The sequence below is a fragment of the Arvicanthis niloticus genome, chromosome 13 (genome assembly GCF_011762505.2).
Source record: "Arvicanthis niloticus isolate mArvNil1 chromosome 13, mArvNil1.pat.X, whole genome shotgun sequence".
NCBI classification, from domain to species: Eukaryota; Metazoa; Chordata; class Mammalia; order Rodentia; family Muridae; genus Arvicanthis; species Arvicanthis niloticus.
The window spans coordinates 15,892,025-15,963,414 of record NC_047670.1 but is presented as its reverse complement, the minus strand read 5'-3'; the positions used below and the strand labels follow the sequence as shown (position 1 = coordinate 15,963,414).

At 45.2% G+C, this 71,390-nt stretch overlaps 1 protein-coding gene and 1 long non-coding RNA gene across 4 annotated transcripts in view; both read left to right on the top strand.

Annotated features, from left to right (window-relative positions):
- Positions 1-34,224: 34,224 nt before the first annotated feature.
- Positions 34,225-56,747, top strand: Ywhaz (tyrosine 3-monooxygenase/tryptophan 5-monooxygenase activation protein zeta). Its single transcript, XM_034516070.2, has 6 exons — positions 34,225-34,360; positions 36,673-36,977; positions 51,087-51,210; positions 52,027-52,190; positions 52,272-52,367; positions 54,771-56,747. Exons 2-6 carry the CDS (start codon positions 36,684-36,686, stop codon positions 54,828-54,830), a joined length of 738 nt encoding a protein of 245 aa, XP_034371961.1. The 5' UTR covers positions 34,225-34,360; positions 36,673-36,683; the 3' UTR covers positions 54,831-56,747.
- An 11,519-nt stretch (positions 56,748-68,266) lies between these two features.
- LOC143434200 (uncharacterized) overlaps positions 68,267-71,390 on the top strand; it is a 3,880-nt gene continuing 756 nt past the window's right edge. Inside the window, exons 1-4 of one of the 3 annotated variants that reach the window (XR_013103541.1) lie at positions 68,267-68,404; positions 70,027-70,166; positions 70,263-70,289; positions 70,896-71,390. The exon at positions 70,896-71,390 is cut by the window's right edge and continues 756 nt beyond it. This is a non-coding gene — a long non-coding RNA (uncharacterized LOC143434200). Of the gene's footprint in view, positions 69,150-70,026; positions 70,167-70,262 lie in introns of all 3 variants that reach the window. The other 2 variants (XR_013103539.1, XR_013103540.1) reach the window with 2 other exon arrangements.

The following is a 71,390-nucleotide window of genomic DNA, read 5'->3' as shown; positions in this document are numbered from 1 at the left end:
TTCCTTCTCCCTTCCCCAGGTGTGGAACTCAAGGGTGGTGTGACTTGAAAAATCTCTGGGAGGGACATGACCCAGTTGGGACAAGTTCTCAGAAAGGCTGTCCTTCTGATTCCAATTTATCCTCATTGACTTTAAGGTGTAGGAGCCCTCACGAGAGAACGTTCTCTTTGGGCTTCATTAGTAAAAGGAGTTGTGCTGTTCCAGAGCCAGGAGGTTCTCCGTCTGAGAACTATGAACTGTGTAACTTCCTGGCTTGGCCTCCCACGCTGAGCCATCTTACTGCTATCTTCAGGGATTTCCAGCACACACATTCTACACGAGACTCACTCTGCCTGGCTCCTTTTTTTTTTTTTTTTTTAGTTTGTTTTTAATGTTCTTCGTGCTTGTTCTGTTTTGTCCTTTTGCCATCTCTACGTCTTGTTCAGGAAAGTAATGCAATATAACTAAAGTCAAAACAACTCTAAAAACACGTACTTAAAGCTCTTCACTTTCTCCTCTTTTCTCTCTTTTGATCAGTTTTCCCTTAACCACATATAGATTCCAAGGTCATCCTTCTGATTATGCTAATGCCTTCAGCTACAAATATTTGCAATAATTAAATTATAAACTGGAGGGTAGAAATAACAGGGCTGCAGTAAGAACAGGAGCCTGCACTGAGAGTTTCGTTTTCGGCTCTGAGTGTACTTGGTGTCTGACCTTGGCCAGGGCCCTTCTCTCCGGATCTCAGCTTCCTTGTTTATAAAATGAAGGGGTTGGACCAGGTCACCTCTAAAATCCCTCCAGCTCTGAAATTCATTGACTCTTTGACCCACTGTGGACGCTTAATAAATAACAAGCACGCTTCCAGAGAGCCTCGGGAATGAATTGACTTAGACACTTCAGTCAACAAATATTTACTTTGTGTTCACCCGGAAAGTGGTTGCAGTGTGGGACAAGTCAGATCTGAAAGGAAACTTAGCGCTCACTCACCTGGCCCTGCTGCAGCTACAGCCAAGTTTCCCGGAAACCAATAATAGCTAAAAGCACTCAAGGACAGAAGGAATGGCAGGCACAGTACAGGAAGTGCCACAAGAGTGGAGAGGGTCTCACTCCTTTACCTAAGTAAATCCTATAGGTAAGGGAGTCAGGGTTTGTTTGATTTTTTTGTTTGTTTGTTTTTGTTTGTTTGTTTGTTTTTGCAAGTTAGTGAGTCAATGTTTGATTTTCGAACTCTACAAATCAAAGGTGATCTATTTAAGAACATGGATGAGGCCCATCATGAAGGTTCAAGCTTTTAATCCCAGCCCTTGGGAAGCAGCAGACAGAGTTCTGTGAGCTATATATAGGCCAGCCTGCTCTACTACGCAGTGAGTACCAGGCTAGCCAGGTCTACATAGTGAGACCTTGACTTTAAATTATAATCTGGAGAAGGTACTGATGTTTAGTCAGTGATAGTCTTCTTAGCATGTTCACAGGTTCAGGGTTGGTCTCATGAGTTCTTGCTAAAATGAGGATATTCTGTGTTATTTCATCACAAACAGTACTGTTGGGTTTATTATATTTTTTTAAGCTAATCCTTGGTTTGTGGAGCTCAACCATAGAGCCTTTGCCCAGTAGAAAAAGGGCCCTGGGTCAGTTCCCAGAATGGTAAAAATATATGTATTATATTTTATGGTAGAGGGGTTGTGTAGCATGTCAAAGACACTGGATTTGATCCTTAGCACCACATAGATTTAGCACAGTGGCACACATCTGTAATTCTAGCACTTGGGATGTGCAGATAGGAGGGTTAGAAGTTCAAGGTCATCCTCAGCTGCATAGCGAGTTTGAGGGCAGCCTGGAATAAGAAGAGGAAGAACAGGAAGCGGAAGAGGTTAACTTCTATCTTGTCAATTACTATGAACATTTTCCTATTGATTTCCGTTCTGAATTGCTTGTACTTTTTCATACAAATAGAGTTCCAAGCTACTAATAACATCTTTCAGAGTTTGCCAGTTTATAAGGCGTGGAGGCAAGACAAGGATAAACTAGCAACAGTGGTAAACCGTGTATGTGCTCCTCAGATGTCTCAAAGGAGGCACAAGAAGAACCCATGCTTGCTTCCCTAAGAAGACTGAGAAAGGAGAGAGGAGCAGAGACAGGGAGGGGGTTTTGCCATACACATGACCCTCCCATGGCTCTCATGCGTCTGAACCTTTGAGAAAGACTCCAAATCTTACTGCTTCAGTTGTCTCATTGGGCCTTGGAATATTAAGCATTCTCATGGGACATGCATCTTTACTGTTTCGAAAGCCTAAACGTTTGGTTTTCCTTGCCATGCAGACAGACAGAGGCTGACATCCGAGTGTTCTTCGAATGCTGGAAGTGACTGTAGGCCTCACTGGGAAAAGTCTTTCTCTATTCGCAAATTTTAACTGCATTTCCTTTAACGGCAGCCAAGCATGCCTTGCAGTCTGGCCATTCCAGCACACTCAGGGGCGCCATCACTTATGCACATGCTTACAGACTCAGGAGAGCTACCTACTTCTTAGTGTGCTGACTTGCTCCCTACGTAAATGGACATGAACTTAAGTCATCAAAAATAATATTATAGGGCAAGGATGTAGCTCAGTAGTAGGTCTCCTGAGTAGAAGGCACAGTGTTCTGGGTGCCCTCCCCACCCCCAGCATACTGAATTAGTAGTGAATAACTAAATAGCTTTCAGCAAGGTCATAGAGTGGGCGATGGCTGGCAAACTGCACCAATTCTTTTAGCCCAAGTCTTGGGGGAAAAAAAAAAAACAGTCAAAATCTCTTTCAAACTTTGAGGTCATGACTCTCCAATTTCTTTTATTGAAAACAATCCAAAATAAGAGATCCATTTCAAGGAATAGTCTTTAAAGGCATAATTATAACAAGAAAAAGTCTTCATGTATACACATACAAAAATACAGTATAATACAAGGTTAAATTATTGCAGAAATCATTTGAAGACTAATTCTCAACCTGTAACTTCTGGTGTGGCTTGTTCTGGAAAGTGAAAGCCATATGAAAATGTTTTTTCTTGAGTCCCATAAGATGTCACTATGACTCTGTCAATGTCAGCTCCAGATAAAGGCCAAGCAGGTAAGCAGATGTGAATCCTAAAGTGAATACCTGACTCCCTTTCTTCCATGGCTTGCAGCAGGAAACTGTCTTCAAGGCCTTCAGGACCAGCAGCCGAGGAGAATGACTCTGCCACTTAAAACCAGGGCACTAAGTAGAACGAGGCTGGTAAACTGACAATCCCTGCTACTTTGGAAGCTAAGGCAGGGGGATTACTAGAGCCCAAGTGTTCAAGCCTGAGGAACAGACTACGATCTCATAAAAATGGTCACTCATCTGTGGTTTCTTAGAAGACCTCTCTTTATTAGTTTTCACCATGATAACAAATCCTCAAGAGAAACAAGTTAAGAGAAAAGGTTTATTTGGCTCATGGTCTCGGAAGTTTCTGCCCAACATTCCTTAGATCCACGGGGCAAGAATATCATGACTGCAGGAGAGTGTGTGTGAAGGAAGCTGTTTACCTCCTAATGTCAGTGGGAAGGCAGAGAGACAGAGGAGGACTGTGACACTCTTTCTCTCCCCTGCCCAGGCCTTCAGCCTATTGGATAGTGCCAGTCACATACAGGTTCTGAAAACATTTTCTCAGCTAGCCCCAGAAATAGGCTTCATTAGCCCAGTCCAACTGACATCACAGCTTTTCTTTCTAGAACATTCTATGGAGAGAATCAACCATTCTCTATCATCATACTAGAGTTTTAATGGCATTGTTTGATACTGGCAAGTCTTTTCATTTGGGGATGTTTGCTGTGATGTGGTGGGCTTTTTGTAATCCTTGTTTCCCTCTGGGATGTCTTGGCACCCTGGAGCTCACCTGTGTTAATGGAGAGCACACACCTGGATGGTAGAGGAAGAGGGTTTGAAACCATCTCTGTGCTAGTAATTGTAACTATCTCTCCTTAAGACAATCACAGACAACTCTCAATGTCTTTTCTCTTTCCCCTCCTTACACACATTGGTAACTGATATCTGCAATCTCTTAATACCTCCTACTCTCTATGAAGCAGGCAACCTCACAGGGTGGTGGTAGCATACAAACCATGAACCCCAAGGGCTGAAGGTACAGCTCAGTGGTAGAACACTTGCCTCTCATACACGAGGCCCTACGTTCAGTTCCCAGTATCACAAACAAAACAGGGACCACTTGTCCGTTCAGGAGCTTCAGAGATCACTACTGGAAAAGGCTCCCTTCCCTAAGCGCATGCTCTAATTGTAGGAGAGACGACCTAAGAACAGGTCTACACACAAGGAGAGTGGAGGAATACTTTGCTGAACTTAGTAGTTACAATGTTACTTTGTATGCCAGACGTAGCACCAAATACCTTTAACCCCAGCACTGGGGAGGCAGAGGCTGGAGGATCCCTGTGAGTTTGAGACCAGCCTGTATCTACAAAGTTCTAGGACAGCCAGGGCTACCTAGAGAAACCCTGTTTCAAACACACACAGGCACACACACACACACACACACACACACACACACACACACACATATTAAATAAACACTTCTCACCAGGGTTCATTTTTGGATTATTAACTATAAGCATCTCAAAAAAGACAGAGTGTTCTGATGGCTACCTTCTTCCCATCCTCTGAAGCAGCAAAGAACTGTGGGAGAGTTTTGCTATCATAGCATCAAGTATCTGGTTTCTGAAGGCCAATGATAAATGACTAGAAAATAAACTCAGCAAGCAACAGAATTACTGGGTTAGGGTCACATGGAGGAACCTAGAGATGGGGGCAGCATGTCTGTATTAATGTTATTATTAATCTTATATTAATTAGTATTTACCTTATAATTGCATTACAGTGTTTTTATTTTATTTTTGCTGAAGCCAAAGGTGACAGAATATTTTTTTAAATTGGGGAGCTATATCATCAGTAGTAGAAAAATGGAGAAGGCCATCTGAAACATACACACACACATTCCATCCACAGTCCTCACCCTCCAAGTGCCCTGGAGTCACGCTGAGTGAGGACTCCCTGGAAACAGGCAGGCGCAGAGAGAAGAGTACAAACAGAAAGCTGAAATCCAGTTAAGTTCCCACAGGACTAAGTTACTTTATGACACTATGTCTTGGTCTACTCCTGGAGTGTTTGTGAGAATTAAAGAAAGAAAATCCTGCTTCAGCTGGAGTAAGTCACAGCTGACAGTAATAGGTCTGATCTCTGACTCTCTAGACATTGATGGCCCTAAAATGTACAAGGCACACCTTCAGACATAAGTTCAGGTCTTCATGAGAGAAGGTAAGCCACAGGAAGGAAGCCCACTTGGCATTCAGAGCGGACTGCTTGGAGGTCTTGTCATTGCTTGCTCGCAGTCACCTTTCCTCAGTCTGGATGTCACTTGCCACCCAGTTGCATCAAAGTCATTTGCTGTCTATTTGCCTCTTCTAAGAGTCAAAGAAGAAGTGGGCTTCGTGCCACCATCCAGAGACAGACAAGGATCCATAGCCCTTAAGGAAGACACTGAACAAATTCCAGTTTTCACTCAGTGATCTTCAGAAGGAGTTCTCATTCTTGGCTTTTAACTCTGTGCTTTTGAGGGATATTTGTGTGTGTGTGAATGAATACAGTTAGAAACTACTAAAGTCTGCCTTGCTTCTGTCTGGCCTCTCCTGTTAACTTCAATTTGAGGGGACCTGTTTGGAAAGCACTACCATGAGCCCAAGGGTCTTTCTAGACTCTTCTGTGGCTTAGATTTTTAAAAGCCTACTTTAATAAGGGTTCTCAGATGCTTCGACCCCCTTTCTAGCCCACCATCCAAAGGTAGGGGAGAAAGATGGTACCTAGGACAAGGGGATGGGGACCTGTTTAGAAGTAGTTCTTTGAAGCAATTCCAATCTTCATTGTCAATGGACTAGCCATCCAGTTCAGTAATAATATCAATCACGAATCAGCAGTGGCAGGCATGATCCAGCAGAAACAGCCAGGCCTCTGCTGAATTGGCATGAGTCAGCGGGGCAGGGGTGTGTGTGAGGGGCTATGGTACAGCCCAGAGGTAGAGCGCTAGCCTTGCATGTGTGAGACCCTAGGCTTGTCTCTCCTGTGCTCTTGCAGGACAGCATCCTCTGATGGGAAAGTCTGTGAAGACGAATGAGGGCAGACGTCCTCCCTGACTCTCAGAGCTCTTACCACTAGGATTCTCCTACTTGACTTCAGTACTGTGCCCTCCCTGTTGTGGGACATCCCTATACCCATAATCTCATTCCATAGTCCTCTCTGGCCTCTAGTCCTCCAACTCTATGGTCCTTCCTCAGCTCTTGAGGTCTTGTTTTCCTGTCCTCACTCCGGTTTGCAGGCTGTTCCCTTTCTGTCCTGTGTTCCTTCCTTGCTCCCTCCGGTTGCTTCCTCCTGTCCCCTTTTTTGACATGGATGTTATTTCTGCCCTCCTAATTTCCCCCTCTCATCTCTTCCATAAAAGGGATATGTCTCACCATTGCTGACCAAGACAGTCTATTTTTTGCTCACATGGGTTCACACAGCCTCTCCACTCAAAACTGCCAGTGTGCGCCAGGCTCCGATAAGACCATAGAGAAAAAAAGCCCGCCCTGAAAATAAACACTCACTTCCTCCTCAGAAGGGCCATTTATTAGTACAAAGGACTCTTCTTTTAAAAAGCAAACTATTTCTACACCAGTGAGCTCAAAGAAAGTGATCTGAGGTCAACCAACAAATGCTCTGAGCTGTTCAGGGGCTGGTGATGTAGAAGGTGCTGAGTTGAAGAAACTCACAGACTTGGTCCTGGAGAAGACATGGGAGCAAAGACACAGTGAAGAAACCAATCAACCAACCAACCCTCAGTGCCATAGCCTCCTCCTACCTCCTTATTTGCTATATTTTTCTTTACATCACCTGTTGCCCTCTGGTGTGTCCTATACCCTTTGATTTATTACCAGCGTGTGTGTTGCTAAGCAGGAGAAATTTCGTATTCTCTGCCTCTGAAGATTTCAAAATAGGTGTAGTGGCTCGCCTACAACCCAGCACTAGGGAGGCTGAGGCAGAAAAGCACAGGGCCATGGAGATGGCTCAGTATGTAAGACACTTGTGGTAACATCTAATGACTTCAATTTGATGCCTCAGACCTGCATGGCAGGAAAGAACCAGCTTCCAGAAACTGTCCTCTGACATCTGTAATCATGTGTACGGACACACATACAAGTCTGTAATCATATGTCTGGACACACATACACGCAATAAATAAAATATAGCACAAATTTTTTTAAAAACTGAAACAAAATCTTATCATACTGCTTGTCAGTTCGGAGTTGATGTGGGAACTCTGGCTTTTCATCTGAGGGGGGAGGGGATGCAGAGCATCCCCAGGGCCTCAGAGCAGAAAAGGAAGCCTCAGTCTAGACAGAGGTGGGCAGGAAGGCCTTAAGGGTTTAGTGTGGGTGTGGGATCTGGGTCTCTACTCTGGCTTTGGATGGATGACCTTGACCACGTGACCATCCTTTTCTGAGACCTGCTTCTTCAAAAGACCTTTGGGGTTGTCCAAAAGTTGAAAATGAGAAAGCAAGGCAGCGACCTACACAGTTCATCTCCTCAGCCCAGGACAGCAAAGCAGAGCACAAGAACAAGCATCAGAACTTGTACTTCTGATCTTCCCAAGTGCTAAGGACAGGGGTCTCCTACAGCTCCACAGCTGAGTGTTTGTGTGTGCGCATTTACTTACCAGGTCAGTTTCCCCCCAAGCCGTTTATTTCTACACAAAGCGATACTGAATTTAACACAAACTAGATGCCAATAAATACTACCCCCGTCAGTCCCCGCTGTCCCCTACCTGGCAGGGACGTAGAAGGAATGATCACAGCCACACTCTTCCCTTCTATTATAGGAGTTCATCTCCTCCCACAAAGTGTGGTGACCTACACGACTAAACAATTACGGCTCCCCTCGACCACCACACTTGTCTCCAGCCCTCCTGAGAAAGCTCTTAGCAGAAACACTTAGACAACTTTACAAGCTACTACACCATCTACTTAATGTGTCTCTTCTTTGCCCCACAAATATATTTTCAAGTGTATGAAACAAGCACCTTTTCTCTAGGGCAGAGTATAAGAACAAAAAGAGTGCCGGCCAGCAGAACCCTGGCAGGGTTTGCTGGGTGTGAATGGACTTCCTGGGGCCTGCGTGAAGGTGTGTGTGAGGATTGGCAAAGGAAGGGAATGAGCTTCCAAGGTCCCGTGTACCTCCAGGTCTTCCTGTTTGTTCAGGAACTTGAGCCCTAGGTAAAGATGGAGACCTTTGAGATTAGTTCTGAGACTCTAGCTGGGGTTTTGGGGTGGGAGGGGGACAGCGTGCTTGTATTTGAGTCAGTGATCATTTACAGCTCTAGGGGCAAGGCAGCGAGACCCGGAAGAATGGAGGGGATAAATCAGAGCTGGAAGTCTCGTGGAAGAGCTGGCTTTACGCAGGGCCCTTGACTCTGAAGGTTAAGAGGAGTTACGTGAATAATGTGCACAATGACAAGGACAAGCCTCGGGTGCCTTGAAGGCTGCACCTGACAGGCAAGCTGCACATTACAAAGACGTGTTTCTTCATAGAGGCGTATGAACGAATCACAATAGCCAGTTGTAATAAATAATCTGAAGTAAACTCATTCCTGGCTGCTATACCCCTGAAGAGGGCAAAAACACATTCCAGGAACAATTCTGTGCTTAAAGAAACTGAGGTCACAATAGTCTTGTTTTCTTGGAGTTTTCTCCCAAGCACTCAGAATCCTCCTCACAAGACTCCATTCTTGGACTATGTTGGGAAAACCGCTGCTAGCATAGGTGAGCCTGGAGCTGGAGCTGCTGTTCCTGTTAAGATTTACACATGCTGGGCCTGCAAGGCAAATCAGCAGGTAAAGAAGTTTGTTGTCCAGCCTGTGTTCACGGCCCTGAACCTTTGTGATAGGAGAACACTGACTCCTGTAACCTGTCCTCAGACTTCCACATGTGTGGAGCACACACACACACACTGGTTAGATAGATAGATAGATAGATAGATAGATAGATAGATAGATAGATAGATAAAAATAATTTTTAAAACTAATTGTGTGTGTGACTTACTATTAAGCTTGGGGAAGTGCACCTCTGGATTCAGCCATAACAACCCAGATGAGGCTATGATTGTTACCTCGTATGGTGTTGAGGATCCTACTCAGAACCTCAGCCTAGTAGGCAAGGGCTCTACCACTGAGCCTCCCCGCAGCCCTATACACCAGACATTTTAAATTGATCAGAAACTCCTTATCAAAGCACACCTAAGTCCTCCTAAGTCAAAACACACATCCCCACCCCGGAAACCACCACCAATTCATTTGCCTACCCTTGACCTTTGCCTACATGGGACCACACAGAAGGTGATCTTCTGTATGATCTCTCTCTCTCTCTCTCTCTCTCTCTCTCTCTCTCTCTCTCTCTCTCCCTCTCTCTCTCTCTCTCAGGTTATGCTTGTGAGAGCCACTCAAGTTGCTCCATATAAAAGAAGTCTGTTCTTTCTATCACTATATGGTACTCCACAGTATGAATATATGTCTTATCTATTCCAACTTGTTGACATTTGGTGGATTCTACCTTGAGATTGTTATGGACATTTGTTAACTGTACCCACATATGTCTTTTGGTACTGGGGGGAATTCCTCATTTATAAACAAGATCCACATTCAGTGTTTTCAGGTTACCGATGAACAGGTTTCCCAAGTGTCTGCACCTCTCTATAGTACTTCCTGTCTCAAAGGGGCAGGGTTAAGCTTTGGTTATAAAAGGAAATATATTCCTTCGATCACTCTGCATACTTAGTCCTCATACATAAGCCAAGGTTCCACCCAATACTAGTGATAGCTGGGACCTGAGGGTCTGTGTGCCTGGACCAGTCTGTCACAGTTTCTTCAGCTCTCAGCAGGATGTCCCTGACCATCTTAACTAGCGTAGCTCTATCTTCTGTCACTCACAGACAGATGTCTCACTCCTTCTAGAACTTGCCTTGTTTATTTGTGTGCTTAGCTGTTGCTCAACTGTCCCCCATTAGGAAAGGGCTTGGTCCTTATATATTTATGGAATTCACTACTGAATCCTGAACAGTGTGTGGATGCCCTGGGGCAGTGTGGTAGCTGGGCTTTGAGAATCCCCCATGAGTCTTCAGCTTCATATACCCATCCTACATTCTATAGAACTGCCCTGTAAAATCAATGAAATACTGCAGAAGTGACGGCGAGTGGCATCCAAGATGCAACAATAAAGATGCCAGGCTCAGGAGCTGGAGAGCTAAGAGCACGTGTTGCCCTTGCAGATTCCCAGAACCTGCAAGGGGGCTCACGACTGTAAATCCAGAGCCAGGGGCTCAGATGCCCTCCTCTGACCTCTGCATGCACCAGGCAGCTACCTGATACACAAACCTACAACCAAGCAAAGCACTCAGACGCATAAAATAATAAATCTTTTTTTAAAACAAGGTCAGATTTGCCTTGCTTTCTTGTGAAAGCTTTCGCTGTGAGAGAAGCCATGTGCTGCAGACTTCCCAGCAGCCTTAGAAAGAAAGTGTCACGTGACAAGGAGCTGTGGTCTCCCACCAATATCTGCCTTCACTCTCCTGCTGCGTGAGGGGACCCAGAGCCCAGCCCTACTCCAAGCTTCAGATAACTGACGGCATCCTTACTAACATTCAACAACTACAACCTCATGACACATCTTGAACCAGGATCAACCAGCTGAACTGCTTCCAAATTTCTGCCCCATAGAAACTATGGAGAAAATTCATGCTGACTTTGGTCTTGAGCTGGTGGGTACTTATGTATTCATACACAGTCACATTTTAAAAATATTAACTTTGAAGCTGGGCATAGTGGTGCACCCCTTTAATCCTAGTGCTTGGGAGGCAGAGGCAGAGAGGCAGAGGGGAGGCAGAGGAGAGGCAGAGGGGAGGCAGAGGGGCAGCAGAGGGGCAGAGGGGCAGAGGGGCAGAGGGGCAGAGGGGCAGAGGGGCAGAGGGGCAGAGGGGCAGAGGGGCAGAGGGGCAGAGGCAGGTGGATCTCTGTGAGTTTGTGAACAGACTGGTCTACAAAGTGAGTTCTAGGACAGCCAGGACTACACAGAGAAACATTGTCTTAAAACACCAAAAACGTGGCGCACGTCTTTAATCCCAGCACTTGGGAGGCAGAGGCAGGCGGATTTCTGAGTTGGAGGCCAGCCTGGTCTACAGAGTGGGTTCCAGGACAGCCAGGATTACACAGAGAAACCCTGTCTCAAAAAAAAAAAAAAAAAAAAAAAAAAAAAAAAAAACACCAAACCCCCAAAAAACAAAACAAAAGTAACACTTAGAAAATTCTAGTTAAACAAATAGGTAAGGGAGGGAGTGAATGAACTAATGAACTTAATATAAAATACAGCCTCCTCACTGAAGCTTCAGTCTGCTTGGCCCTGGACTCCTGTTAAGGCCAAGGGTCAGGCAGGCTCTCAGCCGTGGTGCTGTAGTTATCCTGAGAACTCATCTTCCACACTCACGCTTGCCCCCTCCTCACACCCTCACCTCCACCCCTTCTCTCTCTATTCTCTGGCTGCCAGGAGCAGCCCCTTACCCTCTAGCAAAGTTGTCACATGACAAAATTGCTTCTGGACAGTGTCATCTGTCTGAAGAAGCACTAAATCACCTTTGCTTAAGAACCATAGCTCTGATCTCTTCACCGAAGGTTAATTAGAGGGACTCTTGTTGGGTCCAACATTGGTACAAAACTTTAATAATGCTCATAAAATACGGGATTAAAATTCCAAGCAGCGACTTTATATTTTTTCAAAAAAATTGTATTTTATGCAAAGCACACGTATACATAGCACAATACTTTAAGGTATATCTCTGCCACAGCAGCACCACCCCCGCTACCCCTGCCGAACCCCCTCCCGCCCCCACCGCTCCCGCTACCCCCCTCCCGCTCCTGCCGCTCCACCACCAATGGGAATTGAACTCACTGTTTCTCATGTGCCGGGTAAGCACTCTACAGACCTGCATCTCCCCACAACTGTACACGGAAGGTATCTCTCCTCGTGCTCATCCACTATGCATGTATCTGCTCTGTAGAAATACCTGTTAAGGGGCTGGTGGTGGTAGAGCCCAGCTGGGAGAACCTAGCACACTGGAAGCCCTGAGTTTGATGGACGTGTGCCTGTAATCCCAGCACTCAGGAGGTGTAGATAGCTCCACTCACTGAACAATCAGAAGTTCCAGCAGCTCTTCAGCTACAAAGTGAGTTCAAGGATACCAGGCTCAGTAACTCTGACTAAAGAAGGGGGGAAAAAAAATCTAAGGCTTTTCATATTTAAATCACGGTTTGTTTGGTTTGGTTTTTCAAGACAAGGTTTCGTTCTGTGTGCTGGCTATTCTAGAACTCACTCTGTAGATCAGGCTGGACCCTAACTCAGAGATCCGCCTCCCTCTGCCGCCCACAGCCAGCTCCTTATTGTCAAATTTTAAGTGTTACATTTGGATATGTCACACGTGGTTCGTTTCCATCCTGCTGACAGTGTAGCATTCCACTCATGCACCACATGTTTAATTTTAGTGACCCTTCATTGTCGAGTCCTAAAATCTTTATATTGTACCTCATGTTTTCTTTTAAGAATTTCATATTTTACATTTTATGTTTTGATCTATTATCCACTTTTATGAATTATGGAAGGCCTATATTGTCTATGGGTTTTTTTTTTAACAAGGATTTACAGTTTTTTAAAAATTCTTCATTGAAAACTCTCTCTCTCTCTCTCTCTCACTCTCTCTCTCTCTGCAGTTTATTTAGTTAATCCATCACCTTTCACAAGCAAAGGTAATCCATATAATAGGAGAAAGAGAAACGTAGCAACCTGGCTGCCTTTGTGGTCCACACAGAGGAATGGTACCAGCCAGTGCTGTCTGGGTGAAGGTCCAGGTTCTTTTCACTCAACTTCAGAACCAGAAGTGGGTTCACATGAGGGTTATTCAAGAGGATGTGGTTCTTGTCTCCCCTGGGAAAGGGTTTGAGCCTGACGTGGAGACCCAGCTAGGTGATAAACTTGAGTCTCTAATGCAGTCTATATTACAACTTCAGGAAAACATGGGGTAATCTCACTCCCCTGTCAGCAGTTCCATGAAGAAGGAAAGGGCCTTCTACAGACAAGCTGAGTGCCCTGTGGGCAGCCTGGCCCCGGTGGGGGCACATGCCACCACCAAAGCACCCACTCTGCTCACACCATCACCTCCATCTTGGACCTACAGCACCTGCACTTCACAGTGTTTCTGCTCCTTCTGAAAGATTGATATTATTTCTGTGGCTCCATTCCTGGGGAGGGAGGACTTTCACTGTACTGTATATTATAGTTAATCTTTTTGGTTTTGAATCATGTGAAAATAGTAACTACTTCAGAAAAACAAAAACAGGCAGTTTTGGCAGTAATACCTGCTTCATCATCTCAGTATTTCTTTCCACAACTATCACACTCAAAAGCCGTGTCAACTCTCGTCCTTAGGAGACACTGACTTTTGTCTCTGTTACCTGTGTGACATAAGACGATAGGCCTTTACAATGCTCATTCCTTAACATCAGAGTCGGTTAGGTTATACTCGGGGTTTCTTCAGTCTTTTAAAAGTATCTCAGGACATATGTTCCAGCCCTATAGACACCCGTGTGCATTTTACTTTTTATGGTTTAAGTTATGTGTAGTCAACAGAGATCTGAAAATGTGAAGTGGAAAACTCCAGATACACAACTGGTCAGTTTGAAGTTGTGTATCTGAGCAGCACAGATTCTGGCCCTGGAGTGTGAGTCTCTGTCCAGTGTCCCCATGTCCCTTAGAAACCTTCTCAGTTATCAGGCGGCCTGCCGTGTGTGTGTCCAGTATGTATCTACACCTGTGACTTGTCTCGCCTCACACCTTCTGTTGACACTACATAATTTTACATCATCACCAGAAGACAGAGAGGTCTACAGTGCAATCATTTAAGAGAGTGCGGCATGTTCACGTTCATTGTTAAAGTATTATATTTTATTAGTTATTTTCGCTAATCTCTTACCACACTTACTTTATTCATTAAGCTTTCTTGTACGTATTTGTGGGTAGGAAAACACAGTGTGTAAAGGTTTTGGTAATACAGGCATACGTGCATGCTTGGATAAGAGGAGCCCTACAGTGTGAGAAAAACAGGAAGGCAAAGCTACAATCTCCAGTTGTGCACAACAATGTGTTTTGGAAACGCAGCCTAGGTAGCCCAAGCTGCTCTTGAAATTACTGTGGATTAAAGATGGCCTTAAATATGGGACAAGTACTTTAGGGCATGTTATATGTATTTAATTCTATGACTAAGTATAAAATAATGATGATGATTACATATTACATATTTATTATATATTATACAATTTATATAATAAATAAGTCATGGAGAAGTAGTAACATTTGTATTTCAATTTAAAAGGATTCTCTGCAAAGCAGGTGATTGTCATTTATCCCACTCTGCGTGGCCCTGGTCTCACTCACGTTAGACACAAGCATCTCAGCTGGCCTCCCAAATGATTGGATGAACTGTTTGAGGCCATGACTAACAGCAAAGGCCCACGTGGGGAGTGGCTGAATGGACTAGTGAGACAGATCCAGGGCTGTTTCATGACTAAGCAGAGTGAGAATCCACTTCCTGTTGCCCATCTTTTTGGAGCTGCACAGAAGGGAGCTCGGTGATGCAGAAGAAAGTATCGTTTTAAGGAAAGAACTTCCTGTAGGCTCCTTTCAGTGTCCTGACAGACTATTAGAACACAACCACAATGCAGATAGATGAGCCTTCCATAACGTTAGAGACGTGTCCACTGCTCAGGAAAACAGTCAAGAGAGTGCAGAGGTGAGCTTGAATCTCGCCTAGCAGCTGTGTGTCCTGTCATGGAACAGGCCTGTAAGCCTCAGTAGTTGGGAGGATGAGGCAGGAGGATCATGGGTTCCAAACCAGATCTGCCTAAGCTACATAAGGAAAACCCGGAAAAGTAAAACTAAACCAGTGGTCCTCCTTATTTATTTATTTATTTGGCCACTTTTATAAGAAAGAAAGAATTGACTGCACCATTGTTTTCAAATCCACAGGACATTCTCCTAAAGGAAGTGATACCCCAGGTCCCCACAGACAGTAAAGTCAATCGAAAGACCCTTCTGGGGACCAAACCACCATGCAGTTCTTTTGCCAGCCCCTGTGCTTCCGGAACCCACTGCTGTCTGGACAGCTCAGTGATGCAGGAGACAATGCTGAATGCAGCCTAGCATCCACCAGGAGTGCAGTCTGAGCAAGGCCCCTCGAGTGCAGCTGAGGATAGCGGGTAGTTCCTCACCTGAGCAGCTCAAGCCATGCCAATTTACAGAAGCTAACTGGGCTGCTTCCAGCAAAGGTAGCAGTGGGTGTGGCGAGAGCATGCTCGGTCTCAGCCAGGATGCCCTGGCTGACAATGGTTCTCTTAGTTCAAGACCATGTATCTGCCCAGTTGCCAAGACTTGTTGAGACTTCTCTAAGCTAGCTCACCAATTCTCTTTCTCCCTCTCAGGAAGATACAGACATGCCTCACTCAGAGGCTTCTTCAAGACCTGGCTTGCTTGTCGAGTTGAAGTAGTATGGTTGGCAATAGCCTCCAGCTATTGGCTTCCTTAGGGTCCTCCTCGACTTTCAAGCCAGGGTCACTGTCTTGGTCAGTCTTCTGTTGCTGTAACTTAACTCTACAGACTGGATAATGTATAAAGAATAAAGGTTTGCTCAACTAGTGGTTCTGAGGGCTGGAAGGTCCAAGGTCAAGGTGCCACATCCTAGGAGAGCCTTCTCGCTGATGAGGTAGGGCCAGGCAACAGGAAGCAACAGAGGTACATATAAAAGATGACGCTAAGCTGTAGCAGCCCCACTCTGGTGGGGCCCAGAATCCAGACCCCATAAACTAATCACTCCTTAAGGCTCCATGAACCCCGCTTAAGCCTGGGACAGTCAAGCTGTAACAGTCACACTCTTCTTGGGCACATCCACGGTGACTGAACAGGACAAAGTGCAAAGCCCAGCCATCCTCTCTTACCGCAGGATACAGATAACATCAGTTATGTGAGCAGAGCACTCGGATAGAAACCAGTCTGGTCTGCTGTGGCTCGTGAGGGCGGAGCACCTGGCTGGCAGTCAGCCTGGCCTGGCGGTGGCCTTCCGAGGCTGCACCTGCCAATCTGTTTTCTTCTCTTAAGATTTCCTCCCCAGCAAACATTCTCACCCTCTTCTCAGCTCCTGACATTGGGAACTTAACCTCCCGCCGCTTCCTGAGGGAGCTTTTGGAGACCTTTTGAAGACTGACATCCTTTGGAAAAGTCTCCTCAGACAGGCCCAGCAGATCACATCTGTAGCATCAGCATCTAGGTGGCTGATGGGAGAGCATTCCTGCAAGTTTAAGGCCTGCTTGGGCTGCATAGCAAGTTCCAGGCCAGCCTTGGCTACAAACTCTGTTTCAAATGCCTACAGAAAAGTAGGAAGAAAGGAAGTAGGGAGAGAGAGAGGGGGAAGGAACGAATGTTATCCCAGACCCTGTACCATGCCATCCTTGCTGGAGACTGTGCTGTCCCCCTGCTGATTCTCTGATGGGAAGGCACAGCTAGCGGGGAATACATCCAGTGTTCAGAACAGTAGTCATCGAGGAGAACGCCTCTAAATTTAAGCCCCGTGCTGGGCTTTTCCCCTTCTTTTCTTTTTCTATTTTCTTCCCCCCCCCCCCCCCCCCCCCCCGTTTCTTCTTATTTTTTACGACCAGGTCAAGGCCCACCCCTGCCTTGACTGTAGCCCCGCCTCCCTAGTGCGCAGGTCTGTGACATCACACAGATCCTTTCTTTTTGGTATTGTTCCCTTTGTTTTATTTTTGGAGACTCTCTGTGATGCTGGATGGCCTGCAGCCTGTTAGGAAGGCCACGCTCGCCATCCTCACATTTACAGCAGAGCTCCTGCCTCTGTGTCCAGGTCACTGGGACTGTAGGCGTGCGCTGCTGTTCTGTATTGTTATATTTGTTCTGTATTGGTGCTTTTGGCTTTTTTTTTTTTTAACTTTTCATTGATTCTTTGTGACTTTCACATCATGTACCCCAATCCCACTCATCTCCCCATCCCTCCATACCCACCCTCTGCCCTTGTAACCTCCCCACTAAAGGGAAAATAAATAAATAAATAAATAAATAAATAATCTCACGATGGAAGCTGTAATGTGTCACAGTGGAAGCTGTAGTGTGTCATGGCGGGAGCTTCAGTGTGTCACGGCGGAAGCTGCAGTGTGTCATGGCGGAAGCTGCAGTGTATCACGGTGGAAGCTGTAGTGTGTCACGCGGAAGCTGTAGTGTGTCACAGTGGAAGCTGTAGTGTGTCACAGTGTGCCCCGTGGTATACCCGTTCATCTACACTTCTTCACCTGCAAACCTCCATTATAATGAGACCTTGGTCTGATTGGAGGCCTCTGGCTTCTGCTACATCATCAATACTGGCTCCTCCCGGGGACTCCTGTCAGATATCCTGCTGTTGCCCTGGGTCATGGAGATCCTGCAGCTTTGGATCTGCAGGACCTGCCCTTTCATGTGCTCTGGCAGCTCATAGATGGCGTAGGTGTTGGGATGGGCCAGTTCAGAGCCCTGGATCTGGGCAGTTGGTCAGCCTGCCAGCTCTCCTGCACCCACAGTGTCATCCAAAACCACAGCTGGCGAAGGGCAGGGCCAGCACTATCACTCTCATGCCCTCCGTGCTGGCTCAGCAGCACCCATGCCAGCTGGCCCAGCTCTGCTCTGCTGCCTGGGTGAGATACAGGACCCACTCTACTGAGTGCTGCAGCCAGTGAGGGGCAGGGCCACCTCTCCCACTCTGACAATCCTGGGGCCGGCTCCCCTGCCTGCAGCAGGTGGTGAGGGGTGGGGGTGGGGCATCTCTCCCTCACCTGTACCACTGCACAAATGGCAGGGCCAGTTCCCCTGTGCTCATGTCCTGGGGATCAGCTCAACCGCAACCCCTACAACCAGGATCTGATCTCCCACAATGCCCAGATGAGGGGTATGGCCAGCTCTGCACCGCCCTTACACATCAATGGCCCCAGGTAGCAGCCCAGACCAAAGACTGCTGCCTGGTCTTGGTAGTAGCAAACCCCTCTGCTGCAGAGCCACAGACCCAGACACGGTTGGGGGCAGCATGGGCCAGGACTTCACCATGGCATCAATGACTACTCATGTCAGGCTGTTTCTCACTACCCTGGAGTCTCCAGTTCCGTCTCTCTTCACTGTGCGCACTCTGCTGCTCTTTCTCTTCCATCTCCCCAACACTTACTTGCACATTTAGTGGCACCCGGGGACTCTGGGTGTCTGCGGTTGTCTCAGAAGTGCTATGCCAGGTCCCTACTGTGTGGCACTAGGCAAGGATCATCTTGAGCATGATCTGCCCACCCAGGCAGGGTAATGCCTGGCTGGGGGATGGCCTGTGGCATGGTCTGCCCACCTGGGCCCTATGGCACTGGGCCAGGGTGATCTCAGGGGTGATCTACCTGCATGGGCTCTATTTTGTTGTTTCTAAGTGATTAGAAGAATCCAATAAAGTAGGTGCTGTCTGAGCTAGGGAACCCCCATCACCGGAAAAGCTGGAGCTTCCGAAGTAAGAGAAATGACTCTACTTTGGAGAAGAGTCAGGAGAATTAGTCACTAAAACAATAAGGTATTAGTGAAGAAGTCAAGTCACTAATTTTGAGTCAGCAATACTAATGACCAAAATATCATACTAACATGAATTTTCCAAAGGATGAGCAGTAAGCTTATAGTGTTTAGTTACTACCATGTACCTCGCTTTAAATAATGTCTCTTTGATGTGTTAGAAACACAGCCAATGAGACAAAGAACCCAATTAAAAATGAGGGAAGCTGAGCTTGACTCTGACACCTTAGACATTTGGCTGTTCGTGAGTTCGAGGCCAGCATGGTCTATAGGGCTAGGTAGGACAGCCAGGGAGACAGATACATCCTGTCTCAAAAAAAAATGATAAATAAATAAGGAAAGGAGATGGCAATACACACTCCTAAAAATGTCCAACATCATCGTTTGTTGGAAAATTATATTATGAAATCACAGTTATGTGACTACTACATACTCACACATAATGACACATACAAGGTTAGGTGTCGGCGATGATGAAAGAGTTTCCATATTGTTGGTGAGAATGCAAACAGATACCACCACACTGGGGAAGAGTTTGACAGTTGCTTAAGGTGTTTAATGTATAATGTACAGTCCTAAAGTCCAGTCCCAGATATGAAATAAAAGATATATCCATATAAAAGCAGGTATGCACATGTTTGTAGGACCTTTATAGTAGCCAAGAGCTAAAAACAACCCCATGTCTATGCAGATAACGCATGGTGGTAAATCCCCATGAGGCAAGGTTTGGTTCTCCAGCCCACCTCTCCAAAGGACTATGGGAAACCAAACACGGGAGCCCTGAGAGACATTTTCTATCCAAACCAAACAAGAATATGCAAAGAATACTCAAATGTCAACAGTTTAAAATAATTCATTTTAAAGCAGACATTTCTCCAGATACAGGATAAGTGGACAAATAACACACGAGAAAATGTTTAACATCGTTAACCAATAGAAAGCCCAACCTGAAACCACGAGGAGCTATTACTACCTATCAGATGGCTGAAATTTAAAAAAAAAAAATAGTGATAGCACCAACTAGAGAACATTGCTGGTTATAATGGGAAAGTCAGACAGCTACACACACTTTCACCCCGGGACCCATCAACCACACTCTTGGGCATTGCATTTGTTCTGACTCACAGTTTTAGGGCTACCAGTCCATCATGGTGGCTGGGGCAGCCAGCACCATGCACAGCTGCAGGGGCCTGCAGTCATAGGCCCTCACATAAATGTGGATTAGAAACCGCGCTTGGGCAGGAACCAGAAGTGAATATCACCTTCAAGACCCACTCCCAGAAATCTACCCCTGCTAACAAGGTCACAGTCCCAAAGTGTTCACAGTCTCCCAAAAGACTGCCACTAGCTGTGGACAAAGCACTCAGACACAAGAATCTGTGGGAAACATTCATGCTCACATTCAAATCCTAGCAGAAATTTATCTTAAAGAAAAAAAATCCTATATAAATTGGTTGGTTTTGTGTCAACTTGACATAAGCTTGAATCATCAGAAAGGAAGGGGAAATATATAAGCTTGAATCATCAGAAAGTTGGGGAAATGCCTCCATGAGATCCAGCTGTAGGGCATTTTCTTCGTGATCAATGAGAGAAAAGCCCAGCCCATTGTCGATAGTGTCATTTCTGGGCTGGTCATACTGGGTTCTATGTGAAAGCAGACCAGTAAACAGCATCCCTCCACAGCCTCGGCACCAGCTCCCACCTCTAGGTTCCGGCCCCACTTGAGGTCCTGTCTTGACTTCCTTTGGTGAAGAACAGCAATGTGAAAGTGTACGCTGAATAAACCCTTTCTTCCCCAACTTGTTTTTTGGTCAGGGTGTTTCATCCCAGCACAGAAAGAGAACACACACATATTCCTAACAGCCCTGTTTGTAATCTCTTCGACCTGGAAACAGCCCATGACCTTCAATTTGTGAATGGTTACACAAGCTGTGTTAGAGCCACGCCCTGGGCTACTGTTCAGAATACAAACTGTGTATGCAGTGACCCAGGTAGGAAACAAGTCATTCCCTCAAAGGACTCCATTCATAAAACATTCTTCAAGTGATAAAATAGAAATGGGGGACAGAATGCTGTCTGGGAAGAGTTATAGAGAAAAGATAGGGGTGGGTGGGAAAAGGCCTAGCTAAAAAGAAAAGATCAGGCATCTGAAATGTAAATAAAATATGCAATAAAAAATGAATAAAAAAAATAAAAAAAAATAAAGAGAAAAGATCAACAGAAAAGGACCTGAATCTCAACTACATCAACATCAGTATCCTGCTTGTTTCCACTGAGGACTGAGTGGTAGGTACATGGGATCTCTCTGCAATGTTATGCTAAATGAAAAGAGTCAGACAGAAACCCTGCAAGTTAGCACATGCCTGTGTTCCCGTGTCTCTGACGCTTGGAGAGCAAAGACACAAGGATTGTGGACTTGAAGAAGCTAGCTCGCTACACAATAAGACCCATAAACACAACCAAATGAACAAACAAAACCACCAAAAATAAAAAGAATGAAGAAAATGATGAAAGAAAGAAAAAGAGAAAAGATAGGCAGAAGAGAGTATATAACACATGGTTTAATTTATATGAAAGTCTGTCTCTATTACCAAGAGCATCTGGGTCTGGAAGCACAAGATAACTCCTAGCGCTTGGAAGGAGTTAGGAAAACCCACAAGTTCAAGATCTATCTACACTGTTAAGTTCTAAGTTGGCCTGAGCTATAGAATGAGACGCTGTCTCAAACAAACAAACAAACAAAGGACTGGAGAGATGGCTCAGTGGTTAAAAGCACTGGCTGCTCTTCCTGGGGACTTGAGTTCCATTCCCACAGCCACATGGCGATTCACACACATGTACACACCTACATTAACAAGTACATGCACCACACACACATGCAACTGAGCACATATCCACAGGCACAAGTCCAAAGTCTGGAGAGAAAGACCATAGGGTTAAAGCACTTGCCACTAAAGCCTGGCAGCCTGGGTTTGACCCGTAGAAGCCACACAAAGGTGGAAAGAGAGACTCAACTCCACAGAGGTGACCTCTGACGTCCACATGTGTGCTCCCATATACACAACATACATATATATAGTAATAATAAGTTTAAATTTCTTTCCCCGGGTGTAGTAAAAGCATTGGCTTTTAATCCTAGCTTGCTTTTAATTGGGAGGCAGAGGCAGACAGATCTCTGTGAGTTCAAGGCCTGCTTGGACTACAAAGCAAGTTCCTGGACAGTCAGGACTGTTACACAGAGAAACCATGTCATAGAAAAATAATAATTTTTTCCTAAGCACAAGTAAGAATAGACTCTATTATATAAGTTTCTACTTATTGACAAAGAAACAAGTCAGAAGCCACAGCTCTGGACTAGTTCAACGACTCCAGGTTGTGAGAGTCTGGCCTCCTTCACCTTGAGCCTCCACTTCCTCACGTGCTCACTTGGACCAGGGTAGTGTACCAGGCTCTGTCGATATCTTCCTTCTGGCCAGCTAGGAGGGGAAAAGACAAATGAGGTGCATACCTGCCTGCTGGGGAAGGCCTCCCAGATGCCTCCTAAACCATGTTCTCGTGTTTCTGGCTGTCTCTTACGTGGTGCACTTGTCAGGACAGGCGGCTGAGAAACGTGGTCTTTATTCCGGAGCCTATCAGAATCTATGAATACAAGAGGGGAGGAAGGGAGTGCTTGGAAGAACTTGCTGAGTCATGCACAGGCTGCACGCCCCTTGTTTCTATTTCTTCATAAATTTGAACTAGATATATGACTTTTCTTTTAAAAAAGAAATCCTACACTCATTAATTTACTAATGCTTATTTGGTGATCACAAAATATTTTTGCAAGAGACTGGGGTGGTGCTAAATTATTAAGACAAAGACACGATGTGGATGGAACAAAATGCCTTATGAATAATTTAAAACCTTACTATTGATCTGCAATTTTGAAAATACACCTTTTGAAAACGTTCTAAGCCAATGATCTATGCAGAGGGATTGGCTTTTAGGTTGAAAAATAATGGCTTTTCAGAGTTTGGGAGGCAGAGGCAGGAAAAGGCTGCTGCAAGACCAGGATAGCCCTTCTGTACCACATAGTGAGGCCTTCTCAAAAGTAAATAAATACAGGCTTTGATTTTATATACTATCCTTTATCGGGGTCTTTTTCAGAAATATACTGGAAGATGACTTTTGAATTTTAATAGCCAGTTACATTTATCGATTCAGTCTAACCCCTGAATTGATTAAATACTTAAAAAGGGGGGGGGGCAGTGTCCTATTTACTGTAAGTATTCACATTCAATTGGATTGTTCAGGTCTTATTTCTTTTATAACTGCTGATCTCATTTTATGCCTAACCAAATTCAGGCTCTGATCCTTTCTAAGGAAATAAAAATAAAACTTGCACTTTAAAAAAAAAAAATTGTTTTTGAGACAAGACCTTTAACCTAGGCTGGTCTTGAATCCCTGTGTAACAGAGGATAACCTTGAACTTCTGTCTTCCTTTCAAGTCCCCAAATGAGTCACCATGCCCAGTTTCACGGATTTTTGTAGTAAGAAGTACTTCTCGTTTCTGGTTTAAATATTTGAACTGTGTAGATTTATTTGTTGCTGTCCATATATAATAGTGCTCATCACTGACAAAATGCTATAGTTTTTTTTAATTAACTTTGCTTTATTCGTTATTATTTCATTCAAGCGACTATTACTATTATAATTTTTCTATTATGTTTGATTTTCCTCCTAGAATATGGCTCTGTGGGGATTTGGAAGGATGTTAGGGATGGGAGTCTGCTAGGGATCAAACCCAGGGCTTTGCACATCCTAGGCCAAACACTCCGCCACTGGACCTCATCCCCATCCCTAGACTTATCACGTCTTCCTTCATCCTCACAACCTCAGCACCTGAAATATCTAGTACATGTAAACAACTACTCAATAAACATTTAAGAATAAATGAAAGAATGAATCCTTTGGCATTCAAGTACAATTACAATAATTCATGGTAGGGCTGGGAATTAAACTGACATTCCAAAATCCCTTGGTCCTAATACTAGTTCCCTTCTTTGAGCAGTGTTTATGAAGAGCAGGAGGAGGTGACAGTCAAAGTCCCCTCTTGTCATCTGCTCTCCACTCCACCTATGCAGCAGCCACTGGATCTGTCCCTGGGTTTGTTCCTGTCTTTATTCCCAGCCATTTCCCCTCCCTGTCCTGACTCTCAGCTTCCTTTGTCAAGAGCTGAGGTGTTGTTAAGCTTCACCTTCATGGGGTCCCCATCACCTTCCCTACACTCTGAGCTCTACAGAGGCCACCTGCCTTTACTTATGTCTCAAGCATTTTAAAGTGAGCTGTGCTGGGACAGTGACAACAGAAAGGGGGCCTTTTCCTATAAATGGCTTATGTTGGTCTTTTACAGTAGAGGAGCACTTACTGTGTCTTCTCTTGCATTGGTCACTCATCAATGAATCCCTCTCTATGGGCTTCTCATGGTCCAAGTATGAACCGATATTTGCCTGACTTAAAAAAAAAAAAAAAAGCAAAAAACCCAATGTTCAGCAAACAAGGAAGGCAGGAGCTGTGTGAGAGTGAATCATGGGAAGAGAAACGCACATCTGAGTTGCCCAGAATAACCAACCGTGTCCTATATAATAGGCTTTGTTTATACTTCCTATCTGGGTGCTAAAATATTGAAATAGTTCAGAAATTTTGAGGAATGCGTGGCTAAGAAAGAATGGGAACTTCTCAAGACATCCCCAAGTTGCGAGAAATTTCTCTGAGGAAGACAGGAAAGTAGACGGTGGAAAGTCTGCTCTCAGGCCTGGGGAAACTGTCAGGTTCCAGGACACCTACCACAAATTCCCTGACACTAATCTCTCTTTCAGATGCCTGTTTTGCTAAGAAGGAGAGAAATAAAACGATTTTTCTTCTGCTATGTATGTATGTACATACATATGCTGTACATGTATGTGTGTATGTGTATATATATGTGTATATATGTGTATGTATGTGTGTATGTATGTATGTGTGTATGTGTGTGTATGTGTCTGTGTGTATGTGTGTATGCATGTGTGTGTATATGTGTGTATGTATGTGTGTATGTATGTATATATGTGTGTATGTGCATATGTATGTATGCATTATACATTTAAACCTTCCAGATATTCCCTCACTGATCCTTGGATGCTCAGGGCTGAACTGTATGTAGGCCGTGGAGTAACTCAGCCTTCTGACTTTTCCTCTCCAGCATGGTCTTTTTTGAATGTTGGACTGATGGCTTCTGAACTATGAAGAACTGTACTTTTGAAGCCAGGGATCCTGCCTACCCTTGCCTACCCAAGGGTCCAATAGTCAGTGTGGTGCTTGTATTTCCACCCCTCCCTCCTCCCCCATTTCTTCTTTTTTTTTCTTTGGTATTTTTTTACATGGATAAGTACCTCCCCATAGAAATGAATCCTGCATTGAGACAAATCTCTATTACAAACCAATATCGGACCCAAAGGGAACAGACAAAACTTGATGCTCCGAACCGTGGATATAGCTCAGTTGGTAAAGTATTTACCTATTATATACAAAATCAAGGGTTCTACCCATTCAGAATAAACCAGGATGGTGGCCTATGACTATAATTTTATTACAGAGATAAAGGCGTGGGGATTCAGAGTTCTGGGTCAGCCTATGCTACACAGTGACTTTCCAACCAGTTCTTTCTGTCTCTCTGTCTCTCTCGTTGTCTCTCTCTGTCTCTGTCTCTCTCTCTTTTTCTTTCCTTTTTCATTTTTTCCTTGACATGGCGGTGGGGGTCCTCAAGCCTCTAGAGAACTGGGATTAAAGTCATTTCCTAACGTGCCTGTTGGAGGTCCTGCCTTAAAATACACATACATACACAAGCATGTACACAAGCACACCAACGTGCACACACACATATAGAGTCAGAGAGACAGAGACACACACAGACACAGACACAGAGAATTTAAATGTCAACCTAGTTACTGAATCAGCGCTTGCAAATTTCAGGCAGAGTAACAGAAAATAACAGAAACACCCAGGACTGGAAGATAGCTGGTTACAGATTGTGACAATGGAACACAGAGCCCAAGATAAGGCTAAGAGCAAACTCCAGCGGCTAAAGCCTTCAAGTTTCCTCTTTTTCCATTTATCAGAGCTGATTAAAGAACCACAGATAGCCACTGATTCTTGGCAGCATAAATTCCCCTCGTTGAAAACAAGTGGACATTTTGGAGTAGGGAAAGATCTTGAAATGGAGGCCGCTCTGTAAGTGATGAATGCAAGCAGCAGCGGGATTCCAGGACTGAGTAAAAGAGTCTGGGCTTAGCCCCGCCTCTATCCGGAGGTCAGGTGGTCTCCAGATCATCAAGACAGGCAGAGGGAATCTCACCATCTGGAGTAAGTTCTCTCACTGACATAGAATAGGTAAATAGGAACTGAATAACTGTCGGAAGACTCCAAGGAAGAGCATGCATCCCTCACAATGAGATAAGAAAAAAATTGTAGCTAGGGATTTAGCTCAGCAGCAGAGTGTTTATCTAGCAAGGGCAAGGCCCTGGGTTGGTTCCCACCTGTGGGAGCTGGTGGTAGAGGGATGAGGTATTTTTTAGAAAACATCTGTGTTCTCAATAGGATGCAAGAGATATACTCTATTAATCAAATAACCCCAAAATTAAGCACTTAAGGAAATAACTGGAGTGGTGCCCTATATTTGTACTTCCAGTTCTCAGAAAGTGGAGGTAGGAGGATTAGGATTTCAAGGCCAACTTAGGCTACAAATGACTGTGCTAATGAATGAATGAATGAATGAATGAATGAATGAAAAAATACATTAATTCGTTCTGTTGCTACTCAGAGCCTAGTGAAAGGGAGTTAAGTCAGTGCATACCCTTGAAGGAGGACATTGTGACTCTAACCTGTTTTTCTCCTTGTTTCCCAGCTAAGTGTAAACAGGTCTCCTCTGCCAGGCCCAAAGCAATGGGACTGAAACCTTTGAAACCGTGAATCAAAATCAATGATTCCTTCCTTTTTTCGGGTATTTTGCCATAGTCATATAAAATGAACATGCCTTGTGTGTGTGTGTCTGTGTGTCATATACAGGGGTATCTTTGTGAGTGGCTCTGTTGTGTAGCAGTTTCCTACTGGAGTGAAACATTGCATCCTGCAGGGAAGCTCCTTAAGACAAAAGGTGGACAACTCAAAATTGCTCAGGAACTCCCTGAAACTGACCAGATTTACCATGCCCCTCCCTCCCGAAGAATAAACAGCACATTGCAGAGAAGACAGACAAGCCAAGCTGCCTGTGAAAAGCTGAGGACATACTGAAGAGACGCAGTAGGGCTGTCTTGAAGAGCTTTAGATTAGCTTAGTTACCTGGAGAGGACCCTTTTGACCCATCAAGCTGCCTTCAGGCTGTGCGGTGGTCTCCAGGTCCCCATGTGAGGGTGGGCTTTGGAGCTGCAGCTGACTTTGAGTCATTTCTGTGGCTGTAAGTCAGCCCTCACCTATACTTTTTAAAAGAATCCCAATAGAACTCAGAGTCACCAAGTTGGCCTTCGGTAGCATCCATTCTTGAGTCTGTCATGGGCTTCCACCCTGTCTGGTTGAGATATGTGCTGCATCTCCCTAAGAATCCTGTCACAACACTCTCCACATAACTTTGTCAGTAATATTTTTATTTATCTTTGAGATTTTCATACATTTGACTCCCTCTAGTGCCTCCCCTCCTTATCCCAACGTTATACTTGCTTTGGTTGTTATTGTTAATCCCGTCGATTGAGAGAATAAGACCACTACACCAATTTTTGAGCCAAGTTTGAAGCGAGCTAGGAAAATGGATACTAGCCAGGTCCATACCTGGGATTCCCAGAGAATGGTCGTAAATTACATTAGCCAAGTGTTTATAAAAACAAACCCCTCAAGGCTACATATGTCCTGCCTTTGTCCAATCAGAGGCAACCATGTATCCTGATACACTTCTTGCCTACACACCTCTTGCCTGTCCAGGTGTGATCGAGTACATCTTGTGCAGTTGGGGTAACCAACCTTGTTCACAGAATTGAAAACATGGCTTGTATCTTACATGAACCACAGCCTCCAGCATTCCAGGATGTTATATGTCTTTGGGCAAGTGGGGCTTGCAGGTTTATCTGTCCTTTGACAAGGGGGGCCTTACAGGCTAGAGACATTTTTGTCTTACAAATCTCTTAAGCACAGTAATTAAAACTTAAAACATAACTTTAGCCTTCACATTATTAATAACCTTGTGATTCTAATTAAGTGCTGCCCATATGGCCATAAACTAGGACATGGGAAACCTACCAATGGCTGTATCCTCTGAGGAGGATGACTCTTCTCTTCTAACACCCATCAACTACCAATAGCTCTTCTCTCAAGGAGAGGCTTTAGGAGCCCCCTCCTCATCCAAGCTGGACTCATGACTAGCTTGACCTTTCCTAAGTCATGAGCAAGTGACCACGGCTGCTATGGATGGTTTGACGCATGCACCAGCCCTGTGTTGTCCAGAAGACAGCATTTCACAGCTCCCTCACCATCTGCCAGCTCCTACAGTCTTTCCACAGCCTCATCCTTCGTAGTCCCTAAGTCTTGGATGTGAGAGAGGCTGGTATGGGTGAGTCGTCCATAGTGGACACATTGACTCACCCTTGGCATTGTGGCCAGTTGTAAGTATGCATTAGCTTCTACCCACTGCAGAGGAACTTGTCTAATCAGAGTTGAGACCAACACAATTTTACAGTCCAGTGAAGTGAGATCTCAGGGGTGCTAAGCAGCTTATCCACCCCCACCCCAATTGAGACAGGGTCTCTTACTGATCCTGGGTGGACAGTAAACTTAAGGAAGTCTCCTGTCTTGATCCCCCCAGTATGCTGGCTCAGTAAGAGGGGACCTGAACTCAATGGTACTTGTATTAATGGAGTCATCTCTCCAATTCCTAACATAATTGTTTATAACAACCAACATCAAATTTTCTAGCCAGTGAACACTGAGTAGGCCCTTCGTGAACATGCAAAGAGCTCTAAGTCAGTTTGGCTTTCTCGCCTTTTTGTTTTAAATATGGATGTCGGGGATTTACTCATGGATGTGCCTGTCCTACAAATGTTCTGCTCACTGAGCCATCTCTCCAGTCTCTCTGCCTTTTTGTTGTTTAAATCAATGTATAGAAAAAAAACATTACTTACAGTTTCAAAGAACATAGGGCTAGAGCCTGGCATGTAGAATAGAATCAATAGGTGCAGAATGATTGAAATACTCAGAAAGGCAAGGCCAAAGGAGTGAACAAAAGAATGGAGACAGTATTGAGTAAATAGCAAAGCAAAGAAAATGTGAGCATCAGAACAGTGTGCACTGGGGAACAGTGTGAACATCAGAACAGTGTGCACTGGGGAACAGTGTGAGCATCAGAACAGTGTGCACTGGGGAACAGTGTGAGCATCAGAACAGTCGGCACTGAGGAAACATCCCTGTTCTGAGGTCATTCTAGAGGCCAATGGATAACTGAGGTCATCAAAATAAGGTAAGGTGTCCACTCCCCTTTTGAGATAGAGTCTCTTTATGTAGCCCTGTTTGACCTGGAACTCAACTCAGTATGTAGACCAGGCTGGCCTCAAACTCACAAAAAAAAACAAACAAACAAAAAAAAAAAACTGCCTGTCTCTACCTCTTAAGTTCTAGGATTCAAAGCTTGGACCACTATGGCTAGTTATTTATTTCATTTTCCTTCCACTTTTTTTTAAGTTTTTATTTATTCTTTGTGAGTTTCACAACATGCACCCAAGTTCAGCTCATCTTCCAATCCCCTCATGTCTGCTCTTACAACCTCTTCCCCAAAATAAAACACACAGAAACAAAGCTTAGAAAACATCTCATAGTGGAAACTGTAGCGTTTCACAGTGTGTCCCCTCTGTGCACAAATCTTCACTTTCCAATGTTCATTGTAATGAGTCATTGGTCTGGTTCGAGGTCTCTGGGTACCATCAATATTGGATCCCCATTGGGATTCCTCCAGTTAGCCTGTTGTTGCCCTGAATCCTGGTGATGCTGCAGCTTTGGATCTGCTGGACTGGCCCTTTCATGCATCCTATCAACCACAGCTGATATAGATTTGGGGGTGGGCCAACTCAGAACCCTTGATCTGGGCCTGAATGGCAGCTGAGCTGGTGAGTGAGTTCTCCCTTATCTGCACCTCCAGGGCAAGCTCTCCTGCACTGCTCCGGCTGGGCCACCCCATGCTGCCATGGCAGGAGGCTGGGTCAGCTCTCCTGCTCTCAGACCAGCTCACCAGTGCCCACACCTCCAGAGCCAGCTGTACTCTGCTGAACTCTTGCCTTCAGGGTTGGCTCATCTGTGCCCTCTCAACCAGGGCTGGTGCTACTGTGCTGCCCAGGCAAGCTGCAGGGCCTATTCTCCCAAGCGCTGCAGCCGGCCAGGGTCAGGGCAAGCTCACCTGCTCTCATGACCCATGAGCCAGCTCTCCTAACTGCCACAGGTGGTGAGGGGTGAGGAAAGGTAGAGGGCATCACCCCCACACGCACACCACCTCACAACAGAGAAGTGGCGGGGCCAGCTCTTCCACAGTCTCACCCTGGGGCTCACTCACCTGCCCCAACTACCAGGGTCAGCTCTGCTGTGCTGTCCAGGTCAGGTGTAGGGCTTGCTCTCAGTGCTGCAGTTGGTGAGGGGCAGGGCCAGCTCTCCTCAGTGGTAGGGGTAGGGCTAGCTCTTTTCTGCTCATAATCCTGTGGGCAGCTTTCCCTACTGCCACTGTGCTGCCTGGTCAAGGAGCAGGGCCTGGACTCCTGAGTGCTGCCATGGGGAAAGAGGTGGGGCAGTTCTTCTGAGCGACCCAGCCACTGAGGAGTGGGGCAGGCTCTGCAAGGCCAGTGGATCCCTGTGATCTGAAACTGAACCCTGCTGAGTAGCCACAGACCCAGACCCAGGTTGAGCTGAGACCTCATTAAGGCCCCAGGTGGTGGGGCTGGCCACTCACAACAGGGTCCTCCTCTCCACCCTCCAGTTCCATCTCTCTTCACAATGCTCCAGCTGTTCCACTTCTTTCTCTCCCACCTGTGTACCACACACTAGCACATCATGGTGGCTCCCGTGCAGGCTGGGCACCTGGCTGATGGGCCCCAGGGTGACCTCCTTTGTCTGCACTGTGTGGTGTGGTGGCAGTTGTCCATGGCCTGTGCTAGAGGTCTGTGGTTGGCATGCTGAACTGCAGGTCTCTGCAGGGTTGTAGACAGGCTCTGTGTGTCTATGGCCTTCCTGTGTCTGTGGGTGTCTTTTTACCTGCATTGGGTGGCATGAAGAAACACAGGTCTCTGTCTTCCTCCTCCTGCACTGCCAGGCATCAGGCTAGGATGAACAAAGGACTGGCATCTGCTCTGCCCCTGGCTGATAGATCACCACCACCACCAAGGAGTCTCTTTACCCATTACTAGGGGTTGTTTTTTGTAATTCAGGATCTCATGTAGCTGGGCATGCTTTAACTTGTGACCTTTTCTCCACCTAATTTGTCTTTCCAACCACTGTTCTGTGGTACTGAGGATCAGCTCCAGGGCTTCAGACATGGTAAGCAAATACTCCGACAACTGAGCCCCTCCTCAACTACAGGATCTTCCATTTGATGAACTTACCCTCCTCAAATGCCTTGGTCTGCTATTTGGTTGGCATATTTGGAGTTTAACCATGATCCTAGTAGAGAAGATTTATGGTTTAGGCCCACAAGTAGAGGGCATCCCTTTGTGTCCTGTTGCCTAGCAGTTGGTCAGTGGGCCACACCTAGCCCCAAGAGACTTGACAGTGGGATCCAACTCCGGCAACTGGAGACGAGGCTTTAGTGAACAGCCGTCTGTATCTCCACCTCCTTCCAGGCCCTCAGGTATGGATAATCAGGGTCTGTACCACAGTGCAGTCCACTCTTTACTCTCAACCATGGCATTTAATCTTATGGCACTGGGAATTAGTGTGACCAATTTAGTAACCTAAACAACAGACCTCTGGATGGCAAAGCAAGATTGCCCCTCTTCTGACTGCAAAGCCCTGCACATTACACTTGACTCAGTTAAACGATGCAGAGCTGAGATTATAGCCTGCTGGTGCTGTTTATGACTGAAGAGACCACCCTTGACATGTGTTTCCAGTTGGCTGATGCTAATTTACTTGAATTCCTTCTTACTTTATGATGTAACATAACCCTTAAAAGACCATTATTGTCTTTGGGACAGAAATAGAATGAGTGAAATACTGAGTACTAACGTGTATATCTGTCTTGTGTTGGGCTAACACACATGTTCATCTCTGAACTTTAGACTTACCTCTTTTAACGGTTTCACGTCATTTTCACTAGTGTTTGAACACCAGAGACATCTACCACGTTTATTGTTCCCAAAATGTAATTACAGTAAACTACATGGAGCATGGAGCGGCGCTAAGAAATCCACACATGCATTCCTCAGCCCCAGATGGTATTACTGCTGATATTTTATTACTGTGCCTATCAAGGTATAGAGGAGACAATCAACTGCATGAGGTAAGACCTGAGTAGAGAAGACAGTAAGACAATTGGGCTGCTAACCAAAGTTGACAGTAATTTCCCCAGACTTCAGGCCCATAGGCTCTGATTTTTAGTTTTGCTGCATGATACTTCTTATTCTTCAAAATAAGAAGTTGGGCCTTCCATGGCAAATCTAATTCTGGCCCCCCATGCAGCCTTAGTATGCCTTTATTAGGCAAGCATGTTGGTTGGGTTTTGTAAAAGCTAAAAGCACCTACTGGTTTATTAAAACACAAAGAAGCCTTGCTAGTTAATGCACAAGGCGAAAGCCCAAACTAGCTATTTCCCAAAGCAAGCTGCAACTTATGCAGAGACATCTCTAACTATCCCTGAGGTGTACATTCCATATAGACGTGTATTACATTAACAGCCATTTTCACTTTACAAAAGACTTAATGTCATATCTTCTGTCAGATTTCTAGCACCTACTACAAAACTGGAAACATAAAAGCTTTTGAAATAATAGTCATTTCAAGTGAGTCACTCCCTGAAAGAATCTTCATCGGAGCCAAAGTAAGTTGACTCCAGTATCTTGGAAATAAAACCTGCATTAATTTGCTCATCTGCTTAGCATGTTATGAATCTGTTGCTGTGGAAACGGATATGGGGGTGATTGGCGAGGGGAGCAACACTGAACTGGTCATAGGCAAATCTCTAGCTAGCTGTCATTTCAGGCAAATTATAATTTGTAGAACAAACTTGTGGTTCAGACAATATATCCAACATACTAAGACAAGACAGTGGTAGGGTAAGAATAGCTTGTCATGAAGTCTTCCAGAGAGCTCTGGACTGAATTCCTGAGGTTCTTTTTTCAGTTGTGCTTACTGTAGGCTCCCAGAAGGGGCTCAGTGAAAATGCTTTAGCTCAGAGGAGCACTTAAAAGGAGCAAGAGCAGATACTCATGCAGAGACCGCATCTCTTTTCAACTTCCGTCTCCTGGGTGGAGACCTTGCGGGTTCAGGCACCTGCAATTTCCGCCCTTTTCCTTCCCCCTCTTCCGGGCGTAGAAGCCCCGCTCCTCCTCCAGCTAGGGCCCTAGAAACGACCATGTTCCCAAACCTTGCTTCCAGGACCTAAAAGGGTCACTCTCTTACAATGCGTTAATTAGGAACAATGTGTCTCCCAATGAAAGCTCTAAAAAGGGTGAGGTGTAGCCCACGAAGAGCAGTTCGGTGTGTTCTAGCCTGTTTCCCCGCCTCGCCCCACGTCAGGCTTCTACGATCGCGTCCAACCCGCTAACCCAACCTTTTCCCCGCTCCTCCCAGCGACCACCCATTGTCCCCGTGGCTGTCACGGTGCGGACGCCGAGCTCGCGACTGGAAAGGCAGGGCGACATTCAGCCTCGCGCTTTTCCAAGCCTTAAAAGGTCTACGGCCGCTTCCTGCAGCGAGCAGGTAAAGCGGGCGGCGGGAGGGAGCAGCCGCACCCGGGCCGCCCGCCCCGCGACGCCGGTGGCGGAGCCGCTGCTCTGCTCCCGGGTTCTGATCACAATGCCCTTGGGAGTAGAGCTGCCGTCACCCTGCCCCGCAGCCCGCCCGCCGCCATTACCGGCGCAGAGACAGGGCAGCCAGGCGGGAGGGGGGGGTGGGGAGATGCGAAGGTCCCGGATGTGCCCGCCAGTGGAGGTGGGGGCGGGGAGAGGTTTCCTTCCGCGGGCCGCAGGGGCGGGGAGGGAGGGCTGCTCGCGGGGGCGGCGGGGAGCGAACCGAGCACGCGGGTGAAGGCAGGGTCGGGAGCGGAGCGGGGAGCGGGTACGCGCTCTCCTCCGCTCGCCCTCAGGCGCGGGCGGGCCGGCTGGGCGCGCGCAGGGGAGCGGCGGTTGCGCTGGGCCGGAGAACTGTGGGCACCAATCAACGGTTGCCATAGCAGCGTTTGACGTCATCGTGCGTGTGGTGCCCCTGCTGCCGGGGCTAGTGATTGGAGGAAACCCCGTGTCTGCGGAGCGGCTGTAGCCTGTGAGCAGCCAGATCAGGGACAGAGTCTCAGCCTCGCCGCCACCACCGCCGCCGCCGCCCAGAGACTGCCGAGCCGGGTCCGTGTGCCGCCACCCACTCCGGACACAGGTGAGGAGCCGCCCTGAGTCGGCCTCCGCTCCCTTCAGCCCGCCGCCGCGCTGCGGTCCGATAAGGGGTGTCCTCGGGAGGACCCGGGCGGCGGCTCGGCTCCGCGGGGCCCGGGTAGGCGCCCACTGCCGCCCCCGGCCGCTTGCTTCTGGCCTGCCGGACTGCTCATCGCCCCGTTCTGGTCCCCGGGACGGGGGTGGCGGATGAGGCGCCCACGCGCGAGACCCAGGGGCTCCCGCTCCCGAGGGCGACCGCGATCCGCCCCCGCCGGCACCCTGCTTCCGCCCGCGACTGTGACTCGGCCGTGGCGCAGGTGAGGCCGCCCCCACCCGCGGCGCCCACGCCGCCCCTCCCCCACGGCGGGGGGCAGCCAGGTAGCACGCGGGGCTCTGGGGTGGGGCCCGCCTGGGACCCTGGGCTGGGCTCGCTGGATCCCGCAGTGCCAGAAAAGACTCGGGGCGCGCGGTGGGGGAGGGGCGCGGCCGGCGCCAGGCATGGGGGCACCGGGGCGCCGGGTCCCCAGCGTCCCGGGCCGGTGGGAGGTGAGCATCCTTCCAGGAGCCGCGGCCCCACGATGGGGGCTGCGCCTGTCTGGGTGGGGCCCTGCCCCTCCCCCTACCGCAGCTGTCGGGGCTTCGGGGCTCTGGTCGGTCGGACACCGGCGGAGGGGACCCTGGGCGGGAGCGGGCGGGGTGTGTCCGGCACGGGTCGGCCGCGGTTCCGCTTCTGCGGGCGCGGATGGCATCGGGCCCCCGGGGAGGGTGATCCGCTCTCCCCCCCCACCGTCCGACTGGGGCGGGTGCGCGGACTGCTCCTCCTTCTGCCCGGGTGGGGGGGGGGATTCACAGTCGGAGTAGGTTGGGCTCCTTGACACAGTTCCGCCATGACAAAGAGAGTCGGCTACTAGCGCGGAGGCACCAGCCTGGGCGGAGCCAAGGAGGGGAGGTGGCTGCGGATGGCGCGGACGCGAGGACTAGCGCTTTAAAGTCACCGCTGCGCGGTTTCGGTTCGCCCCACCCGCCGGCCGCAGGCAGCTAAGGGTTAAGTGGGTGCGGCGAGTATTCCCGCAGTCTGAAGGCGAGGCCCGGGAGCGCTGGTTTTCCTGTGAGAAACCTAATCCACTTCCCCTTATACGGGAGGTTGGCAGGGGAACGTTTGTACTGACTGGGCTTACATCATTTTTTGGAAGCAACATTTACCAGAGACCGTTTCTGATGTTAGATTTTCGAGACCCCGGGGGAAGTATGGGTTCATACATTTTAAATAGTTAATGCACTGAAGGTACTGTGTCTCGAATTTAAGGTAGCCCAGTCCGTGTTTCTGTTCTGGACATTGCTCATTTGGCTTCCAAAAAGAGGTCGTCCTTTGTGGAAAGGTAAAGGAAAGAATTTCCATGGTGGGCGGCAGTGACTCTTGTGCTCACCTTTAGTCGTGCATTCAGGTTGTGACTTTTTCGTTAAAATATATTTTGTGGGATCACTATATATATGATTTAGAGTCTTGGTCTTGACATAATTGAAAAAAATGAGAAGTAAATTGGAACTAGAGAACTTTAAAATTGAGGGAAAGAAACCTGGGGAAATCCGAGAAAGCGGCTTGAGTAGTTGTGACTGCTAGAGATCATGCAGTGAGTCCAGACTGCGGCAGACGCTGGAAGCACTTGGGTCCTTAGTGCTCACTCATGGTAGGAAGTGAGGAGTATGGGTGTGTGCTAAGCAAAAGTTCGTGGAACACCATATAGACACGGATAGATTTGGTCTTGGGTTTAGTGATCCCTAGTGGTGTTGTGTTCAAGTAGCAATTAGCCAATATCTTCAGATAATTTTCATCCCATGGTCAACTGGCAAATGTTACAAGTATAGTAGATCAGGGTTGGGGGTTGGGGGTGCTAAGTAAGTCGCTCTTGATAAGACTATATACACATATATAAAGGTTAGAATATGTGAATTACATGACGCTGATTCTAGAAATAGGCTCTTTATAGACATTGTAGGTCCCAGTTTCTACGCCCCCGCACCTCACCACCACGCAGACACTAGTGGCCAAGGAGAATAGAGGTGGGTTTTTTAGTTTTGTACTCCCAGCAGTTTAAATGTGGTTTTTTAAGTAGCTCATGTGTCCATATATGCTTTGATCTTCTGAACAGGTGCCACTGTTAACATGCAGACTATTGCTAGTTTTCTGGTTAATGGGGGGCTGCGTTTTAATTCCTCATGCTAGGTTTGAGATAACTGGTGTGCCTTATTTACAACAGGTGTAACGAGTATGTATTTTTCACAGGAGTTTTCTGAATGTTTCTCTTCCCTTTGCAGAATATCCAGTTATGGATAAAAATGAGCTGGTGCAGAAGGCCAAGCTGGCCGAGCAGGCAGAGCGATATGATGACATGGCAGCCTGCATGAAGTCTGTCACTGAGCAAGGAGCAGAGCTGTCAAATGAGGAGAGGAACCTTCTCTCTGTTGCTTATAAAAACGTTGTAGGAGCCCGTAGGTCATCTTGGAGGGTCGTCTCAAGTATTGAGCAGAAGACGGAAGGTGCTGAGAAAAAGCAGCAGATGGCTCGAGAATACAGAGAGAAGATCGAGACCGAGCTGCGAGACATCTGCAACGATGTACTGGTAAGAGTCACCCGCTGTCGCTTCATAGATGCACCGTTAGATAAACTAGAACCTGTCATTTAAAAGATGCTATAGAGCAACAGTAGATCGTTTTTGTAAGATAAATGCAAGGTTGTGTCAAGCAGTTCAAGTTAAACAGAAACCAGAAAAACAATTTGAATGATGGTTTGTGTTCCTGTACTGCTAGAGCTGATATTCATAAATGTATGTATATGAATACAGAATTTTACATCCCTTGTTTTATGTAAGGAATGTATAGACTCAGTATAGAGCCAGTTCCTGTCCCTGGATTAGCCATTTTAATAGAATGAATCTACTGTGGAGAAAACTGGTTTGCGATTGCTGTGTTGTAAGTCAACTTTAAATGTTAAGAAACAATGAAATAAACCCAAGCTTGGTTCTCCAGATTTTAGAAGTACCTAAGTATTTGGCACCTACTATGTTAAAATACTGTGCTTCTAGAAGCTTAAGAGATTAAACAGTACATTAGTGTAGATTTCCTTTTTTTTTTTTTTTTTAATTATTTGGTTTTTTTTTTTTTTTTTTTTTTTTTTTTTTTTTTAGGAGACTTTGAAGGTGATGTAATAGAAGAACAATCAGTTACCCAGACTAGGCTTAAAACTCGTGATGTCTTGCTGTCTCGGTCTCCCAAATGCTTAAAAGTTGGGAGTCACTATACCTTGCAAATTAGAATTCTGTTAAGACTATCTATTGGTAGAAAAGTCTTGATTTCTAAATTGTACTTTTTTGTCCTTCAAAGTGTTTTCAAGCTTTTTAAAGATTGGACCAATTTTAAGATTAAAAACAACTGAGATTACAGTCTTGAGTAGAGGCTTTTGCTTTGGGTGCATTTTTGTTTGTTTCTTTATATAATAAGAAATTTTATGATTGCTATTTTTCCAAGGTTTCAGAGTGCTATATTGAAGGTAAATAAAATACTTATTTTAAAATTAGGTAATTAAGAACATTTAAAACTGGACAGGTGTTCACTTCATAATAATAATGTTTCAGGTATGTTTCTTTCTGCTTTCCTTGCTTAATCTGTTTGTCACTAGGTTTTATTCAGCCTAATAGGTTTTGTGGAAGTTTTTTTCCCTCCTAAATACTGGTTTATATTTTGGTTTCAAGGAGTATAGTTAACTAATTGTACTTTCTCCTAAGACAAGAACATTTTGGGGATAAAAGGGACATGCTAATAGCATTTACCTCTTAGGATCTTGCTGCAGCTCCAGGTAGGTGTTTCCGTATTTTCCATGGGCAGGAAAAGAAGAAAACTGAAGTTATTTGTAAATAGCCTCTTGTAAGGGTGTGAAGGGTTTCTTGTCACTCCCTGCCTGCATGAGTGTCTTCATCAGGATAGTTGCAGCTTTTCACAAGGTACAAATGAGGTGTTGTTCTTGAAAGCTTACTTTCTTTCCCACATATGCAGGTGACTTAGAGAACTGTAAAGAAGCCTTTGCCTCTAGTCTTGGTCTTTCCAAAAGTCCAGCTCTGGTTTACTACATATTCATTCTCAAATACTGTTGATGCTTCCCTGAGAAAGAGGGCAGTAGAATTAGGTCAGCAGTACTGCTGCCATTCTTAGGCTTTGTTTTGCTTTTCAGCTTGAGAAGGCTCAGTAAATAAAGTGGACTTCCTACCAGGCTTTTTTCAAAGACCTGATGGTGACTTAGAAGTAGTTTTCATAAAATTCTTTGTTCCCTTTCTAGTGGAATAGAAGAGTAAAGTGTAACCAATCCTTCCTTAGTGGAGCCGCACTGGTGCTTTATGAAATCATGAGTGTGGCTTCTTTCTGTGCTGTTGGCTGGTAGCATCAGTGATGAGTGCAGCCTAACTGTTCTATTCATCACCTGCAGTGTATTCACTGAGAACAATACTCTTGACCACCACAGTCTAGCTACATGCTTCTGTCAAGTGTTTGATGTGTATCATTTAAACAGTAGACTAGGAGGAGGACTCCTTACCACATAGATAGATGGTCATTAGTGTAGCCATTATGACATGGATTTTTCCTTAAATAAAAGGACTTATTCCAACCTTTTCTTTCTCCTTTTGTTAGTTGGAAGTCGCAGTATTGAATCTTATATAGATCAGACTCTTCATAAGTGAGAGGCCCTAATCATTAGAGATATCTAATAATAATAATTGTTTATAAACCCAAAAGATACAATCCCAGGTGGGGTAGTTTATGCAAGTCATAATAAAATAGAATAGTGCACTAAAAACCTATTTCAGACTTTAATTATATTGTGATATGGAAAGCCGGGGAGGGGGGTGGTTATTGTTTTTTAATTTAAACTACAGTTTTACAGTGAAAGAAAACTTGAGTTCAATTTAGTGGGAATAACGGGTATGGTACCTGAGGAGTTGTTGTGGGGAGGAGAGTCAGGTGAACCTTGGGAGGTGCAGTTGTTGGGTGCAGATTATCTCTAGCCCTCAGAATTACTATTTATTAACTATTGAAGGAACAAGATAAGAAACAGGAAGCTAGCTTGCTTTTTTTTTTCCTCAGTATGTGTCTTGGACTTTTAACAATTGCTATATAGTCTTTATTTTAGCTGAAAATGACTAAGTGGCTCCTATTCAGAATAAAGACTTTACAGAAGTATGTGGTGATTGGAATCCACTTCACTGCTTTCTAGATGTGTATTTGTGTGGCTTTGTCATGTGTGCTTTCAGTATTTTAACATTGAAAGAACTAAGATGACTGAGTAGGTAGAGTGCCTTCCAGGAAGAGTAGCTGGTAACTGGAAGTGTCTTTGAGGTGATTGGTAAGGCTTCTCGTCTTAAGGGATGGTGTTTAATGAGGAATTTTATACAGTTGAGAAGTCTGATGCAAGAGTGAAGGGGGTGGAGGAAAATGCTGAAGGAGAGGAGGTGGTACTTTGGTGTCCAGAACAGAAGCAGCCAACACTGCACATCACCTGCAAGCGATACCTAAGCTTACCTGTAAGACAGGGAGCGTGGGCGTGTGCAGACAAGACTTGAGAGTCAGGCACAAGGTGAATTCAGGTGAGAATCAGAATGAGAAAGAACCACTGAAGCCTTACAGGCTGAGGAGATGATGGTCATTTCCAAACCAACAGCCCTACCCTTGAGCCTGTTCCAGAAGAGACATTTATATGCCTTGAATTTGAATTCAATCAGTAAGAAATACACCATATTGGGACTGTACTGTATTACATAGGTTGGTTGTTTATTAATTTTTGGGTTTTTTTTCCCCCTTCCCGAGACAGGGTTTCTCTGTCTTTAGCTGTCCTGGAACTCACTCTGTAGACCAGGCTGGCCTCGAACTCAGAAATCCGCCTGCCTCTGCCTCCCAAGGACTGGGATTAAAGGCGTGCGCCATCACCACCTGGCTTTTTGTTTTGTTTTTTAACATAGCATGTTGATTTATTGTAGCGTGGGGTGATCATAGTTGGCTTTAAAGATTATCTTAAACTAAAGCAGATAGGTACCCAATTGCCTGTTTTTCATAAGGCATTCAGATCTTTGCTTTTACTGTACAGATGAGTTCAGAAATCATTTCCTTAACATAATCCATATTTGTAATGTTTATCTTCAATAGAATGGGAGTTTCAAGTAAGAACTTAAATGTGTGATAGGCCATATATGATGGTGAAAATTTGGCAACAGTAAAGCTGTAGGAAAACAATAAAAGCCTGTGGCTGCTTTTAGATAGAAATGAGGGACATTGTAGTGGTTAGAAAGCCCACGTCAATGTTTATAATGAAATCAGCTTAAACATTCTTCTCAATTAAGTGAAGTTTAACTTAACATAAATGTGTAAATGAAGCTTCTGTGTTAAGAGCCCTTCTCTCAGCTACTGTTAGGCTTAGTCAGCGGAAAGCCTTTGTATGTTTAAAAACAAAAACACCACACACCTAACCAGAAACCCCTTTTCAATAACTTCCCCAAGAGCTGGGACTAGGAGGAGAGATGGGCCAGATCTTGAATATTATAATAGGATTAAGGATTTTAAAAGTCATGGAAAACCTTGACAAAGAAATGACACAAACTTTGTGTGGAATCGGGAAAAACAATAGTGGTTGTCTTAGAACTTCAGGATCTGGTAGTTCATACCTTTCATCCTAAGCACTGAAGAGGTAGAGGCAGGCTGAGTTTAAGCCCAGCCAAGGCTACATAGTGAAATCTTGTCTCAAAACAAAGCACACCCCCAGGTGCCCCACCCACCCACCAAAGGGGAAAAAAAAACGGTAAAGAAGCTATATTAGTTGTTTTTCTCGTAACTTTGGGAAGGGAAGGTTTATTTGGGTTCACCATTAGAGTACAGTCGTTTGTGGTGGCAGTAGAGCACAGCAGCTGGTCCCATTATATCTGTAGTCAGGCAGTAGGGATGAGTGTTGATGTTCCATTTACTGTCATCCCCACCCATGGACCCATGGGGTGATGGTGCTGCTGACACTCAGGATGAATCTTCACCCTTTGCATTTAAATCCAGAATGCCCAGAGGTGTGTTCTGTTGCTGTGATGAAACACCCTGACCAAAGCAGCGTAGGTGTACGCTGGATGCAGGAGCTGATCCAAAGACCCTGCTGTCCTTGTCATCCCACAGTCCTGGCATCTCCAAAACGCTGGTGTCTTCAGCTGAGACTGGCCTGCACTTTCACCCATGGCCTCTCATAGGCTCTCCTCAGTCCTGGGCCTTCAACTGCCTCTCCTGCCTCTCAAAGTGCCAGGTCTCAGCTTCTCTCCATGACCCTTTGATGAGCCTTCAAAACCAGAACTGCCTACACTACCAAGTCTGTCTGTCAGCTTATGCATGGTACAAGGTTGGCTGCCCTGGGAACACAGCTTCTGTGTGCTGACTCCCAGGATACATGGCTCAGAAAGTTTTACTTCAGTGATGTTGGTCTCTTAATCATTGCTAATTTCTTAGCTCCAGCTAACTAGCATTTATTGTCCCAGTAAAGCAAAAAGCTTTTACTTAAATGGTGCATGGTCTCTTGTTAGTCACAGCTGAGAGTCTTCATCCTCAACGGACCCAAACCACAAAATCTTAATTCAAAGTAGTAGATGTACAGTGCTTTACTCTCTGGAACTTCACAAGCTGGGCTTCTGTAGTCTGCATTTTTCTCAACACTTTTCTTCCAAGCTCCCACAGAACAGCTCACCAAGCTTTGAATACTCAGTGGCTTTTCTCCCCACGTCCTTCCACAGTTCTCCCCAAAACAACTTGGTCGGGACTATCACAATACCCCACTGTCCTGATACCAGCTTCTGTCCTAGTTAGTGTTACTATTTGTGTGATGGAACACCATGACCAGAACAACTAGGGAAGGAAAGGTATTTGACTTAACCTATGTCTACATTGAAGGAAGTCAAGGCAGGAGCCTGGAGACAGTTGATGAAACTATTAAGAAAATGCCCTCCATGCTTGCCTGCAGCCTGATCTTAGGGAACCTTTTTTTTTTTTTAATTGAGGATACCTCATCTCAGATGACCAGCTTGTGTCAAATTGACATAATTTTTTTTTTCTATAAGCTCATTAATAATTTAGGGGGCTGGAGAGATGGCTCGGTGGTTAAGAGCACTGGATGCTCTTTCAAAGGACCCTGGTTCAATTTCCAGGAGTCACATAGCAACTCACAATTGTAATTCCAGTTCCACGGATCTGACACTCTTACACAGACATAAATGCAGACAGAACACCAATGTACATAAATTATGTATAAATAATTGATATTTTTGCAGCATTAGACTTCTGCGGCGTATTTGAGAAAGACTGAAGTGTGGAGTTTTCAGAGTCAAAGTTAAGTATGTCTGATATCAGTTAAGTTGGATCAGTATTACTCCATAATCCATTGACCTAGTAAGCTTCTTAAGTTTGTCTAGGTGGAGTGGGATTCCGTATTATGTCTTCATCTTTGTCCCCATAGCCTTCAATACTGTAACAGTTTCAGAGTACATGGAGCTCATGTTTGTAGGGCTGTTAGAGTAGCTGTCTCTGCTCAAGGCCAGGCTCTGTTTTCTTGAAATAGCTGCTTCTGATGCTCATGTGCAAACTGCTAGTGCCTTCAGTGCTGCCTGGTTACTGTTTGCACTTTCATTCATTTACATAGATGTATACAGGGTATTCCCAGGCGGCACCTAGTTGTATGTTATTAAGGGTAAATTTACTCTGATAGTTCAGAATGTTACTACATTTTAAAACTCAGGGGGGGGGGGAGAGAGAGAGAGAGAGAGACAGACAGACACACACACACACACAGACAGACACAGACAGACAGACAGACAGACAGAGAGATAGCACGCGCTGTATCTTTGAGAGTTTCCTGCTCCTTCTAAAGTCCCGTGCTCAGGCTTGCCCTCTAACACCTCTGTCCCTCAGAGTGGTCTAGCTGACCCTCAGAGACAGTTTTTGTTACTTGTTCTTTTAAAACAGGGTCTGGCTGTATCCCTGGCTGACCTCAGAATTTGTAGATATCCAGACTTGTGATATACTACACCCAGCTCTGTCTCAATGGACGAAAACAAATTATATCCCTTAAAAAAAAGACTTGGAATTTCATATGTATGATGGCCTGCCTGCCTGCTCACCTGTGCCACTTTTATCTGGTGCCAAAAGAAGCCAGATGAGGGTGTTAGATTCCCTGGGACTCCAGTTGTAAGCTACCATGTGGGCCCTAGGGACTAGAAGCCAGGTCCTCAGTTAAAACAACCATTGAGCCATCTCTCTCTAGCCATAAAAAGATTCTTTTAGTGCTGTGGCTGGCTGGTCATTGACTTGGGCTTGGTCTTTTCTCAATACTGTTAATGTTTCTTACAGTAATATGCATGAAACTTTTCATTCTGCATATTTGCTTGTCTTTGCCAAAATCCCACAAAGCTTTTATCGTAAGTTGGTGTTGTCCCTGAGGGAGTTTTTGCAGCTCTCATCTTTACGGCCAAGGACTTCTGATTCCTTACTCTGACTCCTTCCACTAAGACCTCCAAGTACCCAGAGATAGACTTAGGAAAGCTCACAGAACCGTGGGGTGGGGGTGGGGTGGGGGGACAGGTGTTGCTGAGCTCCTTGGGATGTTTTTAAATAAAACTGCTTTTGAAGCTGGGAGGTTGCTCAGCAATTAAGAGCTGGCTAATCTTCGAGAGGACTCAAGTTTCATTACTGTCACCTACATGATAGCTCAGAACTGTCTGTAATTCCAGTCCTAGGGGATCTGACACCTTTTCCTGGTCTCTGCTGTCACCAAGTGTACATGTATATAGACATACATGCGGGCAGAATATCTGTATACAAATTAAATTTAAAGCTAATAAAAATTGTTGCTCAGTTTAAAATGACATGCTTGGATACCAATAAACCCAGAGACCAATTGTTTTGACAGAATAAGCAACTTTAGTTACATTTAAGGTTCATGTCCTTTACCAAAACCATGCTCTTTTCGGGAATGACTTTTCCTTCCAGTTGTCCTTCACTCTCTCTCATCTGAGAGCACTGTCATCAGACAGTTTCTTTAATCTTATCACAAAGACAATGATTATGCCCCACGGAGGACATTTCAGTGTGGATTTTTACTGTAAGGAGTGAAGTTAGGACAGGTTGTGCAGACTTGAATGGCTCTATAGTTAATATTTATTGACTGGCTGGCTGCCTATTTTGTAAACCCTGTTTCATAGAAAAGTAGATATAAAAAGCCTCTGCTTGTAAGTCTCAACTAGAGAGTAAAATGACTTGGATACAAATAGAAGTTAAGGCAGGGGAAGCTGCTTCAATGTTTTTTAAAGATCTGATGGGGGACACTCAGAATTAAATACATAATGTGTGCAGGTTACAAAGACTATTACAGTGTTGGGCTGAGGAAGTTGCTCATTTGAAGAAGGGGGTGTACCTGGGTTCCATCCTCAACCCAGCCAGCGGAGAGGGTGCAGTGGTGTGTGCCTGTGATCCCAGCATGCACCTCTGTGGGTGATGGCTGAAGGGCCCGAAGTTGAACACCCTGTGTCATGGAGTTAGTTTCAAGGCCAAAAGAAACTGTCGAGCAACAATCAAACAGAGGCTGTATGTTCGGTGCCATATTCCTGTAATCCCAGTACCCCAAGCAGGAAATAACAAATTTGAGGTCAGTTTGAGCTATATGTGATAAAACTTTGGCTTTGAAAATATAACTGTAAAAAGAAACTGAGACAAACATTTAAAGTGGTGCTGGAGAGATGACTCAGTTGATAGACATGTGCTATGTAAGCAGGAAGACCCAAATTCAGATCCCCAGCTCCTACTGGACTATAGACCTCTCCTGGGGAGGTAATCAGACTGGGGTGCAGGTCTGTTGACAGACCCTGTTCAAAAGGAAGGAAGGAGGGAAGGGAGAGAGAGGCGGACCTAAAGTTGACCTGTTCTGTCTGTGTACACACAGCTTTATGATGGAAGGGCTTGGTAGTGGGACCCTGTTTTATGAGGCCCAAAGTTATGCCCTTTGCAAAGGGGACCTGGGGGAAAAAGGAAAGAATATGCTCAAGGTGTCAGAATAATGTATCAGGAACTGCTTGGTGAGGTGGTATCTGATTGTACCTATATTGATTAGCAGTTATGATGGGTGTGGCTTTTGCCTTACAGTTGATTGGTTAGTTATTTTGAGGCAGGCTCTCATTCTGTAGCCTAGGCTGGCCATAAATAGAAATCCTGCTTGAGTGCGAAGCTACCACATGGTGGTTAACAGTAGTTCCTCTCAGTTCTGTTCCCGCGCGCCGCCACCCCACCTCCACCCCCTCCCCATTTACCCAGGGCAAGGAGCTCCTGAACAGGTAACAGAGGCCTTCATTCAGAAGTCATCCCTGGGTTGTCTCTGCCCACCACCAACTGGACAAAACCACAAAAATGCATTCTGTCAAGCATTACATTTTATAAAGATGCTTTGCTTATTAAATTTTTGACATAAACTCCTTTTTATGGTATTTTAGGGTACAGCCCAAGGGATTACTTAATCAGCTCTCACTGGTTTTAAGACAGGAAGTAAAGGTCTGCTGTGTGCTTGTTGTTGGGAATGCATTGGAGTTAGTCACCCTCCCATCACTCTTCATTTCCTCATGTCAGGGCCTTTAAAGGTAGCAGCTGTCCATGAGACCTCACACACACAACCCTCAGTGTTGCCATAGGAAGCATCCTTATCTTGTTTTGTGAGCACTTTACTCATTGGTTAGTTTGGAGCAACTGAGGCTACAGTTTGGAGGTGAGCGCCCTTGAGCACATGGGGGAGTAAGAGACTAAACTCAAGAGCAGTGGGCCTGTTCAACTCATGGCTTAGCTTTCTAGTTCAGATGTTAAGAGAACAGAAGTGATGGTAAATTCTGTAGGTCTACAGAATAGAGTGCTGGGGAAAGTTTACATGAGAAAGAATGGCACAAGACTAGAAATATGAACCATGTCCTTTATAAAGTAGACTTCCTCTCTGGGGGCATTAGTGTTAAGTGGCGTGATGACACACTGAAGAAGAGGGGTAGGGTTCGGAGGCTCCTCCTCACTCTGAGTCACATTTGTTGAGGCCACATTAACATTTAGCTGCATTTTCAAATTTTAGTTCATTAGTTTTAGGGATCATTTTAGTGTGGAGGGTGTGTGTGTGTGTGTGTGTGATTAAGGTCTTGTGTAGTCCACACTGGATTTGAAATCCTGGTCCTCCTGCCTCTACCTCCCAAGTGTTAGCTTCCATACCCAGCTTTTTGTTTTTTGAAATAGGGTATAATTCATACTAAAGCTCAGGCTGGCCTCAGAGTTGGAGCTGTCTTCCTCCCAGTACTAGGGTTATAGGCACAAACACCAACCCTAGCTTAGGACTTGTTCTTGCTAATATGTTACCTTCGTGGCAATTGATGCACTGTGTACAGTAAGTGTAGAAAGTGAGAACTGTCCTCCCAAATTTCATACTTACAAATGGATCACAGTTTCTCTGCTGTCTTTGAAATTTGAAATACAAAGTATAAACTGATGTGGGAAGAAAGCAAAGCAGGCTATTAGAGTCTTCTAGAAGCTCTTTAAACATAAGTATTTTAACTCTGTGTGTGTGTGTGTGTGTGTGTGTGTGTGTGTGTGTGTGTGTGTGTGTGTGTGTGCGCTTGTGCACATGCACCTAAACCACAGGACACTTTGCAGGAGTCAGTTTTCCTTCTGTGGGAGTCTTAGGCATTGAAACCATGACACCAGCAGTGGTGCAAGGCCTTTAGTCGGTCTTACCTGCTGTTTGTTTGTTTGTTTGTTTGTTTGTTTGTTTGTTTGATGAGTGTTTTGCCCAAATGTGTGTCTGTTCACCACATGCATGCCTGGTGCCCTTGGAGGCCAAAGGAAGGTATTGAATCCCCTGGGGACTGGAGTGGGGGTACAGATGGTTGGGAGCTGCCCTGTGGGACCTTGGTTATTTAGAAGAGCAGCCAGGGTTCTTAACCACTGAGCTATCTCTCCAACCTAAGTTTTTGTGATCTTAACCAGGAATCTAACAAAATTATTTGCTTATAGGTCTTACTTTAATACAGTGCTGAACCACTGTACTTAATAGGTGGTTCCAGCATTCTGCTCCATTGCACACACTGACTCGCTGTCCTTTAGTCGGACAACTTTTCTGTCTGTTTTTCATGATTTTGGTGTGTCTTCCATTTCCTGGCACACTGCTCTCTGATTTGTTTGCATTTATAGTTCTTTGTTGCATGACTTCAGGCTTCTTTGGGGCAGAGGTTCAGGTGTGATGGCACATTACAGTGAGCAAGTCGTGCTTGGGGAGTGTGCTTTGTCCCCCTACTGCACCCAGGTCTCATCAAAACAAAAGGTTTTTTTTTGTTTGTTTGTTTGGTTGGTTGGTTTTTTGGTTTTTTTTCGAGACAGGGTTTCTCTGTGTTGTCCTGGACTCACTCTGTAGACCAGGCTGGCCTCGAACTCAGAAATCCACCTGCCTCTGCCTCCCAAGTGCTGGGATTAAAGGCATGCGCCACCACCGCCCGGCAAAAGTTTTTAAAGTATCCACTGTTTTGTTTTTAAAGGGTAAACTATAAATTACTTGCCTAAAAGTTGTATGCTCTAAATGCCTTTGCTTTTAAAAAAGGCAACAGAGGAAATATGCTTTCAAATTTTTAGGAAATTTGAGGATTCATGATAAATTGGGGGCACTTTTCTGGGACAAAAATGGAAAGCAAACCTTGAAATTAATGTTTTAGTGAAACAAGATGGGTGAAGACTTAACACTCATACTACCTGGGTGAGCAGTTTCTCACTGGTCTTCTTGACTGTTGCTCTAGAGTGACTTACTTCCCTTGGCTCATGAAGGTGGGTAGACACTTAGCTGCCTGTGTGGCTGCTGTTCAGGGACACTTTTGCCCTCTCTGGCACCTTGTGTGTGAGCACCTGGGGGTCAGAGGCATAGAATAGGGTTTTGGTTTTTTGGTTTTTTGTTTTTCCTCCTCTTAGGAAAATACTTACTCTCTGATAGTATCAGCCTCAGTTTATATGTTTATATGTTTATATTATATCTTAATTGTTTAAAAGTAGTGAGCTTTGTTTATTTTTATATTTGAGAAATGGGTCTTTAAGGTACTATGGTCATGTTGTTTAGCTTATAAGATTAAAAACGATGAGACCCTGCTCCCATGACACCAGTAGGGTTGAGCTATGATCACTTGAGCCCATGAGTTCCAGTTACACCTGCACAGTATCGAGGTTGTGGCTTAAAAAGCAGAACTGTGTGAAAGTTAAAGGTGTAAAATTGTGTTGTTAATTGTACCTACTGCAAGATAAAACAAACTCAGCCTGCCATTTTCTTTGTCTTTCAGTCTGTTCTGTGCTTCATTCTTCTTGTATGTTCAAAAAAAAGATATGTCTTTGTTTTCCTTAAACTAAAACCTTTAGAAGTAGATATGGTATAGGTGAAACTCAAGAGCTTATAAAAACTAGGTTTAATAAGGCTATGTTAGCATTGAAAAGTATTTTAACACAAATTAGTATTTCCTGTTCTTTTAAAGTGGTTGGACAGTATAAGCAGTTGCTGTATTTTAATGTGAGCAGTGTTTAGCTCATGTTACTAGAAAACTACAGGCATTCACAATGATGTGCAGGCGCTTGAGGCATTCTTCACACGGTATCCTCTGCCGTCGTTAACTATTGCCACGGCAGTACAAGCAGTCAGTATTACTGTCTACTCTCTTACTGTTTTATGTGTGAGGTGTTTTGTCTGTATGCATGTAGTTGCACTATGTGCTTGCCTGGTGTCCTTGGAGACAAGGGTGGCCAGATTCCCCTGAAAGGCAAGTTTCAGGTAATTAAGGAACTGCCATTTGGGTTGTGGGAATTAAACTTGGGTCCTCTGGAAGAGCCACCTGACTGCTAGGCTAAGCCATTGTCATCCTCACTGCTGTTTAGTGACATCAGCACTTTCTGTCCAAGAAAGTAACAGCTAAACCTCCTTATCAGGAAGCAAGACAAGGCGGGATTCATTGAATCCTTTACTACTGTGAATTCACAGTTTAAAAAAAAAAAAAAAAACCACAAAGATTGTATAGTCCTTGGAACTAGGAAGTTGGTAGTAACAGCCCTTGTATTGATAGCTTTTTCTATATGGGAGATGGAGAAATGCAGCTGTCACCCTGGCCATGTGAGTAGATGTCCAGGCCCCAGTACATGCTGTACCTATATTGTAAATTAAAAGTGACTTCTTCAAATGTTTTTGGCTGCTGTTGGTTTGAATGAAAAACTCATGGTTCTGGAGGGCCTGTGATTATCCCCAGAAAACGTGGGTGTGGCTTTTGTGCATCAAACAAGATGTTTTGTTCTTGGGGTCCTTCTTTTGTTTCAAACAGCTTTAGACAGACTGCTGTGATTATTCACTGGATGTTGGATAGGCACACTGAAAGCTAATGAAGTGAGTCACTTCAATGTTGAGGCTGAGTGTTGCAGTTGGTCTGTTACTGCAATTCCCAATAAAATGGGATTTTGGTTTGGTTCTGGTTTTTCAGAAGGGTCTCTGGAGCTCTGGTTTTCCTGAAACATGCTCCAGCTAGACTCAACCTGGAATTCAGGAAGCAGCTCCTCTGCCTCCAAGTGCTGGGGTTAAAGATATGTGACACTACAGCCCTGCTCCCAATGTGCTTTTTAGGAATACAAAGTAGGTTGCTAATTGACATTATATCAATACTGCCTAAAGGAGTTTCTGTCCTAGCTTTAGGTTTTTACATTGCACCCTCCACACACACGAGTTGATTCTGTAAGTTTGCTGGGCCAGCACAGGGTCACTGAGATACGTTTCTAACCCTTTGGGTGTTTTAGAGGCAGGGTCTCTACATGTGTAACCTATGTTGCCTTTAAGTGTTGAGATTACAAAGGTGCCCATGTCAGCCGCCAGACTTGGACATTGTGAGGGACAGTCACTCAGTCTTAAGTTAACTGTGTCTGTATGACCTGTCTACGTGCATGGAGTAAGCATGGGGCTAGAGTTGGCTCACTCAGGTCTCCTGTCATTGGATGATAGAGATTCAAGAATCTCAGGGCTTTTCAGAGAGGAGAAACCACTTCTTGTAAGAATTAGCTTATCTGGGGTTCAGCCCAGATGAACATGGACATCACTTTGATTTCAAAGCAGTGGTATCCAAGGAAGTAGCTACGATGAGACTGCGTTGTTTTGGGTTTGGTTTTTTTTGTTTTGTTTTTCTAGTCACTCAGTTCTACCTTTTTCTCTGTAATGCCATTGTATTATTTGCTTGAAGTCTGCTATAAAAGGTTGGTTTTATTTGGTATGTGACAATTCCAGTAAGCTTTAAGTTGTTAATAGTCTTAAGCAAAGTTACAGGATGACATTTTATGGTTTGGGAAGGTCTGTAGGTAAGAAAGAAATTGCTATGATGAGATTAAAGGTCTTTTTCCTTCTGGCCTTCTCCCTGCCTTGAGTTACTCATTGATTTACATTTGAGGTGGTGTCCATTTGCAGTCCGGGATGGTCTCATCCACGGCAATCCTCCTGCACCAGCACTCTGGACTGCTGAGTTATTAGAGAAATTTAAGGTTTTGTTTTGAAATCTTTTAAAACTCAGTCTATAGTGTTTGCTTAAGAAAACTACTTAACTTTGGTTTGTAAGTATTGTCTTCTTACTATGTCTGTTTCTTTTCTTCTGAAGTCTCTTTTGGAAAAGTTCTTGATCCCCAATGCTTCGCAACCTGAAAGCAAGGTCTTCTATTTGAAAATGAAGGGTGACTACTACCGTTACTTGGCCGAGGTTGCTGCTGGTGATGACAAGAAAGGTGAGCTGGTTTTGCTTGGTTGTGCTTAGGTGAAGCAGTTCTGGTGGGGATATCCACCTCTGAAGTCTGCGTTCTTCCAATTACTTAGCACACCAAAGTGCTTACTGGATGGCGAGCTCTTCCTGTCTGTGTCGTTTCCCTATGCTGGTATTTTAAAGTTGAAGCTTTCTGAAAAGCTATTTATATAAGAATGTTTCCTCGCTACTGTTTGCTGAGGAGTAACCCCATCGTGGAATGAGGAAATCACTAGACAGTGATCAGATGGTTGTGTGTAGGGGTGTTTGGCCTGCATGTGTGTGTCTGTGCACATGTGTCCAGTACTGTTAGAGGTCAGAGCAGCAATTGGATCCCCTGGATCTACAGTTACAGACTGTTGTGAGCTGTCCCTAAGGTGCTGGGAACTGAACCAGGTTCCACTGAAAGACCCTCGGAGCTATCCTTTCAACCCAGCCCCTCTCTGAGTTGCTCTTCTCTTGACAACAGTAGCGAGTAGAGAGTGTGATGGAGGACACAGCGTTGCTTTAAACAGTATAATTTGGTTAAGAATGTCAGAGCTTGTATTTCAGAGGATAGAAGTGATCTTTTTTGGTTTTTCGAGACAGGGTTTCTCTGTATAGCCCTGGCTATCCTGGAACTCACTCTGTAGACCAGGCTGGCCTCGAATTCAGAAATCCGCCTGCCTCTGCCTCCCAAGTGCTGGGATTAAAGGCGTGCGCCACCACCGCCCAGCAGAAGTGATCTTAAGTGAGAAGTTTGGCTTAAGTAAAGCTGCTGCACAGACTTTGAAAGTGCATTTTACTGTGTTGCATTATCTAGGAATTGTGGACCAGTCACAGCAAGCATACCAAGAAGCATTTGAAATCAGCAAAAAGGAGATGCAGCCGACACACCCCATCAGACTGGGTCTGGCCCTCAACTTCTCTGTGTTCTACTATGAGATCCTGAACTCCCCAGAGAAAGCCTGCTCTCTTGCAAAAACAGTATGTATTTTACCTGTTACTTGGGAATTGGGCAGTCTTCGTTATTTGAATTCTGAGATGTACTTTGTTTTGCATTTGTAGGCTTTCGATGAAGCCATTGCTGAACTTGATACATTAAGTGAAGAGTCGTACAAAGACAGCACGCTAATAATGCAGTTACTGAGAGACAACTTGACAGTGAGTACCTAAGGCAGTCTGCTGGGTGTGGCTGGGTGACTGAATACAGTATTCTAGCTACTGTTAAAAATCATTAAGAACATTGCCAGTATTTATGAGCTATTGCTTTGAACTAAATTGTTGTAAGTTACCCCTTTCCATTTCAAGCCTTGAGTAGTTTCTTTTTCATCCCAGAGTCCGTTGTATGCTTGTTCAGCACAAGCAAATCAGAGTCCAGGTTTCCTGTGGTAGAGGAAGAGTCCTGAGTTAGTTACAGGCTAGCCTGGACTACATAGTGACAAGCCTACCTGGGCAACATAACAAGATTCTATCTCCCAAAAAAACAACAACAACAAAAATAAACTTAAGGCTGTTTGTGTTTAACTTGCCTTTGAAGTTGGTTTTCTTGTCCTTTGGAGCTGTGTTCCTGTCTGACTGACCAGTTACACAGGGGCTGAGGTGCTCAGGTACTAGGTATTGCCGCTCTTGCTGGCCTGGTCTCTGTCCCAGGGAAAGTTGGGGTTGATACTTTGCTGTGCTGAAGGTTTAACCATGAACCCCCATTCCATTGTCTTAACCAAAACTAAAACAGCAACTCTTGAGAATTCATTTAAATGGTCTTTATTTATTATTTAAATTGGGATCCCAATAAAGCCCATGCTTACCATTGGCTCCTTGGGTTTTTCTTCCTTCAGATAAGTATTAAATTTGAAGTTTTGAGGCTTAAGTGAAAAAGTTAACCAACATTTACTGTGTGTCAGGGAAGAGATAGAAATGAGTGTCTTTGGTCTGTGGTCTACTGTTTCTGTTTGTGTTCGGTTGATAAGAGACTTGTCCGTTCTTTTACATGTTTTACTTTCAGTAAAAGTCTGTAGCTGTAACTGGGGTTGTCTGCAAACTTAGGAGACTTAAGTGAAAAAGAAACAGAATAGGCCTGGAAGTGGGATTCGGGCCTTATATATGCTAGGCAGTGTCACCACTGAGCTGCATCCTCAGCCCAAAGGAAATACAAGATGTCAAATAAGGAAGCACTTGATTCATTAGCTAGAATGGGGTGGGGGGGTGAATGTAGTTCATTGGAGAAGTGATGTGTAAGGCCCTAGATATAGTCCTTGGTACCGCTAAAGTTTTGTTTTCTCGTTGAGCATGGTAATACACCTGTTATTTCAGTTGGTGGGAGGCTCAAGCAGGAGAAACACAAATTCTAGGCAGAGTAAAAAGAAAAAACGAATACTAAGTCTAACATGTTGTCCGAGTTGCTTTGAAGTGATGAGTTAGTATTTAAAGTAGACCTAGGCCTAGCTAGGTGTGTCACTACTTTTAGGGGCTCCTTTGAATGTTTTCATTCATTGGAATTTTGGGGTGAGTAGAGGAAAGAGCATCCTGAGCAAAGTGAGAAGGCAGAGGAGCAGCTCTGCCCTGAGCCTTGTTAGCAGGCTGCTGCTAACAGCTTGACACCTAACTGACACAACCAGTGCCTCACAGGAAAGAGCTGCCCTGGATCTAGTTTGTAATGTTTATACACAGAATTCTAAAGCCTTAAAGGACAAGGCGGAGACAGACAGGAGAAGCTGTTGACTGAGCACACAGACTGCAAGAAGGCATTTAGCCAGCTCTGTATGACTTAAAATCTCCGTTCTAGACCAAACATGGAGGATGATTTGGGGAGAACAAATACTGTTAGGTTAGAGTCCTTTTCCTCCTTTTTGTTTGGCTTAAAATAATTTTACATTGAAGCAGTTGAAATAATTTAGAAGCTGTCATTTAGCTTATTGAAACATTGTAACAATAATGAAACATTAATAATGAAAAGTCATCCTGCCACACTATGAAACACCTTCTTTTCTGCTTTTTGGTAGAATATTTGGTTCTTACTATAACATTATGTTTGTTTTTATTTCTTGCAAATAGGAGAAAATATTTTCCTAATTTGAAAAGTCAGGAAAGCCCAGTGTATAGTTAGCTCGGTTGATTGAACTGCTGCTGCTGCTTTTGATCTGTGACTTTGTCACAGAGATCCATGATCATAGCCCTTCCTGAAAACACTAAAAACCATTGACTTTAGAGCTTTGCCTTTACATCTTGGAGAGTCAGAGTGAGAGGACATGCAGGGCCAGCTCTCCACTGTAGGTTTGAGGCTGGGGCTAGGTAACGTGACTCAGGCATCCTGCCATCTTGTCTGAAAGACTATTTCCTCTTCCTGGCCATTAGCTACCGAAATCTGTTGTGTTTAAAGACAGATATGCTATGTGTCTGCCATGCCCAGGTCAGGCTATTTTCAGTGGTGTCATTTTAAGCTTTCCAACTAAAGCATGTAGTCACATACCAGATCCTGGGCTAGCATGCGTACAGAAAGTTGGATATTTGTTTTGTTAATAATCAATCTGAAGTATGCTGAAAACAATCTTTCCATTTCTTTACCAGTTGTGGACATCGGATACCCAAGGAGACGAAGCAGAAGCAGGAGAAGGAGGGGAAAATTAACCGGCCTTCCAACCTTTGTCTGCCTCATTCTAAAATTTACACAGTAGACCATTTGTCATCCATGCTGTCCCACAGATAGTTTTTTGTTTACGATTTATGACAGGTTTATGTTACTTCTATTTGAATTTCTATATTTCCCACGTGGTTTTTATGTTTTCATATTAGGGGAGCAGAGCCAGTTAACTTCAGGGAGTTACTCGTTTTCATCTTGAGGTGGCCAATATGGGGTGTGGAATTGTCACATGAGTTACACATGTTTGGCATAGTACTTGTGGTACATTGTGGCTTCAGAAGGGCCAGTGTTAAAACTGCTTCCATGTCTAAGCAAAGAAAACTGCCTACATATTGGTGCGTGCTGGCGGGAATAAACCGGAAACGGGTTCCAGTCATGAGTGTAGTCTTTGTGGGTACTGTAAGGCTTGGAGCACTTGTGAGGCTGTGACACAAACATCCTGTGGATGCACACTAGGATCCTGTGTCTCTGTGTGCACACCCTTGACCACAGCTCCAGAAGTCGTCTCTAGACAAAGTTGTGACCCAATTTCTCTGATAAGGGCAGAAACGGTTCACATTCCATTATTTGTAAAGTTACCTGCTGTTTGCTTTCATTATTTTTGCTACACATTTTATTTGTATTTAAATGTTTTAGGCAATCTAAGAACAAATGTAAAAGTGAAGACGCAGTAAAAATGAGTTGCTTGGTGTTCCCGGCTCCGTGCGTATCAAGCACAGCGGTAAACAAAATCCCATGTATTTAACTTTTTTTTTTTTTTTTTTTTTTTTTTTAGGTTTTTTGTTTTGTTTTGCTTTTGTGATTTTTTTTTTCTTTTTGATACTTGCCTAACATGCATGTGCTGTAAAAATAGTTAACAGGGAAATAACTTGAGATGACGGCTAGCTTTGTTTTAATGTCTTATGAAATTTTCATGAACAATCCAAGCATAATTGTTAAGAACACATGTATTAAAGTTCATGTAAGTGGAATAAAAGTTTTATGAATGGACTTTTCAACTACTTTTCTCTACAGCTTTTCATGTAAATTAGTCTTTTGGTTTTGAGACTTCTCTAAAGGAAATTGTCTCCTTATTCCCTCTTGGCAGCTAATGGGCTTTCACCAATTTTGAATCCAAAGTTTATCATAACAAAGACCGATAATGTAGCTTCCATTCTCAGCCAAGTCCCACATTCTTCCCCTTACTCCCTCTCAACAATTGAAGTGGACTTTTGTGGGGGGCGGGGGGGGTGGTGATTGGCAAAAGGTAATGTGTTCCATTTAAAATTTTAGTCGATGGCGTTTTCTAACTTAGGAAGCCACAATGTTCTTGGCCCATGTGACACTGGGCGTTAACTGTTAAGTTTTGTGCTTCCAAGTCGCTGTTGGTTTTAAGAATTTCCTGATGCTCTTACAGCCTGCCTGGGATTCCAGTCCTCTATTTCCACGTTGGGCACAGGCTTACTTCCCTTTTACTGTCTTGTCACCAACCATTCCAACTTGGTGGCCATGTATTTGGGAAAAGGCCGCATGATCTTTCTGGCTCCACTAAGTGTCTAAGATACCTGCTTCCTCTGCTTGCATCCCACAGCCTCCCTCAGCCTCTCCTGCAGCCCAGCTCTCCTCAGTTGAGCTTGTGTTTATCTTCCTGGAAATCCTGCCCTGAATGGTCTGTCATCGTCTCCCTTTAAAATCCTTCCTCTTCCTCTTCTCACATAATGATGGGGCTAAGTCACACCCAAAGCCCACCCTACCGAGTATTTCCTCAGTACTTTACAGAAAACACCAAACAAAAATGCCATTTTACAAGAGGTGTATTTTTTTTTCTTTTAGAATGTAAGCTCCTCCAGAGCAGGGACAATGTTTTCTGTATGTTCTATTGTGCCTAGTACACTGTAAATGCTCAATAAATATTGATGATGGGAGGCAGTGAGTCTCAATGGTGAGGGTGAGAGAAAACCCAAGCATGTTCTCTGGCTTGCTTCATGATGATCTGATAACATTCTGAGATCCCAGTCATTTTGGACAAATTACTACAGTACTGCATTCACATAAAGTGCGGTGGGGTTGGGGGTGTTCTCTGGAGAAGTGACATCACACATGGTGCCATGAACCAGCTTCCTATACAACTCATTACCTTGATCTTGCCTCTGCTCCCAGGCTGAGGAGAGGTAAACAGTGGACAGCAGGATGTCCTCTCATTCAAGTAAATTACAAATGATGCCCCAAACCTGTCACATTTGCCAAATTGGCTTATTCATATGCATTAGACATTGCTAAACTAGTTTGATTCTGAAATTGTGATACATACCTGCTATTAGTTATTCATGTTTTTTATGAATAGTGCCCAATAGATGGAGAAAGATTTGCAACCTCAAATTTTCCACGCCTTGGAATTTGAATAATAAATTTGTTTTTAACTTATTTCCCTAACTGTCCCAAATTGAGGCTTCACGTCTGTTTTGTTAATACAAAATAAGGCCAGGAAACTGCTGAATCCAGCAGTTGTTTGTGTGTGTTATACAGTTACATCCAGAGCTGAGCAGCAGCTCTGTGCTAAGGCTCATACTTTCTCATGCTGCCAAGAGGGGGTATGAGTAACAGCAGTGAGGGGAAATAGGCTAAGCGTGGACATGTCCACAAAATAGTTAACAGTCTCACCACAATCCTTGGCAGTTTGCAAGACAACTTTTAAAGCTTGCTATCCTTGATCCCAACTTCATGGAATCAAGTGATTGTCTTGAGTAAGTTCTGAACGCTGACCCAAGAATACTGTATCCAGACATCCCATGAGTGCTCTTAAATACTGTGGCTTCAGAAGGTGCTGGAGTACCACCAGGGAGGCACTCCTGGGTGTGGGGAGGGGGAAGAGGCCAGCTTCAGTAAGCTCCCAGGTATAAGCTGCTCTGGAGACCATGACAGTAGTGCCTCTGTGGGTCCCCATCTGCAGTGCTGTTCCCAATTCAGGGCCAAGATTCTGGGCCCATTAGCTATCCTAACATGTTGCCCTGGACCAACTGCAGTTTGGTGAGCAGTATCAGATTTATGTTTAGTTAATACTATTGGAGTGAAATGGGACCCATATGGGAGCCTGGGCAGGAGAGGTAACAAGATGGGAGAGAATTGTATTATAAAGGTGCTTCTTAGTACCAGCCTGATGACCCACTTTGTAACCATGGAGTCCACATGGTGGAATGGAGGGAACTTTGGGCCTCCCTGGTGTATGGTGGCTGGTATGCATGTACAAGTACACATGCAAAGTGTGGGTTAAACATTTCAGAAAGATGTACTCTGATTTGGGGCTGTTGTGTCCTAGTGCTTTAGACTGAGAACCTGCCCGAGATAGCACTCCATTCTCAGTGGAAGAGCCCAGGAATAGGCATTCTCAGCAAAGCCTGTGAGTATTAACGTCAAATAGCTATAAAGTCTGCAGGAGTGGAGGGGACGTAGTTGATACTTGGAATGAGGGTATGCTATGTTGAGTCAAGGGAAGGCAGTTTATAAAAGAGTTTGTAAACTAGTAATACTAAAGATTATCAGGCTTTTCACATCAGTGGACCCAAATTACTTAATAGCTTTTACTGTGCTGGAAGGATGGGAGGTTTAAAAAGGCTTGGGAAACCTAACAGTGTCACGGGTTTTCTTCCATTGTGCCAGGCACGAAAACATTGAGGGGAGGACAGGCAAACTAGGATATAGTCCAGCTGGAGAACGGAAGACGAGAGCTGCCGGACACAAGCTTGTAATCCTAAGGCCTTGCTGCTGGAATTACATGATTTGGGGCTCAGGGCTGCTGAGACCCTGCTACTGACAATGGGTTGCTGGGTGAGGAGTCTCAGTGGTCTAGTCAGTCACTGGTAAGTTGCCTCAACTCAAGTAACCCCCCATAACTAAACTCAGTTGCACATACAAAGACATGAACCTGGGAGGTGGAACTAGTTTAACGGAGAGGTTCAGTAGGGGAGAAAGGGGGATGAGGGTAACAAGTGGATCTAATCAAATACACTGCCCACAGGTATGAAATCGTTTTGTTTTGTTTTGTTTTTTTAAATTGGATACATGCATTAAATTGCCAAAAATAAAATTTAAAGATCTAGGCTAGCTTGCTAACGTGTAAGGAAAACTTTTTTAAGTGTTAACCAAAAATGGTGCATTTTGAAATATGAAGCAGTATAAATTCAAGTAAAATGGAAATTGGCTTTGCAGAAGATATGAATGTGAGTAAGAGTGTGTAATAGATTCAGTAAAGGAGACGCCTGTGATCCCAGCACTTTCAAAGCTGAGACAGGAGATTGTGAGTTTGAGAACAGTCCTGGGCTACATAGCAAAACCTTGTCTTATCATTTGTGTAAACAAAAATGTTTCACTCTTTTCAAAAAAAATGCCTCAGGCTTCAGTCTGGTGGTCTGGCAGGCATGTCTCCTAGAAATCTGGTCCCCTTGTAGGCCTGTGTCCTAGAAATCTGGGGTGTGCGTAAGAAGCCAGGGAACCATTCATAGTCACAGCTACTCTGACTGAAGTAGCAAAAAGCCTAGGGACATCCAAATTAATGTGATAGTCTTCAAGGGTAAACGTGAATAACTAACCAGACATGTTCAAACATCACCAACAAACGTCAAGTGCAAAGACCCCTTCCGGGGATGGAGAGAGAGCTCGGCAGATAAGAGCTCATACCACCCGTACCTGCAGCCCCAGGAAACCACTGATGTCCTCCAGAATCTACTCACATACACAAGCATAATTAAAAAATAGTAAAATCTCTTTAAAATGCAGCTTTAGCGGTTGATTTGTTTCCAGGGTTTTTTTTTCTGAAGACTTCAGCATGATTTTAAAGCAAACATTAACCAAAACAAGCTTCCTTTTACTAGGAAGGAAAATATTTCAATATTTTATGCCTGATGACAGCAGACAGTAACTTTGTGTTTTCTAGAGGATTCTTATTCACTCTTTAAAATATTTATTACTATTATTTTTATCATTATTGGGGGAGGGAGGGAGAGAGAGAACAGGCATGTAGAGGTCAGAGGACAACTTTTGGGAGTTGGTTCTATCATGGACTCCAGGATTGAATTATTTGTGACAAGCCATTTTACCCTGGAGGCAGTCTCCTGAGCCTTTCATGCTTTTAGAAAGGAGACTGAGGAGAGTAATCTTAGGTGGGGAAGCAGGAAGGGGAGGGTGAGCAAAGGAGAGAGGGACAGGAAAGAGGAGTCTTGACAGGGTGGGGAAGACTGGGGGCACTGCCGTGGTGAGGGGGAAGAAATAGTCCCTTTGTTCCAATGCCACAGTGATGTCTCATGCTGGCTGGATTTGGAATTACTAATAACAGTAACGAAGCTGAGTGCTGAGATGAGGGCATTGTGGGGGAGACGGTGGTGTGGTCAAACATGATCAAATGCTCTGTTTAATAGAAATTTATGAAAATTTCAGAATACATAAAAAAATAAATACAGGAAATAGATATCAGCCAGGTGAGGCGGCACAGACTCCGGAGGCAAAGGCAGGAAAAGTACCACAAGTTCAAAGCCAACCTTAGGTACGTAGTGAGAACTTGTCTAAATAAAATGAGGGCCAGCACGATGGCTCAGCAGGTAAGGGTGCTTTCTGAAGAGCCTGTAAGACCTGAGGTCTGTCCCAGGACCCATCTGGTGGGAGGAGATACCCAAGACCTGACCATTGTCCTTGGACCACATGGGCTGGGGTGCTGGGTTATAAGCATGTGCCACCTGACCCCATCTCAGCAGTCCCGGGGAGTGAGCCCTGGCCCGACTGTGAGTGTACAGGAGAAGCACTGCATCCAGAGCTGCATCTCCATTAACTATCAGTTCACTGAAGAACTTAGTGCATGAAATTAAATGTGTGCCGTGGGCCGTTGGAGAAGAGACCATGCCTTACCTCCCACTGGCTGACACCTAAAGCTTGCACAGGCGACAATTTCTTGCTTCCAAGCTCTGCTTCAGCTGTTGAGAGGATCCTGATAACAGCGTAGGAATCAGACATCCTCCTACACTGATTTGCAAGAGCTGAGACGGATGGTAGATGTAAGGGTGGGGAAGCCAGGCAGGTAAGGCCTTTACTGTTGCTCTTCAGCCTCTGTTCATATGGCATCCAACTTAAAAAGACTGGCTTACCAAAAAAGTATTTTATGGGGGGGGGGGGGGGTCCATCTTTCTAAGACCTCAGAATTCAGAATCCAATGTCTTTCACTTCATTGAATCCATTGTCTTTCAATGTTTTCACTAGAAGAAAACAGCCCACTGTGGAAATATTCACTAGTGTCCTGAACACTGCAGCTTAGATACTAATAAAGATGAAATAGGAAAGAGCAGAGACTGCTCACCCCCTCACATTTGACACAGCTGCATCAAGGGAAGGTGTGGCATTGCCACCCACATCTCATGAATCAAACTCCTAAAACATGGCCACAACAGGCTTCTAAAATCCAGGTTACACAATGTCTACAGAGTGTCTCTGGTGCCTTCAGATCAGGCTCACGGTGGGTCAAGGAGCAGAATGGAAAAGACACATCTGAACAAACCAGAGGCCTGGGTGTGGAGTCTGAAGGTGATGGGCAAGAAGAGGCAGGTAGTGTTCTAAGAGGTATATGACTGGCATCCACATTACTCTGGGGAAGAAAGGGCTCAGTACCCTGGGGTGTCCAGAGAGGGGAATAGCAGGGTTCTTCTCTAGCACACCCTGCAGAGGTCCTTTCCCATCCAAAGCCCTAGCTGATGAGAGGGAACACTACACTTGCACCCTTGATAGCACAGAGAAACCGCCGAGGTAGCTCAGATGCTGGGCCTTCTGGCAGCGGAGGAGGACTGTTGGGGCACTGCCGGTCTCCAAGCTTTATCTGATGGCAGCTAACAGCAGCAGCTGTGAGGTAGGCACACGGGGCAAGCAGCACTGCTTCTCCTTGGGCCTCCTTATATTTAGGCCAAAGCAGGGAGGCATTTGCCCACTCGGGAAGGGCTTAACAGCTCAGTTAATCCTTCTGCACATGCCCCCACAGACCTGCCTGCGATTCCAGATCCAATCAAGACGATCTCAGATTAATTATCCTATCAGTGTCATAAAATAGTATGTTAATATATACTCTATTTAAAACGTTAGAATTTTGCCGTAGTAAAGCTGTAAAAAAAGCAGCACTTGCATCATGGTTATGATGGTTATGATTGTATGTCAGGAGTTCAGAGACCACACAGCTAGAACCTATGATACTGGATGCTGAGTCTGGGCAACTCCTTCAACAGCCTGTAAGCCACTGGAAGGATGTGGTGTCTACCGTAAGTACCTTATTTTCATTCTTTGGTTGCTTATTTCTGACAGAGTTTTTTATGCGCTTAGTAGGAAGGGACTCACTCACTGAGTAGATCAAATGTGAGCCAGGGAACCAGAGCATCTGGGGCCTAGCCCACGAGAGTGCTTGCTAGAACTGAGAATGGCTTCTGAGCAGTGGCTGGTCACATGACCTCTTGCTAAGCATCCTTTCCTTCCTCTCTGCACACCAGCCTACACTGCTGCAGACAGACCTTAGGGGGCTGTGGGGGAGAGGTGCTCAGTCTGCCATCAGTATACAAGGAAGAGCAGTCACTCTCCTCAAGGGACAGAACCACTGCCAGTGAGAACACATGTCAGAAACTCCTCATGTTGTCCCTTCAGCCTGTGACAGGGGCTCAGACTGCTTCCTCCTTCCCCTGACTCCAGAAAGGCCAAGAAGCACATCAGTTTCCAGAGCCCGTCAGATACAGTGAGTCCCCTAAGATCTAAGCAGCAGCTGCAGAAAAAACTAGGCTGACCCCTGCACAGGTGGCCTGAGGTGGCCCCAGAATCTGGCCCAACCTCACAGAGCCAACACTTCTCCTAGAGTCCCAGAACTGTTCACTAAGAAAGTCTGGGGAGAGCTGAGAGAGATCCTTCAATGAAATCACACACACAGAACGAGACCTCAGAAGTTTTCTGTGTGGGCCTGGCTGACATTGCATCCCACTACAACAACCCTCTGTGTGGCTGGACCCATGCCTTTACAGATACCGCCCCAGATGCTGGCCTGTATGGCACCTTTTAGAGTGCCTCGGGCTGCCATGAGCTTTCACATCCTAGGCTGGCGATCACACCTGCCACCTCGGCTTTTCCATCTCTCAGGGGTGGGGCAGAGGAGACTGTTGGATGGGTGTTCTCTATCATTCCACCTTACTACCTGTCTGTGAACCTGGAGGTGGCTAGCTACCAGGAAGCCCCAGCCATCCTCCTAAGCCCTAGAGAGAATTGGACTTACACAGCCACACTGAGCTTTTCCCATGCGGCCAGGATCCAAACTCCACGTTCAAGAGAGTTTGAGCAGCAAGCTCTCATCCAGCAAGCCATCCCTTCAGCCCCTCCTTTCTATTTTGTCGCCTGTCTCTTTATCAGATGGAAAAAATTTAAAAAACAAAAACCAGAGCAGAAAATGCTTCCCTGTAACCTGCCAGGCCCAAAACCTTTGGAGAAGGGAGTCCCATTGGTCAAAGCATTCTACTGGTTAGCCAGAGGGGACTAGAGATGTGACTTGCAGCTGGTGAGGACACCGGATCTCTCTCTGGACTTTTAATGGAGGTGTCCCTCATTTTACAGTGGACTCATGCATTTAACCACACTGTACTGGAGAAGGTGGTTATGGTCCTAAAGATGTCAGAGAAACCTTGAAGGCATTCAATCCCATTGCTGAAAGCCTTCACAGGCACGAGGGGGTAACCAGCAAAACCACAAGGTCTTAGAAGGCACTGTCGAGGAACTAGGCCACTGCTGCTGGCTGGGAGTTCTGTGCCAGCAGAATCTCTCTGACTGCTCCTCAAGGCCTGTAACACTCACAGAACCAAGCTCCCCAGTCCTCAGGGTGTCCCCTGGAAGAGGTCATCTGGAAAGGACACCCTCCAACCTGCTGAACTGCCTGCTGAACTGTGCTCCAGGTTCTCAGCTTTGTGAGCTGAGGTGGGCTTTGGTAACGCAGCTGTCTTTGAGTCATTTCTGTTTCTGTAAGTAACCCCTCTCCCATGTTCCTGTAAGTAACCTCACTAAAACTCATAGTTCACCAAGTGGGACTTTGTGGTCTGTCATGGGCTCCCTGTTCAGGGTGAATAGACCTGTGTCTCCCTAGGAAAAGTTTTAACAAATTCAGAACCTTTCTTAAAGCTCCCATGTGGGAAATTATCCCCAAGTTAACATGATATTATTATTATTATCATCATTATCATCACTACTTTACCACTACTGTTATTGTTTGGGGGGCAGAGGGTTGAACTCACAGTACACACATGCTAATCCCAGGTTGAACTACACCCAAACCCCCAAATTACAATATACTCTTCTGATTTTTTTACGAAAAATTTTGTGTCCTTTCTTTGTGAGGGGAGGGGTCATGTGCTGCACACATGGAGGTCAGAGGACAAGCTCCAGGAGTCTGTGCATTCTCTTTCTACTAAGTAGGTGCCAAGATCACCTTGGCCAGTTGAGCCATCCTACCGGCCCAGTGCATTTATGCTTCATAAAATCTACTGACTTTTTAAAATCGAGGTGAAATTCACATAATTTGCATAATATAAAACTAGCCATTTTAAGGTGAAGGTAGTCGCACTTAATGTGTTTGAAATTTATGCAAACACCACCTCCATAAAGCTCCAAATTGTGCTGAAAGGAAACCCTTTAAATGGACCCCCATTTCTCTTCCACCAGCCTGGGGTAACCACCAACCTTCGTTCTCAGTAGACTTACCTACTGGTAAATGGCATAGTTTTACTTTTGCTTTTTTAAAAATATTGTGTTAAGGTGGTTAGAGAAGGCTCAGATGCCAACACCACTCACTCACTGCTCTTACAGAGACCTAGGTTCAGTTCCCAGAACTCTATGGAGGTTCATCGGCTCTGTAACTCCAGTTTCGGGGATCCCGTGCTCTCTTCTAACTTCTGAGGTCACCAGGCACAAATGTGGCGCACACACAGGCATGCAGGCAAAATACATACACACATAAAATAGTAAGAAATAGATTTTTAAAATATGCCATGCTAAATCATAAGAATTATTGTCATGGCCATTTGAAACACGCAGTTCAGTGGTGTGTCTTCACAGTTGTGAACAAGGCTCAAGAATACCTTTACTTTACCACTAAGAAATGGCATGTTTTCTCCATGGCCCGATGACCACCAGACTTCCGTGTCTATGAATCTGACTATTTTAGACTCTGCATGTTTGTAGATCTGATGGTCTGCGTTTTCCTGGTCTGTTAGCACAGTCATGGAGTGTGTGGCCTTTTCCAGGCCCATCCATACAGCATATATCACCACTCCGCTCCTATTTGTTGCTTGGTAATATTCTATTGTGTGGACATACCTCAGGTTCTCAGCTCCCTGGTTTGGGTTTGACTACTATGAATAGTGTTATGGATTTGTATCTACACACAAAAAGTGTGTAATTTCCTTTCTCTATCTAAAAGTAGAATTAACCTAGTCACACGTCAGCCCTACGTGTACCTTCTCGATAAGGATGATGATTTTGGCTGTTGCTTTAATTTTGAGAAAGAGCCTTGCTATGCAGTCCAGGTTGCCTTTCAACTCAAGATCCTCCTGCCTCAGCCCCCTAACTGCTGGGATCACAGACTGCCTTGCCAGGCCATGTTTAGCCCATGAAGGTCGCTAGCTGCTTCTTTAGTCATAAATTTAGTAAACCAAAGTTCACCCAACAAAATAAGAGGAAGGAGGGAGCAGACTCAAAAGTCCCAGGGGAGTCCCAGGGGAGGGACTCAGAACACTGGGTCACCCCAGAGCCTGTATAATAGTGGGAAGGCAACGTTGGCATCAGGGTAAGGGTCAGACATGCTAAATTGCCTTTGAAGTGCATTTTCAAGGACAGTCCTGAGTCAAGTAGAAATAGCTACACTAAATGCAGTTACTAAGGTGCCCTGGGATTGCTGGCTATTTCTCTAGAGATGATCTGGCTGTCAGAAGAAATCAGGTGACATCAGGACCAGAGCAGATACAGTCAAGGCTTCCTGCTCACCAGCCCAGGTGCAAAGCCCTTAGTCCTTGTCACAATGGCGCTTAGTCATCTAAGTTGCTATAACAAAATATCATTGATGGTGTGGCTTAAAGAACAAACAGTTCTCAAGGACTGAGCTGACAGTCCAGACCGTGATCAGTTTTCCTGGCTTATAGATGCCTAGCCTCCCTGTGTCCTCACACAGGGTTGGGAGACTTTCAATTTCAATTTTTTCCCTTATAAGGGCATTAATCCTATCATGGGGCTCCACCCTCATGACTTCATTTAGTCCTAATGACAAATGTTCCATCTCTGAGTATCATGGCATCAGATGTCAGGGCCTCAAAGCATGAATGAGGAGGGGCACAAACATTAGCGCATGGGCACATTGGCAGTTGAGGTCCCCGGGACACAGCTAGAAGCTCGCCCAAGTCATGCCACTGAAAACTGACCAAGCAGGAACTGGGTCTGAACTCCAACAGGCCGGTGTTCATGCTCCTTAACCACTGCTGCCAAGGATTACAAAGGCTGGCCTTATGGCAGGCACAGAAAATGGTTTCCTATCCCCAAAAAGAGGAGCAGGAAACTGAGAGCCAAAAGTAATCTTGACCCAAGTCTAGATCAAAGAAAGCTGAGGTCTGGAGCTGCCACTTGCCAGGGCAGAGCTGGGAAGAAAAACTCTAATCCCTGACTAGAGACACTCTGCCCCACCCCAGGCCAGGCTAGTTCTAGCCTCGATGAGTCTCCATTCGGCTACGTTTTAATGATTCACCCTCTTGCTGCCAGCAGCGTGTGTGTCACTGCCCACAACCAGCTCACACCCCCGGCTCTTCCCACTTGGAGACACCAAAATGACAAGCCAGCTGATTTTATAGGACTGTTTTTAACATCATTTTAATATTAGGAATGAATCTGCTTAGCTGTTAAAATGGGTAAATTGGGATCGAGCTGAGTGCCCACAGCATCCGTTATCATTCTGGGACCGGTTCAGGCCAGTCTGTAAGCTAGGAAGGGTCAATGTGGGGGAGGGGGATAGTGGGTCCCTGTAAACTAGGACGGTTCAGTGTTGGGGAGAGGGTAATTGTCCCACTTGGTGCCTGCTGCCCTTCCAGTATGGAGTCAGACGGCTCTGGTGAGAACTCAAAACAAAGTTAATCCTTGCTAATGGTTTTCTTCCCTGAACCTCAGATTTATTATTTGTAAATTAGGAATGATGTTACTTACCTCAAAATTGAGCTGTAGTGAAGACTAAGCAATTAAATAAAAAGAAGTGAAGCTCGTGGACAGGCAATGCAGCCTGTGTTCTCCAGGCACTGCTGACTTACAGGTTAACCTGCTCGCTTCCAGAGGGCGACTGGCCAGCACCAAAGCTAAACCATGTAAGGAGCAAGGGCCTGGGCCTTGGTGATAGAAGTACTTTGACACAAAGATAATGTTGGATTTGACACAACCGTGACAGGCACTCAGGCTAATGGGCATGGCAGAGACTCCAGTGAACCTGTTGCCCAAGGAGGCTGACACAGAGGTGGAGACCCACCTTACACCTGCCCTGCCTGGTCACCAAGGGTCTCCCAGGCCCAGCTGTCTTTTTGCTTCCAGTTCCCTTATTCCCTTTTAGGAATCAGATGCCTTGGTGGAGCAGGAAAGCAGGACCTCCAGGGTCAGAACCTCTCACCCAGGAGCCACGTTGGAGCTGGAGTCTGCCCCCACCACTTGAACAACAAAGGGAATTTACTGTAGTTACCCTTCGTTGTAAAATGCAGAGGGTCACAACTTCTATCTCAAGGAGAGTATAGAATCTGACCAATGCAATATAACAAATCTACCCAAAGATGTATTGGCCGTGAACACACCACTCACTGTGTCTCAGAGTTGTATCTAAGAATGTTTGTGAGGCACTTGGGAGAACTGGCCCCACTCCTCACCTGGGCAGTGTAATGTGTAGCTTTTGTTACCCTGCCTTAAGCCCTGGGAACAGGCTGCACTACAAGCCCCCACCCAGGTTCCCTCGGACCTACAGATGAAAAACAACACACACACACACACACACACACACACACACACACACACACACGTGCACGCGAGCACACCAGTTAATCTTAAAATGCCTTTTCTATCTCAATAACTAGGCACTTCTAAACCTCCCCTGCCACCCCTGCATAATCAACAGAGTGACCATTGAGCACTCTAACTGAAAACTCACATGGCTGGTTGGCTTTATCTCCTGTAGCTACTCCTCCTTCTCCTCCCTAGTTCTCTTGATCCTCCCTCTCCTCTGTGTCTGCTAGCGTGCCTGTGGAGACCTGGAAGTCCTGCCTATTCTGCCCAGCTCATTGGCTGCTAGCATCTTTAATGATGGATCAAGAACCAATTGGAGAACAGGACCTCAGCATAGGAACCACCTCTAAAGAACAGCACAGTAGCGTTGTCTCTGATGGTAGGGTGCAGGTGAGGTGCTCCTGCAGTGGGAGCACAGAAGAGCTGTCCCAGTCCCTCATTGGCTGCAGCACTTGGGAGAATTGGCCCTGAACCTTGCCTGGGCAGCACAGTAGAACTCTCCCTAATGGCAAAGGTATGGATAAGCTGTCCTCCACCACCCTGAGAACATTAAGAACAGGAGGGTGGACCTTGCCCCTGGCCGGTTGTGGCATTGGCTGAGCTAGGGAGCAGTGCTGGATCGCTCACCCTGGTGGTTCAGCTGCAGGAGTGCTGGTAAGCTGACCAACTCAGCTACCACCCAGCCCCAGGGTCTTGAGCTGGCCCATTCTAACATCTACCCCATCCCAACATCTATCCCAGCTATGATCTGCTGGAATCTGTGAAAAGGCCAGTCCTGCAGATCCAAAACTGCAGGACCTCCATGACACAGGGCAACAGCAGGATATCTGAGACGAGTCCCAGTGAGGATCCAGTATTGATGGTGTCACAGAAGCCAGAGGCTTCAAAGCAGTCATGACTCATTGCAATGAACATTTACTCTGCAGTCAGAAACAGGTTAATTGCATTATTCAAGGTATGGGTGGTTCTCTAGAGAGTGGTTTGTTATCAGTTTGGTCTCCTCCACTCCATCTCACACTCTTACTACCCCTGTCAGTCTCTGTCTGTCTGTCTTTTATGTGCTTGCTGGCTTATAAGGAAACAAGCAGGTCCTCACTACATGTGGCCCCTTGATCTTGGACTTTACACCCTCGGGACACATGAGCTAAATAAATTTGTAATTTATCCAGCCTGAGGTTTTGTGTTCCAGTAGAAGTCAGGACAAAAGGTCTATATGACAGGAAGGACAAGAGGAGGCTGAGGGGCTCCCTGGTGGCCAGGTGTTGTATTCTTCCTAACTCCCTGCTTTCCACCCTGTCTTACTGTTCTGTGTCCCTTACTGGCTCCTTCTCTTCCTGGTTATGTCATCATTTATGTGTGGGAGGGATGGGAGGTGCTTGGACTATGTTACAGACCTTACCATGCTCCCAACCTGCCCCCAACTGCCCCCTTCCAAAGTGTTTTAAATGTAACACATGCCTCTGAACTAACTCATGCCTTCTAACTCCTTCCACCTTGGACTTCACCACTTCAGTCACTGCTTCTGGTGGACAGGATGCCAGCATGCATCTCAGTGAACACTTGCATGCACCACGGCTCTGCCTTTGGATGAACTGTTCCCTTTATCTACATCAGAGGTTCTCAACCTTTCTAAGTGCCATGACCCTTTAATACACTTCCTCATGCTGTGGTGACCCTGTCATAAAATTATTTTGTTGCTATTGCATAACTAATTTTCCTACTGTAATGAATCATAACGTAAATATCTGTGTTTTCTGATGGTCTGAAACTCCCATGAAAGAATCATTTGACCCCAAAAGGATTATGACCCATAGGTTGAGAACTGCTGATCTAAAATAGCCTCTCTGTTTTTCTGCTAAATGTTTAGCCTTAAGATTTAGCTCTAGGGTGCAAGCCTCCTGCTGTCCTCTTATAGGTAGAATTCATGCCTAAGGGTCCCCAAGGTGCTGATGCGGCTCCCCACAGGACTGGTGAGGCCTCCCTTACAAACTTCCCAGCAGACAATGCCTCCCTTCTCATGTTTTCAGCTCTAGGCTTCACAGCTGCCCAGAGTCTCCCAATAACTGATCTTTGCAGAATGCTGTGCCCCCAACTACCACTCTCCCCAACCCCTCACTAATCCTACCCTATTTCCAGTTCCTCTGGGCCAGTCCAGGGAGTTATCCAAAGAAGCAGAGGTCTTGTGGCCTCTGGCAGGTGGAGTAATTTGCAAGGCAGGGGCTCAGCAGAGAAGTGGAACCAGAAATTTCCAGCTGCATTTTGTTCTTCTTTTTTGGGTAAGACAAATTTTTTATTCTATTTTGTCTCCACTTGGAAACTAGGCCATACGCCATTTGCTATCCATCCTAAGTGTAATGTACTTTGCTTTGCAGCTGATTGCCTATCTGGGTTGCTCTGAGGTAAGAAGCTGCAGTCTCCAATTTAGCACCTCATAATATAACAGCGGAAGGCTAGGTAAAGTGGCCTTTATTCTATCTCAGCAAGGAACTGAGCTTCTCTAAGTTTCAGGAAGAGAAGGGGAGGGAGGCCTGTCTCTGCCCTTTGTTCTCAGCACTTTCAGATTGTGTGTTCACATGGTAAAACGCTCACTATGAGTTTACACATAAATTCAGGTCATAAATTAAATAAGAGGTTTATAAGAAACAATTATCTGGTGAAACATTCATCATTTGCTATTAGCCTTCAGATTCATAGAAAGTTAAAGACCATAACTAAGCTGTCCTTAAAGTTTTATGTAGATAAACCCAGTCAGTATCTTATCTCCTGTTTTTACACCTGTGGTCCTGTGGTGTATATCTTCTTTATGACCTCTTAAAATGTGCTCTGGGTTTTAAAAAGTCTGTTGTTATCTCAGAAACAGTTAAACAGTTCTGTTATAAAAGAGACTCAAATGTCTTTGTCTGCATTCCCATTCTAAACAATGATGACCCTAACATGCTAGTTGTTTCTGCAGAATAAATGCTCTTTATTTTTACATACTATCTGAGTCTGGGGTCTTCCCTCAGTGAATTTTGGACCCTTAGGAAACCACTTCTGCAGAACTCTGCTCAAGGACCACGCCTTGCCTGTGGTTTCGTCCCTCCTGCAATTGGTCCATCTTGCTGTGTTTCCTCATCCTGTGAGAGAGATCGAGAAACCTGTGGAGGATGAGAAGTCACCGAGAAGATATAGGGAGGGGGTACTGGACAGAGTGTTACCCCTATGACTACTCTGTTCTCCTGGATTCCTCCCACAAACACTCCTGAGGCCAAAGCCTTCATGCTCTGTTGATGACTCCTTTCTTGGAAAATGTTCCCAAGCACAAGTATTTCACGTGGTTTAGCCACAGAGTTTATGCCAAAGACAGCAGCATGCCAGCATGAGGCCAAGGGAGGGCAGAGGGCAGATCTGGAAAAAAGAGGACCTGAGAAGCTTCCAGATGTGGAGCTTTGACCTCTTACTATCTATTATAATTATAATGTGTATTATTATAATGCTAAATTCTACACCCAAGGACCAGA

Excerpts from the sequence above, each read along its gene's own strand:
- Ywhaz (XM_034516070.2), top strand. The coding sequence starts at position 36,684 with ATGGATAAAAATGAGCTGGTGCAGAAGGCCAAGCTGGCCGAGCAGGCA. Across the intron at positions 51,211-52,026 it reads TGCTGGTGATGACAAGAAAG|GAATTGTGGACCAGTCACAG; the intron begins GTGAGCTGGTTT and ends TGCATTATCTAG. Across the intron at positions 52,368-54,770 it reads TACTGAGAGACAACTTGACA|TTGTGGACATCGGATACCCA; the intron begins GTGAGTACCTAA and ends TTTCTTTACCAG.